The sequence below is a fragment of the Paramisgurnus dabryanus genome, chromosome 1 (genome assembly GCF_030506205.2).
Source record: "Paramisgurnus dabryanus chromosome 1, PD_genome_1.1, whole genome shotgun sequence".
Taxonomy (NCBI): domain Eukaryota; kingdom Metazoa; phylum Chordata; class Actinopteri; order Cypriniformes; family Cobitidae; genus Paramisgurnus; species Paramisgurnus dabryanus.
Genome location: NC_133337.1, coordinates 56,862,835 through 56,934,923, shown reverse-complemented (window position 1 = coordinate 56,934,923; position 72,089 = coordinate 56,862,835). Strand labels below are relative to the sequence as shown.

Sequence of the window (72,089 nt, the reverse complement as noted above, 5' to 3'; positions counted from 1 at the left end):
GCGAAAAACCACCCAAAAAATCCCATTGACTTAACATTGCGCCCAACTTTGACGAGTCATAGCTCCGCTCAAGGATTTTGTAGAAACATGTGGGTTACAACATTTGAAGAGGGTGGTAGGCTCTGTAAGAACATGGATCACAATGGGGTGTAAGTTGTACCCCTGGGGTGTAAGAGGTGCCCAAAAGTGCCCCAATGAAAAGTCAATGGGGCAAAATCCCATAGACTTACCATTGCAAAAATTTTGACGGGTCATAGGTCCGAGCCAGGATTTCATAGAAACATGTGGGTTACTAAATTTGAAGAGGGTGCTAGACTCTGTCAGGACGTCCCCCACAATGGGGTGTAAGGTTACCATAGCAACCATTTTGGGCACCCTAGCAACCTATACCATAGACTGCCATTATAAAATGCCCGGATGGATATCTTTGCACCACAGTGTCATAGAGACATGGGGGTGGGCTCATTTTACTCAGGCATCCAATCAGTCTCTCAGGATCCTTACAGACTTACTAAGCCACGCCCCTAGCAACCACTTTTGAGCACCCTAGCAACATAAAATACAAACAGTTATATCTCGGCATCAGAACATCGTAGAGACACGGGGGTTGGACCGTTTTACTTGTGACTAGGGGTGTAATCACTGGGCACATCATTGGCCACTCCCAAGCCACGCCCCTAGCAACCAAATACAGTACCCTAGCAACAGAGTAAACAAAGCCTTATATCTCCGCATCAGAACATCGTAGAGACACGGGGTTTGGACCGTTTTACTTGTGACTCGGAGTGTAATCACTGGGCACATCATTGGCCACTCCCAAGCCACGCCCCTAGCAACCAAATACAGTACCCTAGCAACAGAGTAAACAAAGCCTTATATCTCCGCATCAGAACATCGTAGAGACACGGGGGTTGGACCGTTTTACTTGTGACTCGGAGTGTAATCACTGGGCACATCATTGGCCACTCCCAAGCCACGCCCCTAGCAACCAAATACAGTACCCTAGCAACAGAGTAAACAAAGCCTTATATCTCCGCATCAGAACATCGTAGAGACACGGGGGTTGGATCGTTTTACTTGTGACTCGGAGTGTAATCACTGGGCACATCATTGGCCACTCCCAAGCCACGCCCCTAGCAACCAAATACAGTACCCTAGCAACAGAGTAAACAAAGCCTTATATCTCCACATCAGAACATCGTAGAGACACGGGGGTTGGACCGTTTTACTTGTGACTCGGAGTGTAATCACTGGGCACATCATTGGCCACTCCCAAGCCACGCCCCTAGCAACCAAATACAGTACCCTAGCAACAGAGTAAACAAAGCCTTATATCTCCACATCAGAACATCGTAGAGACACGGGGGTTGGACCGTTTGACTCATGACTCGGAGGGTAATCACTAGTGGATGCCATTTTTTTCCCTAGCAACCAAATACAGTACCCTAGCAACAGAGTAAACAAAGCCTTATATCTCCGCATCAGAACATCGTAGAGACATGGGGTTTGGACCGTTTGTCTCGTGACTCGGAGGGTAATCACTAGTGGATGCCATTTTTTCCCCTAGCAACCAAATACAGTACCCTAGCAACAGAGTAAACAAAGCCTTATATCTCCGCCTCAGAACATCGTATAGACACAGGAGTTGGATCGTTTTACTTTTGGCTTGGAGTATAATCATATATGTTCCCCAGAATTTTGCCACGGCAAGCACCACTCACATTTTCTTCAGGAAATGTACCTATCTAGTTATTATTATTATTCTTCTTTTTCTGGACACTTTTTTGGCGCGTAACTCGTCCCGCACGCTTTGTCGTAGACCCATAAATTAGGGCTCAAATCGACCGGCTTATTGAGGAGAAGACTGCTATGACTTTTATAAGCGATCGGGTGCAGGATTTCCGAAAGGGGGGCGAAAAACCACCCAAAAAATCCCATTGACTTAACATTGCGCCCAACTTTGACGAGTCATAGCTCCGCTCGAGGATTTTGTAGAAACATGTGGGTTATAACATTTGAAGAGGGTGGTAGGCTCTTTAAGAACATGGATCACAATGGGGTGTAAGTTGTACCCCTGGGGTGTAAGAGGTGCCCAAAAGTGCCCCAATGAAAAGTCAATGGGGCAAAATCCCATAGACTTACCATTGCAAAAATTTTGACGGGTCATAGGTCCGAGCCAGGATTTCATAGAAACATGTGGGTTACTAAATTTGAAGAGGGTGCAAGACTCTGTCAGGACGTCCCCCACAATGGGGTGTAAGGTTACCATAGCAACCATTTTGGGCACCCTAGCAACCTATACCATAGACTGCCATTATAAAATGCCTGGATGGATATCTTTGCACCACAGTGTCATAGAGACATGGGGGTGGGCTCATTTTACTCAGGCATCCAATCAGTCTCTCAGGATCCTTACAGACTTACTAAGCCACGCCCCTAGCAACCACTTTTGAGCACCCTAGCAACATAAAATACAAACAGTTATATCTCGGCATCAGAACATCGTAGAGACACGGGGGTTGGACCGTTTTACTTGTGACTAGGGGTGTAACAATTGGGCACATCATTGGCCACTCCCAAGCCACGCCCCTAGCAACCAAATTTGAGCACCCTAGCAACCGAATAAACAAAGCCTTATATCTCCGCATCAGAACATCGTAGAGACACGGGGTTTGGACCGTTTTACTTGTGACTCGGAGTGTAATCACTGGGCACATCATTGGCCACTCCCAAGCCACGCCCCTAGCAACCAAATACAGTACCCTAGCAACAGAGTAAACAAAGCCTTATATCTCCGCATCAGAACATCGTAGAGACACGGGGGTTGGACCGTTTTACTTGTGACTCGGAGTGTAATCACTGGGCACATAATTGGCCACTCCCAAGCCACGCCCCTAGCAACCAAATACAGTACCCTAGCAACAGAGTAAACAAAGCCTTATATCTCCACATCAGAACATCGTAGAGACATGGGGGTTGGACCGTTTGACTCATGACTCGGAGGGTAATCACTAGTGGATGCCATTTTTTTCCCTAGCAACCAAATACAGTACCCTAGCAACAGAGTAAACAAAGCCTTATATCTCCGCATCAGAACATCGTAGAGACACGGGGGTTGGACCGTTTGACTCATGACTGAGAGTGTAATCACTAGTGGATGCCATTTTTTTCCTTAGCAACCAAATACAGTACCCTAGCAACAGAGTAAACAAAGCCTTATATCTCCGCATCAGAACATCGTAGAAACACGGGGGTTGGACCGTTTGACTCATGACTCGGAGGGTAATCACTAGTGGATGCCATTTTTTCCCTAGCAACCAAATACAGTACCCTAGCAACAGAGTAAACAAACCCTTATATCTCCGCATCAGAACATCGTAGAGACACGGGGTTTGGACCGTTTGACTCGTGACTCGGAGTGTAATCACTAGTGGATGCCAATTTTCTCCCTAGCAACCAAATACAGTACCCTAGCAACAGAGTAAACAAAGCCTTTTATCTCCACATCAGAACATCGCAGAGACACGGGGGTTGGACCGCTTGACTCGTATCTCGGAGTGTAATCACTAGTGGATGCCAATTTTTTCCCTAGCAACCAAATACAGTACCCTAGCAACAGAGTAAACAAAGCCTTATATCTCCGCATCAGAACATCGTAGAGACACGGGGGTTTGACCGTTTGACTCGTGACTCGGAGTGTAATTTCTAGTGGATGCCAATTTTCTCCCTAGCAACCAAATACAGTACCCTAGCAACCGAATAAACAAAGCCTTATATCTTCGCATCAGAATATCGTAGAGACATGTGGGTTGAATTGTTTTACTTTTGGCTTGGAGTATAATCATATATTGTCCCCCGAAATTTGCCACGGCAAGCACCACTCACATTTTCTTCAGGAAATGTACCTATCTAGTTATTATTATTATTCTTCTTCTGATCCCTACTTTTTCTGACTGTAACTCCTCCTAGAGCTTTCAAGCTACACCCACAAAACTTTACAAAACTTTTAAGACTGGTCCGTAGATTTATGCTATGACTTTTCTAACTGATGGGACCTTCCGAATTCCTAAACGGGGGGCTCAAACACCCCAAAATTTCCATTGACTTAACATTGAGACAAACTTTGACGAGTCATAGCTGCGAGTGAGAAACTTGTAGAAACTTGTGGGTTACCACATTTAAGGAGGCTGACAGGCTCTGTAAGAACATACATCACAATGGGGTGTAAGCTGTACCCCTGGGGTGTAAGAGGCCCCCAAAATTTCCCATTGACTTATAATGGGGCAGGAAACATGCCCATATAAAGGAATAAAAGCGTCCCAGATGGAATATCTTCACTTTAGAGTGTCGTAGAGACATGGGGGTTGGACCGTTTTACTTGTGGCTTGAAGGTTGATCATTATGGGATGCCAATTTTCTCCCTAGCAACCAAACTTAGTACCCTAGCAACGGAATAAACAAAGCCTTATTTCTCCGCTTCAGAACATCTTAGAGACACGGGGGTTGGACCGTTTTACTTGTGGCTTGAAGGTTGATCATTATGGGATGCCATTTTTCTCCCTAGCAACCAAACTTAGTACCCTAGCAACGGAATAAACAAAGCCTTATTTCTCCGCTTCAGAACATCTTAGAGACACGGGGGTTGGACCGTTTTACTTGTGGCTTGAAGGTTGATCATTATGGGATGCCATTTTTCTCCCTAGCAACCAAACTTAGTACCCTAGCAACGGAATAAACAAAGCCTTATTTCTCCGCTTCAGAACATCTTAGAGACACGGGGGTTGGACCGTTTTACTTGTGGCTTGAAGGTTGATTATTATGGGATGCCAATTTCCTCCCTAGCAACCAAACTTAGTACCCTAGCAACGGAATAAACAAAGCCTTATATCTCAGCATCAGAACATTGTAGAGACATGGGGGTTGGACCGTTTTACTTGTGGCTTGAAGGTTGATCATTATGGGATGCCAATTTTCTCCCTAGCAACCAAACTTAGTACCCTAGCAACGGAATAAACAAAGCCTTATATCTCCGCTTCAGAACATCATAGAGACACGGGGGTTGGACCGTTTTACTTGTGGCTTGAAGGTTGATCATTATGGGATGCCAATTTTCTCCCTAGCAACCAAACTTAGTACCCTAGCAACGGAATAAACAAAGCCTTATATCTCCGCTTCAGAACATCATAGAGACATGGGGGTTGGACCGTTTTACTTGTGGCTTGAAGGTTGATCATTATGGGATGCCAATTTTCTCCCTAGCAACCAAACTTAGTACCCTAGCAACGGAATAAAAAAAGCCTTATATCTCCGCTTCAGAACATCATAGAGACACGGGGGTTGGACCGTTTTACTTGTGGCTTGAAGGTTGATCATTATGGGATGCCAATTTTCTCCCTAGCAACCAAACTTAGTACCCTAGCAACGGAATAAACAAAGCCTTATATCTCCGCTTCAGAACATCATAGAGACACGGGGTTGGACCGTTTTACTTGTGGCTTGAAGGTTGATCATTATGGGATGCCAATTTTCTCCCTAGCAACCAAACTTAGTACCCTAGCAACGGAATGAACAAAGCCTTATATCTCAGCATCAGAACATTGTAGAGACATGGGGGTTGGACCGTTTTACTTGTGGCTTGAAGGTTGATCATTATGGGATGCCAATTTTCTCCCTAGCAACCAAACTTAGTACCCTAGCAACGGAATGAACAAAGCCTTATATCTCAGCATCAGAACATTGTAGAGACATGGGGGTTGGACCGTTTTACTTGTGGCTTGAAGGTTGATCATTATGGGATGCCAATTTTCTCCCTAGCAACCAAACTTAGTACCCTAGCAACGGAATAAACAAATCCTTATATCTCCGCTTCAGAACATCATAGAGACACGGGGGTTGGACCGTTTTACTTGTGGCTTGAAGGTTGATCATTATGGGATGCCAATTTTCTCCCTAGCAACCAAACTTAGTACCCTAGCAACGGAATAAACAAAGCCTTATATCTCCGCTTCAGAAAATCATAGAGACACGGGGTTGGACCGTTTTACTTGTGGCTTGAAGGTTGATCATTATGGGATGCCAATTTTCTCCCTAGCAACCAAACTTAGTACCCTAGCAACGGAATAAACAAAGCCTTATATCTCCGCTTCAGAACATCATAGAGACACGGGGGTTGGACCGTTTTACTTGTGGCTTGAAGGTTGATCATTATGGGATGCCAATTTTCTCCCTAGCAACCAAACTTAGTACCCTAGCAACGGAATAAACAAAGCCTTATATCTCCGCTTCAGAACATCATAGAGACACGGGTTGGACCGTTTTACTTGTGGCTTGAGGGTTGATCATTATGGGATGCCAATTTTCTCCCTAGCAACCAAACTTAGTACCCTAGCAATGGAATAAATGTTAGCTTCATTCTAGCTTCATGCTAATCATGTTAGCTTCATGCTAGCTTCATGCTAATCATGCTAGCATCATGCTAGCTTCATGCTAATCATGTTAGCTTCATGTTAGCTTCATGCTAATCATGTTAGCTTCATGCTAGCTTCATACTTATCATGCTAACATCATGCTAGCTTCATGCTAATCATGCTAGCTTCATGCTAATCATGCTAACTTCATGCTAATCATGCTAACAGCCAGATAGCCTACTAAAATAAACTTCTGTCAAACCATTTTAAATGTTCAGGCTACGCTTTTTCAAGCCAACATAAAGTTTGTCCTCAAACTTTAATATCTAGTTAGTGGTGCTTGCATTTATGCAAAGCATCACTATTACTATCTTGCATACTTATTATTAGTGGTGCTTGCATTTATGCAAAGCATCACTATTACTATCTTGCATACTTATTATTAGTGGTGCTTGCATTTATGCAAAGCATCACTATTACTATCTTGCATACTTATTATTATTATTATTATTATTATTATTCTTCTTTTTCTGGACACTTTTTCGGCGCGTAACTCGTCCCGCACGCTTTGTCGTAGACCAATAAATTAGGGCTCAAATCGACCGGCTTATTGAGGAGAGGTGTGCTATGACTTTTATAAGCGATCGGGTGCAGGATTTCCGAAAGGGGGGCGAAAAACCACCCAAAAAATCCCATTGACTTAACATTGCGCCCAACTTTGACGAGTCATAGCTCCGCTCAAGGATTTTGTAGAAACATGTGGGTTACAACATTTGAAGAGGGTGGTAGGCTCTGTAAGAACATGGATCACAATGGGGTGTAAGTTGTACCCCTGGGGTGTAAGAGGTGCCCAAAAGTGCCCCAATGAAAAGTCAATGGGGCAAAATCCCATAGACTTACCATTGCAAAAATTTTGACGGGTCATAGGTCCGAGCCAGGATTTCATAGAAACATGTGGGTTACTAAATTTGAAGAGGGTGCTAGACTCTGTCAGGACGTCCCCCACAATGGGGTGTAAGGTTACCATAGCAACCATTTTGGGCACCCTAGCAACCTATACCATAGACTGCCATTATAAAATGCCCGGATGGATATCTTTGCACCACAGTGTCATAGAGACATGGGGGTGGGCTCATTTTACTCAGGCATCCAATCAGTCTCTCAGGATCCTTACAGACTTACTAAGCCACGCCCCTAGCAACCACTTTTGAGCACCCTAGCAACATAAAATACAAACAGTTATATCTCGGCATCAGAACATCGTAGAGACACGGGGGTTGGACCGTTTTACTTGTGACTAGGGGTGTAATCACTGGGCACATCATTGGCCACTCCCAAGCCACGCCCCTAGCAACCAAATACAGTACCCTAGCAACAGAGTAAACAAAGCCTTATATCTCCGCATCAGAACATCGTAGAGACACGGGGTTTGGACCGTTTTACTTGTGACTCGGAGTGTAATCACTGGGCACATCATTGGCCACTCCCAAGCCACGCCCCTAGCAACCAAATACAGTACCCTAGCAACAGAGTAAACAAAGCCTTATATCTCCGCATCAGAACATCGTAGAGACACGGGGGTTGGACCGTTTTACTTGTGACTCGGAGTGTAATCACTGGGCACATCATTGGCCACTCCCAAGCCACGCCCCTAGCAACCAAATACAGTACCCTAGCAACAGAGTAAACAAAGCCTTATATCTCCGCATCAGAACATCGTAGAGACACGGGGGTTGGATCGTTTTACTTGTGACTCGGAGTGTAATCACTGGGCACATCATTGGCCACTCCCAAGCCACGCCCCTAGCAACCAAATACAGTACCCTAGCAACAGAGTAAACAAAGCCTTATATCTCCACATCAGAACATCGTAGAGACACGGGGGTTGGACCGTTTTACTTGTGACTCGGAGTGTAATCACTGGGCACATCATTGGCCACTCCCAAGCCACGCCCCTAGCAACCAAATACAGTACCCTAGCAACAGAGTAAACAAAGCCTTATATCTCCACATCAGAACATCGTAGAGACACGGGGGTTGGACCGTTTGACTCATGACTCGGAGGGTAATCACTAGTGGATGCCATTTTTTTCCCTAGCAACCAAATACAGTACCCTAGCAACAGAGTAAACAAAGCCTTATATCTCCGCATCAGAACATCGTAGAGACATGGGGTTTGGACCGTTTGTCTCGTGACTCGGAGGGTAATCACTAGTGGATGCCATTTTTTCCCCTAGCAACCAAATACAGTACCCTAGCAACAGAGTAAACAAAGCCTTATATCTCCGCCTCAGAACATCGTATAGACACAGGAGTTGGATCGTTTTACTTTTGGCTTGGAGTATAATCATATATGTTCCCCAGAATTTTGCCACGGCAAGCACCACTCACATTTTCTTCAGGAAATGTACCTATCTAGTTATTATTATTATTCTTCTTTTTCTGGACACTTTTTTGGCGCGTAACTCGTCCCGCACGCTTTGTCGTAGACCCATAAATTAGGGCTCAAATCGACCGGCTTATTGAGGAGAAGACTGCTATGACTTTTATAAGCGATCGGGTGCAGGATTTCCGAAAGGGGGGCGAAAAACCACCCAAAAAATCCCATTGACTTAACATTGCGCCCAACTTTGACGAGTCATAGCTCCGCTCGAGGATTTTGTAGAAACATGTGGGTTATAACATTTGAAGAGGGTGGTAGGCTCTTTAAGAACATGGATCACAATGGGGTGTAAGTTGTACCCCTGGGGTGTAAGAGGTGCCCAAAAGTGCCCCAATGAAAAGTCAATGGGGCAAAATCCCATAGACTTACCATTGCAAAAATTTTGACGGGTCATAGGTCCGAGCCAGGATTTCATAGAAACATGTGGGTTACTAAATTTGAAGAGGGTGCAAGACTCTGTCAGGACGTCCCCCACAATGGGGTGTAAGGTTACCATAGCAACCATTTTGGGCACCCTAGCAACCTATACCATAGACTGCCATTATAAAATGCCTGGATGGATATCTTTGCACCACAGTGTCATAGAGACATGGGGGTGGGCTCATTTTACTCAGGCATCCAATCAGTCTCTCAGGATCCTTACAGACTTACTAAGCCACGCCCCTAGCAACCACTTTTGAGCACCCTAGCAACATAAAATACAAACAGTTATATCTCGGCATCAGAACATCGTAGAGACACGGGGGTTGGACCGTTTTACTTGTGACTAGGGGTGTAACAATTGGGCACATCATTGGCCACTCCCAAGCCACGCCCCTAGCAACCAAATTTGAGCACCCTAGCAACCGAATAAACAAAGCCTTATATCTCCGCATCAGAACATCGTAGAGACACGGGGTTTGGACCGTTTTACTTGTGACTCGGAGTGTAATCACTGGGCACATCATTGGCCACTCCCAAGCCACGCCCCTAGCAACCAAATACAGTACCCTAGCAACAGAGTAAACAAAGCCTTATATCTCCGCATCAGAACATTGTAGAGACACGGGGGTTGGACCGTTTTACTTGTGACTCGGAGTGTAATCACTGGGCACATAATTGGCCACTCCCAAGCCACGCCCCTAGCAACCAAATACAGTACCCTAGCAACAGAGTAAACAAAGCCTTATATCTCCACATCAGAACATCGTAGAGACATGGGGGTTGGACCGTTTGACTCATGACTCGGAGGGTAATCACTAGTGGATGCCATTTTTTTCCCTAGCAACCAAATACAGTACCCTAGCAACAGAGTAAACAAAGCCTTATATCTCCGCATCAGAACATCGTAGAGACACGGGGTTTGGACCGTTTGACTCGTGACTCGGAGTGTAATCACTAGTGGATGCCAATTTTCTCCCTAGCAACCAAATACAGTACCCTAGCAACAGAGTAAACAAAGCCTTATATCTCCACATCAGAACATCGTAGAGACATGGGGGTTGGACCGTTTGACTCATGACTCGGAGGGTAATCACTAGTGGATGCCATTTTTTTCCCTAGCAACCAAATACAGTACCCTAGCAACAGAGTAAACAAAGCCTTATATCTCCGCATCAGAACATCGTAGAGACACGGGGGTTGGACCGTTTTACTTGTGACTCGGAGTGTAATCACTGGGCACATAATTGGCCACTCCCAAGCCACGCCCCTAGCAACCAAATACAGTACCCTAGCAACAGAGTAAACAAAGCCTTATATCTCCACATCAGAACATCGTAGAGACATGGGGGTTGGACCGTTTGACTCATGACTCGGAGGGTAATCACTAGTGGATGCCATTTTTCTCCCTAGCAACCAAATACAGTACCCTAGCAACAGAGTAAACAAAGCCTTATATCTCCGCATCAGAACATCGTAGAGACATGGGGGTTGGACCGTTTTACTTGTGACTCGGAGTGTAATCACTGGGCACATCATTGGCCACTCCCAAGCCACGCCCCTAGCAACCAAATACAGTACCCTAGCAACAGAGTAAACAAAGCCTTATATCTCCGCATCAGAACATCGTAGAGACACGGGGGTTGGACCGTTTTACTTGTGACTCGGAGTGTAATCACTGGGCACATAATTGGCCACTCCCAAGCCACGCCCCTAGCAACCAAATACAGTACCCTAGCAACAGAGTAAACAAAGCCTTATATCTCCACATCAGAACATCGTAGAGACACGGGGGTTGGACCGTTTTACTTGTGACTCGGAGTGTAATCACTGGGCACATCATTGGCCACTCCCAAGCCACGCCCCTAGCAACCAAATACAGTACCCTAGCAACAGAGTAAACAAAGCCTTATATCTCCACATCAGAACATCGTAGAGACATGGGGGTTGGACCGTTTGACTCATGACTCGGAGGGTAATCACTAGGGGATGCCATTTTTTTCCCTAGCAACCAAATACAGTACCCTAGCAACAGAGTAAACAAAGCCTTATATCTCCGCATCAGAACATCGTAGAGACACGGGGGTTGGACCGTTTGACTCGTGACTCGGAGGGTAATCACTAGTGGATGCAATTTTTTTCCCTAGCAACCAAATACAGTACCCTAGCAACAGAGTAAACAAAGCCTTATATCTCCGCATCAGAACATCGTAGAGACATGGGGGTTGGACCGTTTGACTCATGACTCGGAGGGTAATCACTAGTGGATGCAATTTTTTTCCCTAGCAACCAAATACAGTACCCTAGCAACAGAGTAAACAAAGCCTTATATCTCCGCATCAGAACATCGTAGAGACACGGGGGTTGGACCGTTTGACTCGTATCTCGGAGTGTAATCACTAGTGGATGCCAATTTTTTCCCTAGCAACCAAATACAGTACCCTAGCAACAGAGTAAACAAAGCCTTATATCTCCGCATCAGAACATCGTAGAGACACGGGGGTTGGACCGTTTGACTCGTGACTCGGAGCGTAATCACTAGTGGATGCCAATTTTCTCCCTAGCAACCAAATACAGTACCCTAGCAACAGAGTAAACAAAGCCTTATATCTCCGCATCAGAACATCGTAGAGACATGGGGGTTGGACCGTTTGACTCATGACTCGGAGGGTAATCACTAGTGGATGCAATTTTTTTCCCTAGCAACCAAATACAGTACCCTAGCAACAGAGCAAACAAAGCCTTATATCTCCGCATCAGAACATCGTAGAGACATGGGGGTTGGACCGTTTGACTCGTGACTCGGAGGGTAATCACTAGTGGATGCCATTTTTTCCCTAGCAACCAAATACAGTACCCTAGCAACAGAGTAAACAAAGCCTTATATCTCCGCATCAGAACATCGTAGAGACATGGGGTTTGGACCGTTTGACTCGTGACTCGGAGGGTAATCACTAGTGGATGCCATTTTTTTCCCTAGCAACCAAATACAGTACCCTAGCAACAGAGTAAACAAAGCCTTATATCTCTGCATCAGAACATCGTAGAGACACGGGGGTTGGACCGTTTGACTCGTATCTCGGAGTGTAATCACTAGTGGATGCCAATTTTTTCCCTAGCAACCAAATACAGTACCCTAGCAACAGAGTAAACAAAGCCTTATATCTCCGCATCAGAACATCGTAGAGACACGGGGGTTGGACCGTTTGACTCGTGACTCGGAGGGTAATCACTAGTGGATGCCAATTTTCTCCCTAGCAACCAAATACAGTACCCTAGCAACCGAATAAACAAAGCCTTATATCTTTGCATCAGAATATCGTAGAGACATGTGGGTTGAATTGTTTTACTTTTGGCTTGGAGTATAATCATATATTGTCCCCCGAAATTTGCCACGGCAAGCACCACTTCACATTTTCTTCAGGAAATGTACCTATCTAGTTATTATTATTATTCTTCTTTTTCTGGACACTTTTTCGGCGCGTAACTCGTCCCGCACGCTTTGTCGTAGACCCATAAATTAGGGCTCAAATCGACCGGCTTATTGAGGAGAAGTCTGCTATGACTTTTATAAGCGATCGGGTGCAGGATTTCCGAAAGGGGGGCGAAAAACCACCCAAAAAATCCCATTGACTTAACATTGCGCCCAACTTTGACGAGTCATAGCTCCGCTCGAGGATTTTGTAGAAACATGTGGGTTATAACATTTGAAGAGGGTGGTAGGCTCTGTAAGAACATGGATCACAATGGGGTGTAAGTTGTACCCCTGGGGTGTAAGAGGTGCCCAAAAGTGCCCCAATGAAAAGTCAATGGGGCAAAATCCCATAGACTTACCATTGCAAAAATTTTGACGGGTCATAGGTCCGAGCCAGGATTTCATAGAAACATGTGGGTTACTACATTTGAAGAGGGTGCTAGACTCTGTCAGGACGTCCCCCACAATGGGGTGTAAGGTTACCATAGCAACCATTTTGGGCAACCTAGCAACCTATACCATAGACTGCCATTATAAAATGCCCGGATGGATATCTTTGCACCACAGTGTCATAGAGACATGGGGGTGGGCTCATTTTACTCAGGCATCCAATAAGTCTCTCAGGATCCTTACAGACTTACTAAGCCACGCCCCTAGCAACCACTTTTGAGCACCCTAGCAACATAAAATACAAACAGTTATATCTCGGCATCAGAACATCGTAGAGACACGGGGGTTGGACCGTTTAACTTGTGACTAGGGGTGTAACAATTGGGCACATCATTGGCCACTCCCAAGCCACGCCCCTAGCAACCAAATTTGAGCACCCTAGCAACCGAATAAACAAAGCCTTATATCTCCGCATCAGAACATCGTAGAGACACGGGGTTTGGACCGTTTTACTTGTGACTCGGAGTGTAATCACTGGACACATCATTGGCCACTCCCAAGCCACGCCCCTAGCAACCAAATACAGTACCCTAGCAACAGAGTAAACAAAGCCTTATATCTCCGCATCAGAACATCGTAGAGACACGGGGGTTGGACCGTTTTACTTGTGACTCGGGGTGTAATCACTGGGCACATAATTGGCCACTCCCAAGCCACGCCCCTAGCAACCAAATACAGTACCCTAGCAACAGAGTAAACAAAGCCTTATATCTCCGCATCAGAACATCGTAGAGACACGGGGGTTGGACCGTTTTACTTGTGACTCGGAGTGTAATCACTGGGCACATCATTGGCCACTCCCAAGCCACGCCCCTAGCAACCAAATACAGTACCCTAGCAACAGAGTAAACAAAGCCTTATATCTCCACATCAGAACATCGTAGACACATGGGGGTTGGACCGTTTGACTCGTGACTCGGAGGGTAATCACAAGTGGATGCAATTTTTTTCCCTAGCAACCAAATACAGTACCCTAGCAACAGAGTAAACAAAGCCTTATATCTCCGCATCAGAACATCGTAGAGACACGGGGTTTGGACCGTTTTACTTGTGACTCGGAGTGTAATCACTGGACACATCATTGGCCACTCCCAAGCCACGCCCCTAGCAACCAAATACAGTACCCTAGCAACAGAGTAAACAAAGCCTTATATCTCCGCATCAGAACATCGTAGAGACACGGGGGTTGGACCGTTTTACTTGTGACTCGGGGTGTAATCACTGGGCACATAATTGGCCACTCCCAAGCCACGCCCCTAGCAACCAAATACAGTACCCTAGCAACAGAGTAAACAAAGCCTTATATCTCCGCATCAGAACATCGTAGAGACACGGGGGTTGGACCGTTTTACTTGTGACTCGGAGTGTAATCACTGGGCACATCATTGGCCACTCCCAAGCCACGCCCCTAGCAACCAAATACAGTACCCTAGCAACAGAGTAAACAAAGCCTTATATCTCCACATCAGAACATCGTAGACACATGGGGGTTGGACCGTTTGACTCGTGACTCGGAGGGTAATCACAAGTGGATGCAATTTTTTTCCCTAGCAACCAAATACAGTACCCTAGCAACAGAGTAAACAAAGCCTTATATCTCCGCATCAGAACATCGTAGAGACACGGGGTTTGGACCGTTTGACTCGTGACTCGGAGGGTAATCACTAGTGGATGCCATTTTTTCCCTAGCAACCAAATACAGTACCTTAGCAACAGAGTAAACAAAGCCTTATATCTCCGCATCAGAACATCGTAGAGACACGGGGGTTGGATCGTTTGACTCGTGACTCGGAGGGTAATCACTAGTGGATGCCAATTTTCTCCCTAGCAACCAAATACAGTACCCTAGCAACCGAATAAACAAAGCCTTATATCTTCGCATCAGAATATCGTAGAGACATGTGGGTTGAATTGTTTTACTTTTGGCTTGGAGTATAATCATATATTGTCCCCCGAAATTTGCCACGGCAAGCACCACTTCACATTTTCTTCAGGAAATGTACCTATCTAGTTATTATGTTGGCTTGAAAAAGCCAACATACTGTTCTTCATCTTAATCTTATTATTATTATTCTTCTTCTGATCCCTACTTTTTCTGACTGTAACTCCTCCTAGAGCTTTCAAGCTACACCCACAAAACTTTACAAAACTTTTAAGACTGGTCCGTAGATTTATGCTATGACTTTTCTAACTGATGGGACCTTCCGAATTCCTAAACGGGGGGCTCAAACACCCCAAAATTTCCATTGACTTAACATTGAGACAAACTTTGACGAGTCATAGCTGCGAGTGAGAAACTTGTAGAAACTTGTGGGTTACCACATTTAAGGAGGCTGACAGGCTCTGTAAGAACATACATCACAATGGGGTGTAAGCTGTACCCCTGGGGTGTAAGAGGCCCCCAAAATTTCCCATTGACTTATAATGGGGCAGGAAACATGCCCATATAAAGGAATAAAAGCGTCCCAGATGGAATATCTTCACTTTAGAGTGCCGTAGAGACATGGGGGTTGGACCGTTTTACTTGTGGCTTGAAGGTTGATCATTATGGGATGCCATTTTTCTCCCTAGCAACCAAACTTAGTACCCTAGCAACGGAATAAACAAAGCCTTATTTCTCCGCTTCAGAACATCTTAGAGACATGGGGGTTGGACCGTTTTACTTGTGGCTTGAAGGTTGATCATTATGGGATGCCATTTTTCTCCCTAGCAACCAAACTTAGTACCCTAGCAACGGAATAAACAAAGCCTTATTTCTCCGCTTCAGAACATCATAGAGACACGGGGGTTGGACCGTTTTACTTGTGGCTTGAAGGTTGATCATTATGGGATGCCATTTTTCTCCCTAGCAACCAAACTTAGTACCCTAGCAACGGAATAAACAAAGCCTTATTTCTCCGCTTCAGAACATCTTAGAGACATGGGGGTTGGACCGTTTTACTTGTGGCTTGAAGGTTGATCATTATGGGATGCCATTTTTCTCCCTAGCAACCAAACTTAGTACCCTAGCAACGGAATAAACAAAGCCTTATATCTCCGCTTCAGAACATCATAGAGACACGGGGGTTGGACCGTTTTACTTGTGGCTTGAAGGTTGATCATTATGGGATGCCATTTTTCTCCCTAGCAACCAAACTTAGTACCCTAGCAACGGAATAAACAAAGCCTTATTTCTCCGCTTCAGAACATCTTAGAGACACGGGGGTTGGACCGTTTTACTTGTGGCTTGAAGGTTGATCATTATGGGATGCCATTTTTCTCCCTAGCAACCAAACTTAGTACCCTAGCAACGGAATAAACAAAGCCTTATTTCTCCGCTTCAGAACATCATAGAGACACGGGGTTGGACCGTTTTACTTGTGGCTTGAAGGTTGATCATTATGGGATGCCAATTTTCTCCCTAGCAACCAAACTTAGTACCCTAGCAACGGAATGAACAAAGCCTTATATCTCAGCATCAGAACATCATAGAGACATGGGGGTTGGACCGTTTTACTTGTGGCTTGAAGGTTGATCATTATGGGATGCCAATTTTCTCCCTAGCAACCAAACTTAGTACCCTAGCAACGGAATAAACAAAGCCTTATATATCCGCTTCAGAACATCTTAGAGACACCGGGGTTGGACCGTTTTACTTGTGGCTTGAAGGTTGATCATTATGGGATGCCAATTTTCTCCCTAGCAACCAAACTTAATACCCTAGCAACGGAATAAACAAAGCCTTATATCTCCGCTTCAGAACATCATAGAGACACGGGGGTTGGACTGTTTTACTTGTGGCTTGAAGGTTGATCATTATGGGATGCCAATTTTCTCCCTAGCAACCAAACTTAGTACCCTAGCAACGGAATAAACAAAGCCTTATATCTCCGCTTCAGAACATCTTAGAGACACCGGGGTTGGACCGTTTTACTTGTGGCTTGAAGGTTGATCATTATGGGATGCCATTTTTCTCCCTAGCAACCAAACTTAGTACCCTAGCAACGGAATAAACAAAGCCTTATTTCTCCGCTTCAGAACATCTTAGAGACATGGGGGTTGGACCGTTTTACTTGTGGCTTGAAGGTTGATCATTATGGGATGCCATTTTTCTCCCTAGCAACCAAACTTAGTACCCTAGCAACGGAATAAACAAAGCCTTATTTCTCCGCTTCAGAACATCATAGAGACACGGGGTTGGACCGTTTTACTTGTGGCTTGAAGGTTGATCATTATGGGATGCCAATTTTCTCCCTAGCAACCAAACTTAGTACCCTAGCAACGGAATGAACAAAGCCTTATATCTCAGCATCAGAACATTGTAGAGACATGGGGGTTGGACCGTTTTACTTGTGGCTTGAAGGTTGATCATTATGGGATGCCAATTTTCTCCCTAGCAACCAAACTTAGTACCGTATCAACGGAATAAACAAAGCCTTATATCTCCGCTTCAGAACATCATAGAGACATGGGGGTTGGACCGTTTTACTTGTGGCTTGAAGGTTGATCATTATGGGATGCCATTTTTCTCCCTAGCAACCAAACTTAGTACCCTAGCAACGGAATAAACAAAGCCTTATTTCTCAGCATCAGAACATTGTAGAGACATGGGGGTTGGACCGTTTTACTTGTGGCTTGAAGGTTGATCATTATGGGATGCCAATTTTCTCCCTAGCAACCAAACTTAGTACCCTAGCAACGGAATAAACAAAGCCTTATATCTCCGCTTCAGAACATCATAGAGACACGGGGGTTGGACTGTTTTACTTGTGGCTTGAAGGTTGATCATTATGGGATGCCAATTTTCTCCCTAGCAACCAAACTTAGTACCCTAGCAACGGAATAAACAAAGCCTTATATCTCTGCTTCAGAACATCATAGAGACACGGGGGTTGGACCGTTTTACTTGTGGCTTGAAGGTTGATCATTATGGGATGCCAATTTTCTCCCTAGCAACCAAACTTAGTACCCTAGCAACGGAATAAACAAAGCCTTATATCTCCGCTTCAGAACATCATAGAGACACGGGGGTTGGACCGTTTTACTTGTGGCTTGAAGGTTGATCATTATGGGATGCCAATTTTCTCCCTAGCAACCAAACTTAGTACCCTAGCAACGGAATAAACAAAGCCTTATATCTCCGCTTCAGAACATCATAGAGACACGGGGTTGGACCGTTTTACTTGTGGCTTGAAGGTTGATCATTATGGGATGCCAATTTTCTCCCTAGCAACCAAACTTAGTACCCTAGCAACGGAATGAACAAAGCCTTATATCTCAGCATCAGAACATCATAGAGACATGGGGGTTGGACCGTTTTACTTGTGGCTTGAAGGTTGATCATTATGGGATGCCAATTTTCTCCCTAGCAACCAAACTTAGTACCCTAGCAACGGAATGAACAAAGCCTTATATCTCAGCATCAGAACATTGTAGAGACATGGGGGTTGGACCGTTTTACTTGTGGCTTGAAGGTTGATCATTATGGGATGCCAATTTTCTCCCTAGCAACCAAACTTAGTACCCTAGCAACGGAATAAACAAAGCCTTATATCTCCGCTTCAGAACATCATAGAGACACGGGGGTTGGACCGTTTTACTTGTGGCTTGAAGGTTGATCATTATGGGATGCCAATTTTCTCCCTAGCAACCAAACTTAGTACCCTAGCAACGGAATAAACAAAGCCTTATATCTCCGCTTCAGAACATCATAGAGACACGGGGTTGGACCGTTTTACTTGTGGCTTGAAGGTTGATCATTATGGGATGCCAATTTTCTCCCTAGCAACCAAACTTAGTACCCTAGCAACGGAATAAACAAATCCTTATATCTCCGCTTCAGAACATCATAGAGACACGGGGGTTGGACCGTTTTACTTGTGGCTTGAAGGTTGATCATTATGGGATGCCAGTTTTCTCCCTAGCAACCAAACTTAGTACCCTAGCAACGGAATAAACAAAGCCTTATATCTCCGCTTCAGAACATCATAGAGACACGGGGTTGGACCGTTTTACTTGTGGCTTGAAGGTTGATCATTATGGGATGCCAATTTTCTCCCTAGCAACCAAACTTAGTACCCTATGTAAGAATTTATAGTCAGCCTTGACAAAGATTCCACTCCAATTTAGATGTTGAAACAAGCTCATCCCTCTAAAAGGTTTGATAATCATAAAAGGTAATCTCAGTTCAAGCAATACAATTATATAACCTGAAGTAATACTTTCTTAATAGTAGTATGGGAGCAAATGTAAAACTTCTCGAAACAACACAGATCAAAGAGGGTTCATGATAATAAAAGACATCTATCTAAACATTATCTGACCACTTGGTTGAGCACACAGTTGGGTACTAAGATAGCCTGATCATACAAATCCCAGGACCCATTTAGGCACAGTGGGAGACATAGGGGTCATTTGTAGTATTAGTCTTAATTTACATTTAAAGGGATACTTCATTAGCATTAGGGGTGGGAAAACAGGTTTGAAACTATAAAGTATTAAGACTGACTTTGCTCAGGGTTCACTCCAACTCCGATGAACCCAGAGTGCTTCATGTACTTTGCTACTGCTTCAATTGAATAAACGACTTTTTGATTGAGACCTTCAACGTCATCATTTTTTCTTACAATTGGCGAGCCAACCAGCGAGGGATTTCCGGAAAAAAAAAGCGGGGAAAGGTAAGAAAGGTGGACTTTTCTTCTTTAATGCTGTTTTTGTTTTAGGGAACCCCCTCGTTTAAAAAAATCTAGAAAAGAAAATTGTAAAGAGAGGAAGGAATTTAGTTTGTTTAATTTAGCAGGAGGAGTTCTTAAGCCTATTTTATACAATTCTGTTTGAGATTCTAACGAAACTGAATTAACCCGAAGCAGTGTGGTGGCAGAGTTGTATTGGAATTTTTGTTTCTAACGTAATTGAAGCAAAGTGTTTAAGTTGGTGTGTTTCTAAAGTAACTGAAACGTGGTGTTGTGTTGTTATAATTTCTGTTAAGATTCTAAAGTAACTGAATCAACCCGACGTAGTGTGGTGAAAGAATTATAACAAAAGAGTTTCTAAAGTAACTGAAACTTTTTGTAGTGAGAGCCCGACGCACGGTGGCTCTGTGAAGTTTAAAACTTAAAAACTTGAAGCAGTGTGGATTTGCTCGACGTACTGTAGCAGAGTTTTAAACGTGATATAGTGTTGTAAGCACAAAGTACTGTGGCTAGATAGTTTTAAAATATAACACAGAAGCCCGACGTAGTGTGGTTTTGTCCAATGTACTGTGACAGTGTTACATTTTAATCTATTTGTGAGTGTTGGCGTAGCAGAGGTTTAGGCCCGAAGAAGTGTGGCCTCCAAAGTAGTAAGACTTTCAAGTTAAAAGAAACTTGGTTTGGAATTGTTTCTGTTCTTTCTGTTAAGATTCTAAAGTAATTGAATTAACCCAACGTAGTGTGGTTGCAAAATTATAACAAGAGTGTTCCTAAAGTAACTGAAATTGTTGTGTAGAGAGCCCAACACACCGTGGCTCTGTGAAGTTTAAAACAAAAACCTGAACCAGTGTGGGTTTGCTCGAGGTATTGCAGCTGTGTTTTAAACTTGATAACTGTTGTTACCCCAGAAGTGCTAAAGCTAGGTAGACTGTTGTAAAATATAATACTGTGTGGTGTGTCTGACATATTGTGACAGTGTTATATTTTAAACTGCTTGTGAGCATTTGTGTAGATGAACTTAAGGCCCGACGGACTGTGGCCATGTCTGAAGCAGGAACCTTCAGGTTTAGAGGCCAGACATATTGTGTTGTTAATTCAGTGTCCGACGTACAGGAACTATGAACAAACAGACTAACGAATATCTTAAAGCAACTAGATAACGTGTAGTCATTGTACTAGTGAGTTGTAAATACCTATTGAATTATTGCACATAATTCGGTAAGACAATTGAAATGGAAAAGCTGATTGTTAAATACATCGCCAAGCATGGCTCACATGGAATGTTTGATGGGATAGAGAACGTTGTTGATAAGCCATATGAATGGGCTATCTCTAAGTTTGAAACTTTTCCTAAAATGCCTAAAAATGAAAAAGGAAAGATTGCCAATGCGCTTCAAGCGGTTTTTGCGTCATACAACGTCATTAGGAAGAGAGTAGATGAGTTAAAAGCTGAAAATGAGCGACTCAGTGTTGAGGTAATTTCTACAAAAAAATTACCAGGCTTTTGAAACAATATGGAAAGAAGAAAAGGTCAAGATGCAGAATGAGATTGCACACCTTAGAACTAACAAGGACATGCTTAAATCATCTGTGGAAATTTTGGCCAACAATTTGGAGGAAGCACAGACAGCTTGTCAATGTATGATAATGAATGGCACAACTGAGAAAAATGCTAGTAAGACATTGTTAGATGTTACAGTGTGTAGTCCAGTTTTGGAAATGCCATATTTGCAGGAAGAAAGTCCTGAGAGTTGGGAAAGAGATTCTCAATCATTCAGAAGTCAGTACTCTGACTCTACAGTTAGATTTCCAATGGCACCAGTTCATGTGACTACAGCTATGCGTGCTAGTGAAGGAAGGGGAGAGCGAATGACCTCTACCATGGTCAGAGCATTTAATCCAACTGAACTAGAAATTGTGATCAAGAACATTGGGAAATTTGACCCTGCCAAGCAGGACCCATTAGATTTTCTAAAGAATCTGGAACAATATGCAGATCTGTACAATTTTACTGATGGTGATGCCTGTGTTGTGCTAAAAATGTGTCTGCCTGATACTTTGTCTGGAGCCTTAACTCAGAAAGTAAAGGACAGAACAGCAAATAAATCAGAGAGGAAACAGGCACTTCTTGAAGTTTTGGGTATGATGTCAGTTGATTGGGATAAAATATCTGAGATGCAGATGAGGAAAGGGGAGCACCCAGCAGCGTTTTCAGAACGATTACTGGAGACATTTAAAACTTTCAGTGGCAATCCTGATATTACTAAGAATGATGTCACTTTCAAGTCTGCCTTGATTAACAAATGTGATCCAATCATTCATTCTGCTGTGTCAATGTTCGTAACGCCTTTCTCTGAATATGATGACATTATTGCTAAAATGACACAGTTTTACAACAATAATGCTAATACTAAAATGAAAAGTGCCAAATCTAGACACCCAGTTGCTGCTTTTGGCAGAACAGAATATTCTAGATTAACTGATGGCTTCCATCATAGACAAGGGAGATTTGCAGGAATAAATTCAGAAGGTGTTATTCTTTGCTATGCATGTGGAAACGCCGGTCACATTGCTAGACATTGTCAAGATAAAGAGAGATATCGAAACTTTGTCTGTCATGCATGTGGAAAAGATGGTCACATTGCTAGGCATTGTTCAGAGAAAAGATGGAAAGATAAGGAAGTTGTTTGCTTTAGATGTGGAAAGACAGGACACAAGGCAAGACAGTGTCACTTTTCACATAAAAGGCAGATGGGCTTTCATGATTTGCTTAAGAAAATGGTCAATTTAGAAACCCAGTTAGCACTGTTGAATGGAAAGAAGGAAGAAACCTTGCCAGACACATCACTGTGTGAACAACATGACTGTAAATCAGTCACAAGCAGATGTTGATGTGAACTAGAGAATTGTTTTTTATGATAGTAGCACATTTTAGGAAAAATATGTTTACTATCAAAAGGGGGGAGATTCTTGAAGATTCATGAAAAATGATTTAATGTGATTAATATGTAAATTTATTTAGAAGAAATGTTTTAATGCCAATAATTTAAAAAAATATATTTTTTAAAACATTACTGATGTTTGATGTTCTGATTAATCATATGTTGTGATTAATCATATGTGACTTTGATGTTTTGAATGTGGAAAATTCTTGTGGGGGAAAAGGGGGGCAACCTCTTCTATTCTTCTTGTTTCAGGTGTAAGCATGGAGATGTCTAAAATGTTTAACCTTAGGGAGAAAGACTATTTGGACCAGAAGGCCAACAGGACAGGTGATGCCAGGGTACTTCCTCAAGAAAGAGGAATCAGGACTTCTCTAGAGTTACTACTGGAATAGGAAATCCAGACATTTCCAAACCTGCTAAGATCCAGAACGACTGCTAAGATCCAGAACAACAGGTCTAAAAGATCCTGTGACATACGAATCGGAACAATAGCCATGAAAGCTTCATCTAAGGAACTGTTTTCAAAAATGAAAAAGATTGGACAATCGATAGGAGAAGCACAAATAAATCAAACAATTTCCAGAGAGTATGGACAGCAGTCTTCCTACCAAGGTGGAAAACAAGTGGACAAATGACATATATCCATACTATGAAAAGTCTCACTACTCATGACACTAGAATGAGACTACAATGTATGCTATGCTTTAAACAATTCTCCAGGAGCAAGGAAATTTTGAGTTTGAGAACATTCTAAAGGTGGACAATCTTGGAACATTACAGGAACATGTTCTTAAAAGAAAGCAAGAACCTTCCTAGATTTTTTGCAAAGTTGTCATCAGAAGAATGGCGGGAAATAAACACAGATTGTTGTGACAAAACCCCATTCGGTTTCATGTTGCGAGTGTGACATGGTGGAAAAACAACTATTGTGTTGAGCACCAGAAACGGACTTTGATGCTTGTGAAGTTAAACTCACTCATATTCAGAATCATTTCTCTAGGATAATAGTCAAAGATGAGAGAAATGGTGTTACTACAACCTTGAATAATTTTTTCAACTTGTCAATGGTAGCCAATACCTCATTATAGTACTTCATTATGTATAAATACAGAATCCGCATGGTCAATGGGTTATTAGAACTTTCTATATGTGAATGTGACCCAACAACTACTATCCTATTTGTTGAAAATATTCCAGAATTTGATTTTAAATTGCCAGAATTAGACAATGTTCTAATGTCATTGATTTTAATGTGAAAGATAGGGTAATGGGGACTTAGCTATGGCATATTCAGATTTACTTTGGGATGTAAGCTTCAAAACAGCTGTGTGTGTATCTTACTCATGGTTTGTAAATGTATTATGATATGCTGTATGTGTTCTCTATTAAGACGCCAGATTGCAGATACTTCACTGATCACCTTAGGACATTGCCGTTGGCTGTGATGGTTCTTGAATATTTCTCTCCCAAACCCAAGAAATGTTTGTTTCATATTGCCAAATTTTACAAGAGACCCTATGATAATCTTGCCTAAAGGGATGGAGCGATAACCAGTGTGCATGAGGTGATGACCCAAAGACGGGTAAGATTCTCCAGTGGCCAGATGGGGGACAACCTAAGCCAGGGTATTACCGCCACTGGGCACCTGCCCTAATAGTATGGGAGGTGTAATCTTTATGAATGGAGTGGATGTGATGCTTCTCTGCCAAGAGCATCAAACGGGGGACTGTAAGAATTTATAGTCAGCCTTGACAAAGATTCCACTCCAATTTAGATGTTGAAACAAGCTCATCCCTCTAAAAGGTTTGATAATCATAAAAGGTAATCTCAGTTCAAGCAATACAATTATATAACCTGAAGTAATACTTTCTTAATAGTAGTATGGGAGCAAATGTAAAACTTCTCGAAACAACACAGATCAAAGAGGGTTCATGATAATAAAAGACATCTATCTAAACATTATCTGACCACTTGGTTGAGCACACAGTTGGGTACTAAGATAGCCTGATCATACAAATCCCAGGACCCATTTAGGCACAGTGGGAGACATAGGGGTCATTTGTAGTATTAGTCTTAATTTACATTTAAAGGGATACTTCATTAGCATTAGGGGTGGGAAAACAGGTTTGAAACTATAAAGTATTAAGACTGACTTTGCTCAGGGTTCACTCCAACTCCGATGAACCCAGAGTGCTTCATGTACTTTGCTACTGCTTCAATTGAATAAACGACTTTTTGATTGAGACCTTCAACGTCATCATTTTTTCTTACACCTAGCAATGGAATAAATGTTAGCTTCATTCTAGCTTCATGCTAATCATGTTAGCTTCATGCTAGCTTCATGCTAATCATGCTAGCATCATGCTAGCTTCATGCTAATCATGTTAGCTTCATGTTAGCTTCATGCTAATCATGTTAGCTTCATGCTAGCTTCATACTTATCATGCTAACATCATGCTAGCTTCATGCTAATCATGCTAGCTTCATGCTAATCATGCTAACTTCATGCTAATCATGCTAACAGCCAGATAGCCTACTAAAATAAACTTCTGTCAAACCATTTTAAATGTTCAGGCTACGCTTTTTCAAGCCAACATAAAGTTTGTCCTCAAACTTTAATATCTAGTTATTATTATTCTTCTTCTGATCCCTACTTTTTCTGACTGTAACTCCTCCTAGAGCTTTCAAGCTACACCCACAAAACTTTACAAAACTTTTAAGACTGGTCCGTAGATTTATGCTATGACTTTTCTAACTGATGGGACCTTCCGAATTCCTAAACGGGGGGCTCAAACACCCCAAAATTTCCATTGACTTAACATTGAGACAAACTTTGATGAGTCATAGCTGCGAGTGAGAAACTTGTAGAAACTTGTGGGTTACCACATTTAAGGAGGCTGACAGGCTCTGTAAGAACATACATCACAATGGGGTGTAAGCTGTACCCCTGGGGTGTAAGAGGCCCCCAAAATTTCCCATTGACTTATAATGGGGCAGGAAACATGCCCATATAAAGGAATAAAAGCGTCCCAGATGGAATATCTTCACTTTAGAGTGTCATAGAGACACGGGGGTTGGACCGTTTTACTTGTGGCTTGAAGGTTGATCATTATGGGATGCCATTTTTCTCCCTAGCAACCAAACTTAGTACCCTAGCAACGGAATAAACAAAGCCTTATATCTCAGCATCAGAACATTGTAGAGACACGGGGGTTGGACCGTTTTACTTGTGGCTTTAAGTGTGATCATTATGGGATGCCATTTTTCTCCCTAGCAACCAAACTTAGTACCCTAGCAACGGAATAAACAAAGCCTTATATCTCCGCTTCAGAACATCATAGAGACACGGGGGTTGGACCGTTTTACTTGTGGCTTGAAGTTTGTTCATTATGGGATGCCAATTTTCTCCCTAGCAACCAAACTTAGTACCCTAGCAACGGAATAAACAAAGCCTTATATCTCAGCATCAGAACATTGTAGAGACACGGGGGTTGGACCGTTTTACTTGCGGCTTTAAGTGTGATCATTATGGGATGCCATTTTTCTCCCTAGCAACCAAACTTAGTACCCTAGCAACGGAATAAACAAAGCCTTATATCTCCGCTTCAGAACATCATAGAGACACGGGGGTTGGACCGTTTTACTTGTGGCTTGAAGGTTGATCATTATGGGATGCCATTTTCCTCCCTAGCAACCAAACTTAGTACCCTAGCAACGGAATAAACAAAGCCTTATTTCTCCGCTTCAGAACATCTTAGAGACACGGGGGTTGGACCGTTTTACTTGTGGCTTGAAGGTTGATTATTATGGGATGCCAATTTCCTCCCTAGCAACCAAACTTAGTACCCTAGCAACGGAATAAACAAAGCCTTATATCTCAGCATCAGAACATTGTAGAGACACGGGGGTTGGACCGTTTTACTTGTGGCTTTAAGTGTGATCATTATGGGATGCCATTTTTCTCCCTAGCAACCAAACTTAGTACCCTAGCAACGGAATAAACAAAGCCTTATATCTCCGCTTCAGAACATCATAGAGACACGGGGGTTGGACCGTTTTACTTGTGGCTTGAAGGTTGATCATTATGGGATGCCAATTTTCTCCCTAGCAACCAAACTTAGTACCCTAGCAACGGAATAAACAAAGCCTTATATCTCCGCTTCAGAACATCATAGAGACACGGGGGTTGGACCGTTTTACTTGTGGCTTGAAGGTTGATCATTATGGGATGCCAATTTTCTCCCTAGCAACCGAACTAAGTACCCTAGCAACGGAATAAACAAAGCCTTATATCTCCGCTTCAGAACATCATAGAGACACGGGGGGTTGGACCGTTTTACTTGTGGCTTGAAGGTTGATCATTATGGGATGCCAATTTTCTCCCTAGCAACCAAACTTAGTACCCTAGCAACGGAATAAACAAAGCCTTATATCTCCGCTTCAGAACATCATAGAGACACGGGGGTTGGACCGTTTTACTTGTGGCTTGAAGGTTGATCATTATGGGATGCCAATTTTCTCCCTAGCAACCAAACTTAGTACCCTAGCAATGGAATAAATGTTAGCTTCATTCTAGCTTCATGCTAATCATGCTAGCATCATGCTAGCTTCATGCTAATCATGTAAGCTTCATGTTAGCTTCATGCTAATCATGTTAGCTTCATGCTAGCTTCATACTGATCATGCTAGCTTCATGCTAATCATGCTAACTTCATGCTAATCATGCTAACAGCCAGATAGCCTACTAAAATAAACTTCTGTCAAACCATTTTAAATGTTCAGGCTACACTTTTTCAAGCCAACATAAAGTTTGTCCTCAAACTTTAAAATCTAGTTATTATTCTTCTTCTGATCCCTACTTTTTCTGACTGTAACTCCTCCTAGAGCTTTCAAGCTACACCCACAAAACTTTACAAAACTTTTAAGACTGGTCCGTAGATTTATGCTATGACTTTTCTAACTGATGGGACCTTCCGAATTCCTAAACGGGGGGCTCAAACACCCCAAAATTTCCATTGACTTAACATTGAGACAAACTTTGACGAGTCATAGCTGCGAGTGAGAAACTTGTAGAAACTTGTGGGTTACCACATTTAAGGAGGCTGACAGGCTCTGTAAGAACATACATCACAATGGGGTGTAAGCTGTACCCCTGGGGTGTAAGAGGCCCCCAAAATTTCCCATTGACTTATAATGGGGCAGGAAACACGCCCATATAAGGGAATAAAAGCGTCCCAGATGGAATATCTTCAGTTTAGAGTGTCGTAGAGACATGGGGGTTGGACCGTTTTACTTGTGGCTTGAAGGTTGATCATTATGGGATGCCAATTTTCTCCCTAGCAACCAAACTTAGTACCCTAGCAACGGAATAACAAAGCCTTATATCTCCGATTCAGAACATCATAGAGACACGGGGGTTGGACCGTTTTACTTGTGGCTTGAAGGTTGATCATTATGGGATGCCATTTTTCTCCCTAGCAACCAAACTTAGTACCCTAGCAACGGAATAAACAAAGCCTTATATCTCCGATTCAGAACATCATAGAGACACGGGGGTTGGACCGTTTTACTTGTGGCTTTAAGTGTGATCATTATGGGATGCCATTTTTCTCCCTAGCAACCAAACTTAGTACCCTAGCAACGGAATAAACAAAGCCTTATTTCTCCGCTTCAGAACATCTTAGAGACACGGGGGTTGGACCGTTTTACTTGTGGCTTGAAGGTTGATTATTATGGGATGCCAATTTCCTCCCTAGCAACCAAACTTAGTACCCTAGCAACGGAATAAACAAAGCCTTATATCTCAGCATCAGAACATTGTAGAGACACGGGGGTTGGACCGTTTTACTTGTGGCTTTAAGTGTGATCATTATGGGATGCCATTTTTCTCCCTAGCAACCAAACTTAGTACCTTAGCAACGGAATAAACAAAGCCTTATATCTCCGCTTCAGAACATCATAGAGACACGGGGGTTGGACCGTTTTACTTGTGGCTTGAAGGTTGATCATTATGGGATGCCAATTTTCTCCCTAGCAACCAAACTTAGTACCCTAGCAACGGAATAAACAAAGCCTTATATCTCCGCTTCAGAACATCATAGAGACATGGACGTTTGGACCGTTTTACTTGTGGCTTGAAGGTTGATCATTATGGGATGCCAATTTTCTCCCTAGCAACCAAACTTAGTACCCTAGCAACGGAATAAACAAAGCCTTTTATCTCCGCTTCAGAACATCTTAGAGACACGGGGGTTTGACCGTTTTACTTGTGGCTTGAAGGTTGATCATTATGGGATGCCAATTTTCTCCCTAGCAACCAAACTTAGTACCCTAGCAACGGAATAAACAAAGCCTTATATCTCCACTTCAGAACATCATAGAGACACGGGGGTTGGACCGTTTTACTTGTGGCTTGAAGGTTGATCATTATGGGATGCCAATTTTCTCCCTAGCAACCAAACTTAGTACCCTAGCAACGGAATAAACAAAGCCTTATATCTCCGCTTCAGAACATCATAGAGACATGGGGGTTGGACCGTTTTACTTGTGGCTTGAAGGTTGATCATTATGGGATGCCAATTTTCTCCCTAGCAACCAAACTTAGTACCCTAGCAACGGAATAAATGTTAGCTTCATTCTAGCTTCATGCTAATCATGTTAGCTTCATGCTAGCTTCATGCTAATCATGCTAGCATCATGCTAGCTTCATGCTAATCATGTTAGCTTCATGTTAGCTTCATGCTAATAATGTTAGCTTCATGCTAGCTTCATACTGATCATGCTAACATCATGCTAGCTTCATGCTAATCATGCTAGCTTCATGCTAATCATGCTAACTTCATGCTAATCATGCTAACAGCCAGATAGCCTACTAAAATAAACTTCTGTCAAACCATTTTAAATGTTCAGGCTACGCTTTTTCAAGCCAACATAAAGTTTGTCCTCAAACTTTAATATCTAGTTATTATTATTATTCTTCTTCTGATCCCTACTTTTTCTGACTGTAACTCCTCCTAGAGCTTTCAAGCTACACCCACAAAACTTTACAAAACTTTTAAGACTGGTCCGTAGATTTATGCTATGACTTTTCTAACTGATGGGACCTTCCGAATTCCTAAACGGGGGGCTCAAACACCCCAAAATTTCCATTGACTTAACATTGAGACAAACTTTGACGAGTCATAGCTGCGAGTGAGAAACTTGTAGAAACTTGTGGGTTACCACATTTAAGGAGGCTGACAGGCTCTTTAAGAACATACATCACAATGGGGTGTAAGCTGTACCCCTGGGGTGTAAGAGGCCCCCAAAATTTCCCATTGACTTATAATGGGGCAGGAAACACGCCCATATAAGGGAATAAAAGCGTCCCAGATGGAATATCTTCACTTTAGAGTGTCGTAGAGACATGGGGGTTGGACCGTTTTACTTGTGGCTTGAAGGTTGATCATTATGGGATGCCATTTTTCTCCCTAGCAACCAAACTTAGTACCCTAGCAACGGAATAAACAAAGCCTTATTTCTCCGCTTCAGAACATCTTAGAGACACGGGGGTTGGACCGTTTTACTTGTGGCTTGAAGGTTGATCATTATGGGATGCCAATTTTCTCCCTAGCAACCAAACTTAGTACCCTAGCAACGGAATAACAAAGCCTTATATCTCCGCTTCAGAACATCATAGAGACACGGGGGTTGGACCGTTTTACTTGTGGCTTGAAGGTTGATCATTATGGGATGCCAATTTTCTCCCTAGCAACCAAACTTAGTACCCTAGCAACGGAATAACAAAGCCTTATATCTCCGCTTCAGAACATCATAGAGACACGGGGGTTGGACCGTTTTACTTGTGGCTTGAAGTGTGATCATTATGGGATGCCAATTTTCTCCCTAGCAACCAAACTTAGTACCCTAGCAACGGAATAAACAAAGCCTTATATCTCCGCTTCAGAACATCATAGAGACACGGGGGTTGGACCGTTTTACTTGTGGCTTGAAGGTTGATCATTATGGGATGCCATTTTTCTCCCTAGCAACCAAACTTAGTACCCTAGCAACGGAATAAACAAAGCCTTATATCTCCGATTCAGAACATCATAGAGACACGGGGGTTGGACCGTTTTACTTGTGGCTTGAAGGTTGATTATTATGGGATGCCAATTTCCTCCCTAGCAACCAAACTTAGTACCCTAGCAACGGAATAAACAAAGCCTTATATCTCCGCTTCAGAACATCATAGAGACACGGGGGTTGGACCGTTTTACTTGTGGCTTGAAGGTTGATCATTATGGGATGCCATTTTTCTCCCTAGCAACCAAACTTAGTACCCTAGCAACGGAATAAACAAAGCCTTATTTCTCCGCTTCAGAACATCTTAGAGACACGGGGGTTGGACCGTTTTACTTGTGGCTTGAAGGTTGATTATTATGGGATGCCAATTTCCTCCCTAGCAACCAAACTTAGTACCCTAGCAACGGAATAAACAAAGCCTTATATCTCAGCATCAGAACATTGTAGAGACACGGGGGTTGGACCGTTTTACTTGTGGCTTTAAGTGTGATCATTATGGGATGCCATTTTTCTCCCTAGCAACCAAACTTAGTACCCTAGCAACGGAATAAACAAAGCCTTATATCTCTGCTTCAGAACATCATAGAGACACGGGGGTTGGACCGTTTTACTTGTGGCTTGAAGGTTGATCATTATGGGATGCCAATTTTCTCCCTAGCAACCAAACTTAGTACCCTAGCAACGGAATAAACAAAGCCTTATATCTCCGCTTCAGAACATCATAGAGACATGGGGGTTGGACCGTTTTACTTGTGGCTTGAAGGTTGATCATTATGGGATGCCAATTTTCTCCCTAGCAACCAAACTTAGTACCCTAGCAACGGAATAAACAAAGCCTTTTATCTCCGCTTCAGAACATCTTAGAGACACGGGGGTTTGACCGTTTTACTTGTGGCTTGAAGGTTGATCATTATGGGATGCCAATTTTCTCCCTAGCAACCAAACTTAGTACCCTAGCAACGGAATAAACAAAGCCTTATATCTCCACTTCAGAACATCATAGAGACACAGGGGTTGGAACGTTTTACTTGTGGCTTGAAGGTTGATCATTATGGGATGCCAATTTTCTCCCTAGCAACCAAACTTAGTACCCTAGCAACGGAATAAACAAAGCCTTATATCTCCGCTTCAGAACATCATAGAGACATGGGGGTTGGACCGTTTTACTTGTGGCTTGAAGGTTGATCATTATGGGATGCCAATTTTCTCCCTAGCAACCAAACTTATTACCCTAGCAACGGAATAAACAAAGCCTTATATCTCCGCTTCAGAACATCATAGAGACATGGGGGTTGGACCGTTTTACTTGTGGCTTGAAGGTTGATCATTATGGGATGCCAATTTTCTCCCTAGCAACCAAACTTAGTACCCTAGCAACGGAATAAATGTTAGCTTCATTCTAGCTTCATGCTAATCATGTTAGCTTCATGCTAGCTTCATGCTAATCATGCTAGCATCATGCTAGCTTCATGCTAATCATGTTAGCTTCATGTTAGCTTCATGCTAATAATGTTAGCTTCATGCTAGCTTCATACTGATCATGCTAACATCATGCTAGCTTCATGCTAATCATGCTAGCTTCATGCTAATCATGCTAACTTCATGCTAATCATGCTAACAGCCAGATAGCCTACTAAAATAAACTTCTGTCAAACCATTTTAAATGTTCAGGCTACGCTTTTTCAAGCCAACATAAAGTTTGTCCTCAAACTTTAATATCTAGTTATGTTGGCTTGACAAAGCCAACATACTGTTCTTCGATCTAAGCTTATTATTATTATTATTATTATTATTATTATTCTTCTGGTACAAACTTTTTCTCACAGTAACTCCTCCAAGAGCTTTCAAGCTACACCCACAAAACTTTACAAAACTTTTAAGACTGGTACGTAGATTGTTGCTATGACTTTTCTAACTGATGGGACCTACCGAATTCCTAAACGGGGCGCTCAAACACCTCAAATTTTCCATTGACTTAACATTGCGACCAACTTTGACGGGTCATAGCTGCAAGCGAGAAATTTGTAGAAACTTGTGGGTTACCACATTTGAAGAGGCTGGCAGGCTCTGTAAGAACATACATCACATTGGGGTGTAAGTTTCACCCCTGGGGTGTAAGGGGCACCCAAATTTCCCCATTGACTTATAATGGGGCAGGGAACATGCCCATATAAGGGAATAAAAGCGTCCCAGATGGAATATCTTCACTTTAGAGTGTCGTAGAGACACGGGGGTGGGCTCAATTTAGTCAGGCATCCAATCAGTCTCTCAGGATCGCCCCATAGCTATTAAGCCACGCCCCTAGCAACCATTTTTGGGCACCCTAGCAACATATCCCATAGACTGCCATTATAAAATGCCCAGATGGATATCTTTGCAGCACAGTGTCACAGAGACATGGGGGTGGGCTCATTTTACTCAGGCATCCAATCAGTCTCTTAGGATTCTTATTGAGGTATTAAGCCACGCCCCTAGCAACCAAATATGAGCACCCTAGCAACATAATAAACAAAGCCTTATATCTCTGGATCCGAACATCATAGAGACATGGGGGTTGGGTCTTTTGGTCATGTTAGCCTTATGTTAGCTCCATGCTAAGTCATACTAGCTTCATGCTAGTTTCGTGCTAGCTTTATGCTAATTTCATAATAAATCTTGCTAACTTCATGCTAATCATGTTAGCATCGTGCTAGCTTCATGCTAATTCATGTTAGCATCGTGCTAGCTTCATGCTAATTCATGTTAGCATCGTGCTAGCTTCATGCTAATTCATGTTAGCATCGTGCTAGCTTCATGCTAATTCATGTTAGCATCGTGCTAGCTTCATGCTAATTCATGTTAGCTTCGTGCTAGCTTCATGCTAATTCATGTTAGCTTCATGCTAGCTTCATGCTAATTCATGTTAGCATCGTGCTAGCTTCATGCTAATTCATGTTAGCATCGTGCTAGCTTCATGCTAATTCATGTTAGCATCGTGCTAGCTTCATGCTAATTCATGTTAGCATCGTGCTAGCTTCATGCTAATTCATGTTAGCATCGTGCTAGCTTCATGCTAATTCATGTTAGCATCGTGCTAGCTTCATGGTAATTCATGTTAGCATCGTGCTAGCTTCATGCTAACTCATGTTAGCGTCGTGCTAGCTTCATGCTAATTCAAGTTAGCGTCGTGCTAGCTTCATGCTAATTCATGTTAGCGTCGTGCTAGCTTCATGCTAATTCATGTTAACGTCGTGCTAGCTTCATGCTAATTCATGTTACCGTCGTGCTAGCTTCATGCTAATTCATGTTAACGTCGTGCTAGCTTCATGCTAATTCATGTTAACGTCGTGCTAGCTTCATGCTAATTCATGTTAGCGTCATGCTAGCTTCATGCTAATTCATGTTAGCTTTGTGCTAATCATGCTAACATCATGCTAGCTTCCTGCTTATCATGCTAGCATCATGCTAGCTTCCTGCTAATCATGCTAGCATCATGCTAGCTTCATGCTAATCATGTTAACATCATGCTAGCTTCATGCTAATTCATGTTAGCATCATGCTAGCTTCATGCTAATTCATGTTAGCATCATGCTAGCTTCATGCTAATTCATGTTAGCATCATGCTAGCTTCATGCTAATTCATGTTACCATCATGCTAGCTTCATGCTAATTCATGTTAGCATCATGCTAGCTTCATGCTAATTCATGTTAGCATCATGCTAATTCAAGTTAGCATCATGCTAGCTTCATGCTAATTCATGTTAGCATCATGCTAGCTTCATGTTAATTCATGTTAGCATCATGCTAGCTTCATGCTAATTCATGTTAGCATCATGCTAGCTTCATGCTAATTCATGTTAGCTTCATGCTAATTCATGTTAGCATCATGCTAGCTTCATGCTAATTCATGTTAGCATCATGCTAGCTTCATGTTAATTCATGTTAGCTTCATGTTAATTCATGTTAGCATCATGTTAGCTTCATGCTAATTCATGTTAGCTTCATGCTAATTCATGTTAGCATCATGCTAGCTTCATGCTAATTCATGTTAACATCATGCTAGCTTCATGCAAATTCATGTTAGCATCATGCTAACTTAGTGCTAAACATGCTAACATGGTAACTTTTGGTATCATGTTTACGGAAAGTTATAATACTAAACTAAACTTGTTTTAAATTTCTCTCAATCTGTTTTAAACGTTCAGGCTAGGCTTTGTCAAGCCAACATAAAGTTTGTCTTCAAACTTTTCTATCTAGTTATTATTATTATTCTTCTTCTGATCCCTACTTTTTCTGACTGTAACTCCTCCTAGAGCTTTCAAGCTACACCCACAAAACTTTACAAAACTTTTAAGACTGGTCCGTAGATTTATGCTATGACTTTTCTAACTGATGGGACCTTCCGAATTCCTAAACGGGGGGCTCAAACACCCCAAAATTTCCATTGACTTAACATTGAGACAAACTTTGACGAGTCATAGCTGCGAGTGAGAAACTTGTAGAAACTTGTGGGTTACCACATTTAAGGAGGCTGACAGGCTCTGTAAGAACATACATCACAATGGGGTGTAAGCTGTACCCCTGGGGTGTAAGAGGCCCCCAAAATTTCCCATTGACTTATAATGGGGCAGGAAACATGCCCATATAAAGGAATAAAAGCGTCCCAGATGGAATATCTTCACTTTAGAGTGTCGTAGAGACATGGGGGTTGGACCGTTTTACTTGTGGCTTGAAGGTTGATCATTATGGGATGCCAATTTTCTCCCTAGCAACCAAACTTAGTACCCTAGCAACGGAATAAACAAAGCCTTATATCTCCGCTTCAGAACATCATAGAGACACGGGGGTTGGACCGTTTTACTTGTGGCTTGAAGGTTGATCATTATGGGATGCCAATTTCCTCCCTAGCAACCAAACTTAGTACCCTAGCAACGGAATAAACAAAGCCTTATATCTCAGCATCAGAACATTGTAGAGACACGGGGGTTGGACCGTTTTACTTGTGGCTTTAAGTGTGATCATTATGGGATGCCATTTTTCTCCCTAGCAACCAAACTTAGTACCCTAGCAACGGAATAAACAAAGCCTTATATCTCCGCTTCAGAACATCATAGAGACACGGGGGTTGGACCGTTTTACTTGTGGCTTGAAGGTTGATCATTATGGGATGCCAATTTTCTCCCTAGCAACCAAACTTAGTACCCTAGCAACGGAATAAACAAAGCCTTATATCTCCGCTTCAGAACATCATAGAGACACGGGGGTTGGACCGCTTTACTTGTGGCTTGAAGGTTGATCATTATGGGATGCCAATTTTCTCCCTAGCAACCAAACTTAGTACCCTAGCAACGGAATAAACAAAGCCTTATATCTCCGCTTCAGAACATCATAGAGACACGGGGGTTGGACCGTTTTACTTGTGGCGTGAAGGTTGATCATTATGGGATGCCAATTTTCTCCCTAGCAACCAAACTTAGTACCCTAGCAACGGAATAAACAAAGCCTTATATCTCCGCTTCAGAACATCATAGAGACACGGGGGTTGGACCGTTTTACTTGTGGCTTGAAGTGTGATCATTATGGGATGCCAATTTTCTCCCTAGCAACCAAACTTAGTACCCTAGCAACGGAATAAACAAAGCCTTATATCTTTGCTTCAGAACATCTTAGAGACACGGGGTTGGACCGTTTTACTTGTGGCTTGAAGTGTGATCATTATGGGATGCCAATTTTCTCCCTAGCAACCAAACTTAGTACCCTACCAACGGAACAAACAAAGCCTTGTATCTCCGCATCAGAACATCATAGAGACACGGGGGTTGGACCGTTTTACTTGTGGCTTGAAGTGTAATCATTATGGGATGTCGATTTTCTCCCTAGCAACCAAACTTAGTACCCTAGCAACAGAACAAACAAAGCCTTACATCTCCGCATCAGAACATCATAGAGACATGGGGGTTGGACCGTTTTACTTGTGGCTTGAAGTGTAATCATTATGGGATGCCAATTTTCTGCCTAGCAACCAAACTTAGTACCCTAGCAACGGAACAAACAAAGCCTTATATCTCCGCATCAGAACATCATAGAGACATGGGGGTTGGGTCTTTAAACATGTTAGCTTTATGCTGACTTTATGCTAGATCATGTTAGCGTCATGCTAAATCAGGCTAGCTTTATGCTAAATTATGTTAGCTTTATTTTAAAAAGCTTCATACTTAAGCATACTAACAACAAGTTGGCCTACTAAACCAGACTTCTGTCAAACTTCTGTCAAACTTCTGTCAAACTGTCTTAAACGTTCAGACCAGGCTTTGTCAAGCCAACATAAAGTTTGTCCTCAAACTTTAATATCTAGTTTTATTTTACTGTCTATTCTAGGATTGTTTCTATTCCCTGTGAGTTTTTGCCACAAAAACATGAAATGTCTGCTGTCACAAGTAACTTTCTATACCACTTAAAGTGCATGCTATTGAACAAAGTAAGCTTGTGATGTCTATAAATCAAGTCCAGTAATATTTCTGAGCCATTAACATGTAACATCATGTCGGTGTGTAAACCACAAACACACATCACACTGCACAAGCCATAAACCTGAGAAGCACATATAGGCTTCAGAGAGGGTTAAAACTCAGGTCAGGGTGTAATGTCTTCCATATGCTGATGTCAGCTATGTTCCCTCTCTCTCTCTCTCTCTCTCTCTCTCTCTCTCTCTCTCTCTCTCCTTTCTACCTGCATTCCTTCATCAACACAGGGCACTAAATCTCCGTCAGCCTCTCCCATAAACAGACTGGTGATCTTAAGAAATCTGTGGCTTTCCTTGATGTAGCAAGTATGCATAAGCATATCTGACTTATTCTGCTGTCAGATGTGAGCTTGTTGAACAGTCATTTGCTTTGGATGAAAGCATCTGCCAAATGCATAAATGTAAATATAATGTAAATATATAAGAAATGTCAAACTTATATTTGTTATACATAAATAGTACATAAATCCCCCATTTATTTTAGACATAGATTATAAAGTATATCTAAATTGTGTTTAGTAAGGATAGATCATTTGCAAATTACTATAAAAAGGGCATCTGGTAAACAAATGAAAATGCAAGCCAAAAATGTCCAATTTGGGCCCAAGCTACGTATTGGAAAATCCCATTCGGAAGTTTGTCCATCCTGCTGGAGAAATGCTGTTGGATTTCAGGAAAAGGAAAGGGATGCATCCACATGCAGATCCGATCAACATGACCAGGGTTGTTTGGTTTTTCAGGGACAATCTACTGTAACTGGCTTATTGTCTCTCATTAAAATGGTTTATGTAGGTTTCTGTGCCAGAAAGTGTATTTGTACCTTTTAGAATTAAAGACTACTGTATATTCAGTGTTGTGAAAAAGTGTTGGCCCCCTTCCTGACTTTGTTTTTGCATTTTTGGCAAACTTTATGTTTTAAATGTCACAAGTTAAGTTTTAACGGGGGGGGGGGGGGGCAAACACTTTTTCACAAAGGGCCATGTGTGTTTGGATTTTGTTTTACCTTCATAATAAAAACCTTCAATTAAAAACTGCATGTTGTGTTTTAATTGTGCTATCTTTGATTAATATTTCAATTTGTTTCATGATCTAAAACATTAAAGTATGACAAACATGGAAAAAAATCAGGAAGGGGGCCAACACTTTTTCACACCACTGCAGTGGCATGCAGGGTATGCACGTGCAAATGGGCCCCGGCCAATAGGGGGCCCGGCCCTGGGTCTGCCCCAGCTTTTAATGATAAAAAATGTTTTCCATTTTTTTTTGTGGCCGCAATATATTTTTGTATGCATATCATGTGTAGTGATTTCTTATTTCTATATAATGTCTAATTTCTCCGTCATTTCTTGTTTGGGTTTATTATTTTTTTTGCACTCTGCGGCTGCCGTAGACTACCGTGCCAAAAAAAAAAAACATAGTGTGAGAGGTTACTATAGCGGCTATCTACATGAACATTAAGGATGGACAAATATAAACATAAAAGTGGGGCCTTAAAGAGAAAAGAGAAGAGTTAGTCACGAGTCAAAAACTACCCAAAACATTTTGTTTTTCTTTTTTTAAATCTACCATTTAAAGGAAAAAATAATAGGAAAAATATTTGACTACCTTATTAAAAGTATATGTTGTTAACAGACCTGCACGCCACAGTTAACTCTTTTGCCGCCATTGACGAGATATCTCGTCAATCAAGAGAAAACGCTTCCCTGCCAATGACGAGTATTTCTGGCTTTCCGCAATACCACTATTATCCTTCCTCATCTTTTTAAACCCGGAAGTATTGCCCTATGGCAAGCGGCTGCATGTCCGTGTCTGTTTAAAAGACCACTCTGAATGGGATCTCTATGAAAAGTCTGTCACAAAATGGAATTATCTCTGCTTTTTGCTCAAAATGTGGTGTTTTTGCAGAAACCCACCCATATTCAAAAGCTGATTACAAAAGAACTGCTGAAGGTAGGATGAAACGTTTTTTTTTTTTTTGTTGTTTTTTTAAAAGCAGAGGGTCTGTTCTTTCATTTGGTATATTGTATGTTTATATATAATGTTATATATACATTAAGGCATTAAACTTTTGTGAAAATCATGAAAAATGCTGGCGCTGGCTGGCAACTTTTTTTTAAAAACGAAAAGCGGCGAAAGAGTTAACAGTGCCAATGGGCAAGGTTGAGGGGGGGCTTTGGCCTAAGGGGGCCCGTAAATTTTTTTGCATATGGGCCCGGGACTGACTTGCTATGCCAAACAGGTTTTGTTTAACAAGCTTTGATGTAAAAGTTTCATAGCCAAAAATTAAGATTGCCTTGGCCTGGAATTTTCAAACTACTTTTCTGTAACGCTGTCAGCTTTATTACTTGCACTGACTGAATATTTGTGCTTTCTTACTGCAAAACCTTGCTCCATTGCTCTCATTAAGATATTTTCTCACAAATCCCATTACAATCGCCACAGTTACTGCCTTCAAATTCAATCGTGATTGCACAGAGCCGAGTCTCCATTTTGAAATGACATTAATGTAACCTTGAATTACACAATCAAACTGTATCCACAGAGAACAAATCAGATTTGCATCTCTGTGACATGTCCATAATTGCTACAAAAATCTCTCCTGGTACAGAGACACAGCAGATTGAGTTACTGTCGATTATTTCTTGTGTACCACAATGTGCTATAAATTTCTTATTTAATTTAATATAAAATAAGGCAATAGGAGAAATATCAGCATCAAGTGGATGGGTCATAATGCAGAATAATTCTTCCTTTACAGCTTAATATTGTAATATCCAAACTCTTGGCTAATATATGTAAAAATAAATATAAAGATGATATGTCCCTTCATGTTTTTTTTGCCATAAATGACGCACAACCCTGTCCTGTGGTTTCGGCATCCTTTTGCGGTTTTGTGTTTAAAGAATAGAAACGTCTTCAGTAGGCGTATGTTTACGCCCGCAGGCGCCTGTGATTGGTCAGTGACATCTTCACATTTCGATAGTCTCCGCCCACTCCGCTTCATTCTGTGAGTGTGGGTGTTTTCAGCTAGAAACTGAACTCGAGACTGAAACTCGCCGCCCTAACTCGGGCTTCGGTACGAGTGAGAATGTTTTATATTTACCTCAACACGTTTCCGCACAAACTGGATTTAGTCGTTTAATTTATAGAATACAACTTGTGTGAATCACATTTGCCTCTGTGTTTAGTTATGGTCGGTTCTTAATTTTGCGAAAAAGGTGCATCATACCTGGACACCGATTCATGAAGAAATACAGATCTAAAAGTTCATCGGAAGGTATGGCATATTTTAATGTGACGCGTTAGTTAACATGCATTGTTTCAAAGTTGCGATTATGATTAAATATCATATATTAATTATGATTTTTAGCCAATATCGTATTATCTATATCTACTCACGTGCGAAAGTGATTATTTATAAAGTATGGTATGATCATGTGTGGTCTTTTGCTAGTAACTGTTTTTAGCGTATTGATTACCATTGCCACAACTATGGTTTTACTACAGTAACCATATGGTTTTACCATGGATTTTGTGATAATCATGGTTTTACTATAGTAACCATGTTTAATGCTGGTTAATATTTTCGTAAAGTGGTGTTATGTTATCATTCATGTGTATTCATGTGAGATGATGAGCTGCTTACCTAGACAGCATGTTTGCGCCTGCTGAGTCTTACATTTACTGTTAATGCTACTTCTGTTCCTGCATGTATTTGTGAGATGTCCCTGCATGCATTGTGACTGCGTGTTAATCTGCAGTCGGATGGATTAAGTGCAACGCGCGTCACTGCTTTATTAATTTTGGACGTGGATTCCCCCGGCGCGCGCTTTTCTTACTGCCATACCACATGCTTGCAACCTCACACATCGAAATCGTTTATTATCAATAAACTTGATTATGTACATATTTTGATTATCCACTCTATATTTGAGCTATTTTAAATTGAATTCCTCACAGTAAATTATGCTTTAACGGAACGCGGAAACTGTGTTCATGTCATGACACCTGTATCACATTTTAGTGGTTACAGCTGCAGGGCTTTGCAAGATGCAATTTAATGTCATGTCTCACAACCAAGGGCAACCTGAAACTACATTTGAAGTGGCTCCAATTTAGAAAAAAGTTTGGATGTTACCATGCAAAAATGTACAAGCCCTACGGTTTCTAGCAGAACAGTAATACTTTTATAATCCCATTTGAATTAAGAGAAGTAAAAAATTTTATCTAACAATAAAAATATATAATTGAAAGATTGAATGCATGTTGCATTTCTCTTGTGATGTACAATATTTATTCAAAACCGTACACACAAACAGCAAGCATTGCACATTTCTTTATCTAAACTGGAAAAAGTGCATGCAAATTTATGTGCATAAACAGTTTTTGGAGCCATTGCACAATTATTGGTGACCTACAGTAGTTATATTTTCCCTCTTATAATATACAGTAGGTTATGCAGTATTACACCGGTTCACAGCTTTCTTGGTATTATTTGTAATATCTAGTGATATTTATGAACAATGCAATTTTCTTTCCGTTCTGAGTGCTTTGTAAGTAAACTATCTTGTGTTTTTACTGTGTAAGGTTAAACTGATCTATTCTGACTGAGCCGAGATGAGGCTGGCTGTTGTGAATATTTCCATGATCCCATTTTGGATTTATCATAAGCTTGGATGATTTGGACTCGTAGGGTTTAACATAGCTTGATGTCCGTCAATTTGATAATTGCATGTCACAATCAGATAAACATAGACAATTGACTGTTTCTTGGAATAAGTGTTGTATTATGACCGCAGCAGAATGCAGGGCTCTGCTCCAGGAGACTCTCACACATACACACAATTCTGTATCCATCTCTCACAATTTCATGCTGTTAAACTACAACTGTTCCTTACATAGTATCTTCTACAGAAATTAAAGTGTCAGGAAACTTGGCAATATTTGTTTTGTTGTAAAGTTGTTCAGTTTAATTGATTTGCTTAAAATTAGTACATTTAGGGGTGGTTTCCCGGACCAGGATTAGCTTAATCCAGGACTAGGCCTTAGTTTAATTAGGAAATATAACTAGTTTTAACAAACATGCCTTACTAAAAACATTACCTGTGTGCATTTTGAGGTAAAACAAAGGGCACTGATGTATTTTAAGATATGTCAGTGCAAGTTATTTTCAGTTTGGAGAGCTCTTAAAAGTGTTTAAGTCTAGGACTAGTCTTATCCCTCTCCGGGAAACCGCCCCTTAATGTCCGCAAAAAGTAGATTACTAAAATAGTACACTTAAAGGTGAGATATCATGAAAATCTGACTTTTTCCATATTTTAGTGCTATAATTGGGTCCCCAGTGCTTCAGTCAACCTAGAAAATGCGATAAAGAACAACCCAGTAACTTAGTTTTGATAAATAATTCTCTGCAAGCATGTGAAAAATAGGTCATTGAAATTTGGCTCCCCTTGTGATGTCAGAAGGGGATCTTACTATAATAATACCACCCTTTAATCCGCACTATCCAATCACGACACTGCCAGTTAGTGCAGAGATCAGCACATTTTCATTTAAAAGGACACACCCAAAAACGGCACATTTTTGCTCACACCTACAAAGTGGCCATTTTAACATGCTGTAATAAATGATCTATATGGTATTTTGAGCTAGAACTTCACATACATACTCTGGAGACACCAAAGATTTATTTTACATCTTAAAAAGTCCATCTTAAAAATACATGAAAATACAAAAATACATCTTTTTTTTGCAGCATTAAGGGAAGTACTGGCTAGTTCAGACTTATCCCATACTAGCATACCAATAATGCTGTCAGATCCAGGGAAGGCATTCATTTCCACATTCTTTCTGCACAAAATGTGTTCTGTTAATCACAGTACTGAGACCTTCAGATGGATATTGTCTGCATGATTATTTTGCTTAGCATAACAAACTTTTATGAGGCCTTAGAGGATTACTGAATGACTTGATTTTGTAAAAGGTCTGTCAGTCGACCATGGACAGCAGATACAGCCATGAGCTTCTGTAATTAAGCGTGAGAGGTGTGTGCGTGTGTGCGTGTGTGCGTGTGTGCGTGTGTGTGTGTGTGTGTGTGTGTGTGTGTGTGTGTGTGTGTGTGTGTGTGTGTGTGTGTGTGTGTGTGTGTGTGTGTGTGTGTGTGTGGAAATTAAGTGAAGAAGCGGGATCTCCCTTGCTGAATGTTGTAAAAATAAAAAAATAAAAAATACAGAACACCAAAGTAATGGAATATTTTATTTGTTACTCCTAGCTGACCACTTACTTTACTTTAAAAAAGGAAAAGTATAAAGATTTATCCCCAATATAGGACTTAAATCTTAATCCCAATAGCCACTGTGTTGCTGGGTGGGATAGCAGAGGCATGAGTTGTGTCTGGGCTTTAGGGTGTCACATGGTAAGACAAGTTTATCTGTTGTCTACAATCTGTGCACCATCATATATTATACACATGCAGGCTTTTAGTCTTTACTAATGACCTAAATATATTTCTTCCTTTGACTTAAGTCTCATCACTGCAGATAAAAATGCTTGTAATAAAAATCACGCATTAAAAAAAACCCCTGACGTTTCCACCAGTTTTTGCTCCAAGACCTCTTTGTGTGAGCAGCAAGGAAGATAATGAAAGGTCATAGGGATGTTTCTGAGTTAATCTTGAGGCTTTAAAGGGGAAGTGTGTGTCGTTTCTGCTCCATTAGGTGTATCATATAGAGCAGAACCACAAATATAATAAATTTCCCTTTAATATTTCACCTGTTGCTTTTCCCTGCCCTTTCAATCTCCCATGGTTCATTCAAACGTGTTAGACAGACCACTCAAACACAGTTGAAATCAGTTCAAAGGAACAAACTTCAGAAAAGTCAATGTCTTTAAATCTCAAATTCTTTTTCTTTGGCTCATCCTGCAAGACTTTTTATTAAATCGATCTTTCAAGAAAAACACAATATTGGATAGTATAACAAACAATAGAGACATTCAAAGTGTCTTTTTCCATGAGATAATACTTTTATCTGAGTAGATGAACTGAAAAATGCATTTTGGAGCTGATGTAAGACCTTTTCAAAAACATCCCTTTGTATTACGGCCAACAAAAATCATTCTTGGTTGAATGGTAACATTCATATAGACAAATCATATTAATGTGCAGTCTATTACTAGTAAATCACCAAGATGTGATTGCAGTAATACATATCACAGGCGTTTGGTTTGATTCGATCCTATATAAACTAATGCTGTGGTATGTTGAGTGCTAATGAAAAAAGTTTGATGCTATTTAAAAGCTTAAGTTGAAATGGAAATATAACAGTAATCCAACTTTCATGTACTTTTTGAGAAGAGTCATAAATCATTTTCATAAATAAAATCATACACTCTATAGTATTGGGTTGCTGTATTGGGTTGCTGCTGGGTTGTTTCAACATGGTTGATTAACAATAACCCAGCAGTTGGGTTAAAACAACCCATTATTTGGGTCATTTTAACCCAGAAATGTGTTCTGTCCTAGTTTCCCAGCTCTGGGTTAAATATTTTTAATAAACACCTGTCATAAAAAGATCATGAATAGCTGTCTAGTGTCTAAATTGCGGTGTCAGTTTTTCGTATTTCATTTTCCAAAATAATTTTTAGGGTAAACAGGGCTAAAATCCGTGATTTGTGTGCTTGTGCACTTTTATTTGACCTAGAACGTCAGACATTCATGAAATTTTTATTGTTCAGTTCAGTTTCTTTTCAAACCCGCACACCATCTGCGTACAATTAACATTTGATTTTCTTACAGTGCGATCCAACAGAGGAAGTGTTCATGTCAAATTCACAGCTTGAGGATGCTTCATAATGAGGACCATTGTGAAAACAGCCTCTTCTTAGACAAAAGTGATGATCCACCCTGCAGATCTCAAATAGCCCCTTATACAACACAATTTACCCATCTGTTGGGCTAGATTTACCACTGTGATTTTGCTCTGGTAAAACTGGTACAAAGCTCATAAAGAACTGGTTTTATTTTTCAACGCAAATCTCATTCTGCAGTCTTATCCTGGTGCAAGTCTTGCCCTGTTTGTTTCGTGTTGCTGCATGTTGAAGGAAGCTGGGATTGTGATCTACTGCATAAAAGAGAGCAGCCGCTCGGGGGTCTGTTAATTGGGTGTGTTGGGCTTGCCGAAGAGTGTTATCTGGGAACGGAGATCTGTTGACACAGCCGGCTTTCTTTTAGTTGTATTCAAAAGTCAAGCTTTTGGCAGGCTGTCATGAGTCATTTACGGCAATAGAGACCAGACAGATTATTATGAAGAAATGGATTTAAAGGGACACTCCACTTTTTTTGAAAATATGCTCATTTTCCAGCTCCCCAAGAGTTAAACATCTGATTCTTACCGTTTTGGAGTCCATTCAGCCGATCTCTGGATCTGGCGCTAGCACTTTTAGCATAGCTTAGCACAATCCATTAAATCTGATTAGACCTAAGCATCGCGCTAAAAAATAACCAAATAGTTTCAATATTTTTCCTAAAACTTGACTCTTCTGTATACATCTACAGATATGGCTAGGAACTATACTCTCATTCTGGCGTAATAATCAAGGACTTTGCTGTCGTAACATGGCTGCAGGAGGCGGAATGATATTAAATAGTGCCCAAAAATTGTCCCCTGCTATTGAAAGATACTAAGAGGACTTAATATAGTTGACCCTGGACAATAAAATGACAATTTTGGTAAACTTTGTTGGAGAAGTGTTCATAAACTTGAACAGCACAAACACCAGGTCACCATTATTGTTATACTTATGCATGTCTATCAACTGAATTAACATGTGCATGACATCAAAAGTTTTCTTAGTGTAGTATCGGCTTTGAGTTTTGGCCTATATAAAATAATTTAACTTAATTTTCTGCTTACAATCATTTGGCAAAAAACCTTATAGTGAAGGATTGTCGCTCTACTGGTTCATTTTCAACAATTATAGTGCTATCAAGAAAAAATCGTTCCAGGTCAGCCACCAAAAGGGTTTGCCTGTAATTAGAAGTCTACAGTTGCAAACTATATTATTCTCAAATTGCATTTTTTGCAGTGGCATAACTGAAGGGATTTTCCAGAAGTAAATTGCGTCTAAAATATTTCATTTCTCTTCACCAAATTCGCCATTAGTGCTGTAGTGGAGCCATTGTTTCCCCCAGAAGTAACGAGACACAGCTACTTTATTAACAGAGCTTTGACATTTCCATCAAAAGCCAGCGAGAATCTCTAACAGCCCAAATCAATACAGACAACCCACACAGTTAGTCCTCTCTATTGGGAAATGCTCCAGGCGACCATCACCCTGGAAAGTATTTAAATTGAGATCACATGTTGCATGGGCGTGCGCTGCACAAGTCCACTTGGTCTGCGTCTGGTCTGACACAACCGAGACAGAAAGATGTTTGTTGGCGGGACAGAAGTCAGATGTAAGTCCCCTAACAGAGTCATTCCACACCAACGCTTCTCACATTCTGCATTCTGGGATCATCAGCGGTACAGACCTGTTAGCACATTGATAGTCGGGGAGACCTTTACTGTATTGCCTTAAAAGAAACCTTAAATGTAACACTGCTCATCTAGACCATTTATAGACCATTTTTGTAATTTATATAGTGTGTAAAAAAAATTAATGTGTTTTTAGTCATCACCCTAGAGTTGCACGATTGAGTCATAGCTTTTAAGATCTCATGACTGTACTGAAATCTCCACTTTGCGATTCTGCAAATCTTAGTCAAGGTTCCCATGGTAACAGATACTCACTACGCTAAAACTTTGATGTTTTAGCACTTTTCGATGTTTAATGTCAGAATTGGTTCCCTGATCCCTGTTTTGTACCATTATAAAGCTTGGAAGAGCAAGGACATTTACATTATTTAAAATAACTCTTAATATGTTTGTCTGAAAGAGGATGGACAGATGTTTCTCAGATTGCTTGATCATGGGGTATTTTTGATATTTGGCTGGAGTATCCCTTTTAATGGTTAGTAGTCAGTAAACCCAGTGCACACCAAAATCCTATTCAAGGGAACACCATTCAAAACGCATGCAGACTTACTTTACCAGATCAGCAGGTCAATGCTATATAAGCAAGCTGACCCATCACACAGACGTTGGCTGAATTATTTTAGCAGACTTACAATCTAAAACCCCAGTCGCCAACTGAAATAAACGCAATGAAATAGTGCAGAACAGCTTTAGGTATGTGCAGTATTCCCAGATTGTGATGCGAGCGCTCTGCCAGGCATCCTGCCAGAGCGACAGTGTGGCTTGTTGAAAAACAATTTCATCCTTATTTATTTGATTCATAGGAGTTTTTCACCTTCAGCATATTGCATTTATCAGCAGGTTGCCAGTTTTTAGGATGAAAACTGACTGTTCTGTATTTATTTCCAGTGTCAAAAGAATATAAACAAGATCAGTGAATTAACAATTTTACTTCAAATGTGAGGTTACCGTTGATGTAAAACGGATAAAAAACCCCAGATCAGATTCCTGTGGTTTCTTTATGTCTGTGTCTACTCTCTTTACTGAGAGGAACTATTGTGTCTATTGTTGATCATGGAATGAATTCGACTCAGTGTTTAGTCAGTACAAGAGCAGAGAAAACCATGAGCATCCCATGAGACAGTCAGTCATAGGTTATTGGACACTTAGTGGAAGAATAGAGCATTTCTGTGTTCACCTACATTTCATTTCATAAATAGTGAAGTGAATTTTGCAGCACTTTCATTACACTCTAAAAATGGCTGTGTTATTTTGGACAGAACACATGCTGGGTTAAAAATTACCCAATGTTGGGTTGATGTTATGGAACCATAGGGTATAATAACCCAGCAGTTGGGTAAAAACAACTCAGCATTGGATAATTTTTAACCCAGCGTTTTGTTCTGTCCAAAATTTACCCATTATTGGTCAAAAATAACCCAGCCATTTTTAGAGTGAACCAAATGTATTTGCAAAAAATATTTTCTTAACTCTTTCCCCGCCATTGAGGAGTTATCTCGTTAATTAATAGAAAAAGCTTTCCTGCCAATGATGCTTCCCTGTTTTTATGGTAAACTAAATAGCGCTCTTACCCAATTTATAAAAAACTGAAGCATCAAATAATTCATCAACATTGTAAACTCACATATGTTTTGATCATCATTCTAAATCTGATCTCTAACAAAAATCCCACATATTTAAGAGGTTATAAATGAGAACAAATGAAGATAGGATAAAAGTTTTTTGCCATTTTGTTTTTTTCCTGGAAGGCATTTTGTTTGCGTAAAATTTGAGTAATAATAAAATATATTTAACAAAAAAATAGGCTATATAACAATACATTTCACATTCGTTCAAGCAAAAGAAAGTATCATGCTCTCTGTCTCAACTGTCTCTCTGCTGTGTGCATCAACTTAAAACTTTTAAAGTATTAAAGTCATATTGCAAACCACTGTAATTTGCACATTTGCGATATTTTGATAATTTTTATATATCTTGCAGCCCTATCCCTATGTTAAATTGGTCAGAAAACAAAAAGTCTCGTCCAAAACTCACACCATTGGTTGAGCCAGTGAAGATATAAAAAAATGCTGGGTTATTTTTAATCCATCACTTGATCAAAAAGGGATGAACCCAGCCTGTTGGGTTGTATTTTAACCAACCCATTCTCACCAAAAAGCGTACAAATGACACGCAGTGTGATTATCATGCAATAGATACGCCAAATTCCGATTTTGCGTGCATATGATACGCCAGTCCTTCCCATTCACTTATATGGCGAATCGTTTCGTGACGTTTTATTTATTGTTTTCTCATTTGTTTTCTGTTTTTTTTTACCATTTTCGCTTGGGTTTAGGGTTAGAACAACTTTTTGTTATATAAAAATGACATCCTAACCCAAACCCCAACTCTAACCCCAACTCCAAGCGACCATGGCTTAAATATAGATAAAAACTTAGAGAAACCTGTATATTAAATAACCTGCTTAAACAAATGTGAAATCTTACCCTAAACCCAAGCGAAAATGGTTTAAAAAACAGAAAACAAATGAGAAAACAATAAATAAAACGTCACGAAACGATTCGCCATATAAGTGAATGGGAAGGACTGGCGTATCATATGCACGCAAAATCGGAATTTGGCGTATCTATTGCACGATAATCACACTGCGTGTCATTTGTACGCATCTTGGTGAGAACGGGATTTTAACATATGTTGGGTTGTTTTAAACTAGGGGTGGGGAACCCTGGGTCCTGGAGGGCCACTGTCCTGCACAGTTTAGTTCCAACCCTAATCAAACACACCTGCATTTCATTTCCAAGTAATCCTGAAGACTTTGATTGGATTTTTCAGGTGTGTTTGATTAGGGTTGGAACTAAACTCTGCAGGACAGTGGCCCTCCAGGACCAGGGTTCCCCACCCCTGTTTTAAACCAAAATCCTGGGTTGTTTTAACCCATTGTTGGGTCAAATATAAACATTTACTATGTAATTTTAACCCAGTGACTGGGCTTGACCCTTTTTATCACAAAGCTGGACAAGGACAGTATTTTAACCAGCGGCGGCCGGTGACTTCTTTTTTTGAGGGCGCACAATGCGAAGTTCGTCACATTATTTGTGTGGTTCGTAATTTCAAAATATGTGTTGTGTGCGTCAAGTGATCCTATGTGCATCACGTGTCTTGTCAAAATAAGTGCCTGCTGCAGACCTGCAAAAGGGTTTATGATAAAAGAGACGCTCGCGTTTGCCAGATACTCGTATAATCTCATGCGTAATCAGAGTTTAGTTTTAAGGGAGTGTCTTGCGCGTGTTTTGTGAACGTGAGCGTCTCTTTTAACATAAATGGTTTTGACGCATGTGCAGCAGGCACTTATTTTGACAAAACACGTGATGCACATGGTTCACATGTCGCAACAAACACATATTTTGAAAACACGAGCAACACACATGACACTTCGAACACATATTTTGAATTTGCGCCCCTCGGATGAGCAGTCACGAGCCGCCACTGATTTTGACATTGCACAGTTATTTCGAGATTCCAATAATAGTTTTCAAATAGCATCAACAAACTTACAATAAACATCTGATTTTATAGCGCAACAGAACGGCTAAATTTTGCTTTCCAGCATTGACAATTTATTTAGCTTATAATGCAGGAAATCAAATCTATTTCATGTGGCTAAGTATTCCCAACTGAATAGCAATTTGATTGATCAAGACAATTTTCGGGTCATGAATAAGCAAAGCTGCTTAGTTGATTCCAAAACATGTTTTTCATAAAATTGTTTGTGTGAGAGAGAAAGCAGAGAAACAGCATCCCTGCTCAGGAAGGAAGTGCTCTCCAAATGAGGTCATTCATCATTAGCCGACAACACATAGACATCTGGTGCCCAGTTCTGTCCAGTCAGTGTCCCACAGTAACATCTGGGCCAACTCAAACATCTCCCATGTCCTTTCCAACAGCCCTCTGATATCAGACAGAGGAATTACAGATTGTGAAGATAGACTTTTAGCAACTGGCAAATGCAATTTTTTTTTTTTTTTTTTTGAGAAATAGTTAGAAATAAAAATATCTTACTTATACAGACCTTTCATTGGGACAATTTGGACAATGAAGGAAAAAATGCTTTTTTTCTGTGGTCTTAAAAAATGTTTAAACCATAAAGGTGGTGTGTGTAAATGTTAATTGTACTAGTGGTGAGATTGCAACCAACAGCTCACCCCTAAATTTTAAAACACATATAGTCGCCACAGGACAAACATGTTGTTGTCTGAGACTTTTATGTTAGGGGACCCACCGTGTATTAAAACGGCTCATTCTGAGATAACAAAAACAATACAGTTCATTGTGTAAGGTCTTCAAACACCACTGATAATATAGTTATGTAAATTATATTGCATTTCTGTCAAGAGATCCTTTTAAAACACAGTAGTACACCTTTAAATGGTAAATATGAGACAACATTTTATTTTCACATTTTTTAACATATACAATTTACCAACTCAATGAAACAACACATTTAAATCTTCTAATGTGAGCATATTAAAACAATTGGCTCAAAAGTGTTAGGGATGAGCTGTGTCCTAATGCATAAATTGTTCACACATTAAAAGCAGAGCATCAATCAGTTTGATTCATTGCTGCTGCAGTCTGCAGTCTTGCATTTGGTGACACACATAAGTCAGGAGGATGAAAGGTTGTTGTTCTTTGTTGCTAAAGCATGTATGTGTTGAAACAATCACACATTAAAAATGTGCCATTCGTATTCATCTTACAAATTTCTTGTTTTCACAGCAAACAGAGCAGTTTTGTCTTTACTGTCCTAGTACTTATGCAAGGCACTGAAAAATGTGTTGTATAATTTGGAGATGTAATATAATACAGTGTTCTTGTTTGATGTGGGGTTTGGGCTCATATAAACCTGCAATATTTATTTTGCTTTCTTTTTATGCACAAAGATGCTTTTGTTGTAAGAAAGAATAGTAAGATCAGTCACAGTCATTGAATGCTGGTACGGAGCTTTGATTTAGTACAGAATTATTTGATTTGATAACTGCAGTTGGTTTGTTTTGATTTAAGCCTTCATAAATACACAATAAAACACATTAAAAACATAATAATAAACATGTTTTGACAAAATCTCGTTTTGGAATCAAACTCATTTTTTTCTTGAAGGACTGGTCATTTATTTGACTTAAAGGAATAGTTTACAAAAAATAAAAATTCAATTATTTATTTAAAAACACAAAAGCATGAAAACTAACTTGACAACCTCAGTCCCCATTCATTTTTATTAAAAAACAACAAGAAGGTTCATGAATGACAACTCATCCCACAAACCAGCAGCTGTTTTTTCACTTAATATATAAAAAGCTATGAGACTTTCAAGACATCTAATGTGAAGGTTTATAGTTGTTAGACTACAGAAATTAAATAGAAAAATATATAAAATATATGCACACTTTAATGTAGGTACAATAAAATATCTGCACAATTTATTTCAACATGCATGGATTCATTCAGATAAACAATAAGAATCTCATTTGAGGCATCATGAGAGAAAATAATCCAATTACTGTCCATAACCCTACAGTCAATCAATATTTTACATTTCCTCATTTTAAAATACAGTTTTTAATCTTTGTGTTTCAGGATTCAAAGGTCCTGTTTGATATTTTATTGTTGTTTTATTCTAATATATTTTAATTTCACATCTGAGCAAGGTAATCGAAGTCTTAAGGCAGGTGAGTTTGATCAGGGTTAGAGCTAAACTCCACAGGAAAGTAGATCTTGAGGGCCAGAGTTGAGAACTTCTGCTTTAAATGGTAGTTAGCAATTATGTTACTGGATTTAAGTGGATTTCTGGGAAATCTGGGCTCATCTAATGTCCGGTTTCTTTAGTGGTTCTCAGTCAGCAGTCAATGCGGTTAGAGTCGGTTTCATCAGTATGTTTTAAAAGAAAAATTCTGCCATTTTAGACAAAAACAGGGAGGATACTATAATTTTTGATGTATAAGGAAGGATTCGTGAACCCACAATACACATAATAATGAAGACAAAAGATGGAATAGTTCAGAGAAATGTGGTGGATTCATCATGTATTTATTTATTTATTTTTGGTTTATAAGGGTTTCTGCTAACCTTTTGCCCAAACCTGAAATTTAACCGCATTTAATGTGTTTGCTTGGTTAAAATGTGGTCTGCAGTAGGATGCGGTTGAAGTTTTCCCACAGGGTGATGTTTGTAGGATTATGTTTAACTTTCCGTAAAAATAAATGCCCTGGTTTGCATAAGAAAAAACATTGTGCTTTTGGTATTTGGGAGAAGTCACATTTCAGAGAAAGTCAATGGGTTCAGTAATGAGATATAATCAGTCCCAAACACTTTTTTATATTCACAGCATTGAAAACAGAAAAGAGGCTTTGATTTGTCCTGCGACCATCTGTCGCTTTCAAATCAATCAATCAGGTTTTTGGGCTCACAAAAGATTTCCTTAAATGATTTTCATATGCATTTGTAAAATTCTGAAGCCTATGGCTGTATTATGTCGGCAGAGAAGAAATCCTCTTAAATAATTTGTGAATGCCTCCTGTTTTATTAAATTTAAAATAGTAATTAAAATTGTATATTGGTGTGTTGTGTATGATTTACAAAAAAAATGTGAATTCATGTAAACAGGGACACTTTTTTCCATTGAGATGATTTTAAAGTGTCCAAGGTGTTTACCTGAATTCACCCTATATATTTAATATGTAAATTGAATTACATATTTATTTACAGTTCTTTTGTAGTAGCTACATCTCATAGCTTAGGTCTGTAGTTGTGTGCAGTTGTGTGCGTAAGAAGTCTCGTTTATATCAATGACACATCATCAACACTTTGTGTATGTCATGTTTGATCCAGTTTTATTGTTTGTCTGTATTGTTTGTAACTTGGACCTTCCCTACACTGTTTATATACCCACTAGAGTTAAGTTCTATAGTGGTATAGGACCGTAATGTTAGTTACTCAGTTCATGAACTCACATTGTGAAAGCAGCAATAGTAATCAAACCCAGAGGCGTCATGCCCATTCAAACTAAGGGGGAACGTGCCCCATTGGTATTTTTTGAGCCAAATGGATTTAGCATGCAAATCAAAGAAGCGTCCATTAATCTGTTATTTGTCTTTAATTATGTTTAATATGCACAATATTATAAATTCTGTGACGCATCCTTGCCACTTTTCGGAGATTTTCGCCGTTTTGATCGTGTTACATTACTTTATTCTGGCGGCAGGCGCTGCAGACAGCGCAGTCGCAGACGCCATCTGCGTCTGAGTGCGCTCACGCTCTTTGCTGTTGCTGCTGCATTTTGCTATATGATGAATTAAAATGTGTAAGAAACGCTCACGGCATTTCCAAACCCCAGTACGGTAATGTGCAGTTAACCTCCTCTGTGTAGAAAATGTATGGTTTAAAATGTGACAGTCTCGACGTTATATTAGTAGATTTCTAGATTCATCTTGATACAACGGCAAAGTTCGCCAGAGTTTACGGGGGCGCGGAATCACACGTGCATATGAGGTAAAATTTGATGCAATAAATGCGTTTCTCTTATTTTTAAATAATTATTGAACATTAAACTCAATCACGTGGCTATAGCTTATGTCATGTCTGTTGCTTATATACTTATAATGGATTTAAAATTACATTAATTTATATGATAATGCAGTTGTTGTGCAAAATGCATTAATGACACAATTAAGTCATTTATTAAAACTTAAATAAATAAAACATGCCGTTTCAGATGTAAATATGATACCAATATGTCATTATTCCGATTAAATATTTTTTTGAAATGAAAGTTAGTCAAAACCATTATTTTGGAGGTTTTTGCATGAAAGCAGGGGTGTTCGGATTGTTAGAAATGTAAGTGCCATGGAAACGACTGAAAGCTTTATAATATTTCATTTGATATCTGTGTATGCACAAATTTCTCTGAGCTGTGCACACTGCGCCCCCTTAATAAAATAGTGCATGACGCCCCGGATCGAACCAACCACATATTTCAGGTTTGTAAAAGAGTCTTTTAAGCCCAATGGTGGAAAAAGGAGAATTTGCATCCTCTGGTGGAGAAGGTGGGGAATGCACCGCTAGTGAATTTCACACTCTCCAGTAAAGTACAGACAGGCATGGTGTTTACTATATTGTGTCCATATAAACATATCTGAATAGGATGCTATATCTACATCCATTTCTAAATGCAGCTTTAATGTCTGAAAGAGATGTGACCTGAGTTGAGTGGATGAAAGAACATGCAACCAGATGGGAGTGCAGATTATCGTGTCTCTTACATAAGACAGTTGTGTGTGTGTGTGTGTGTGTGTGTGTGTGTGTGTGTGTGTGTGTGTGTGTGTGTGTGTGCATTGTTCACCCGTATCTTGTATATGTGTGATTAAGTTGTTTATTTGACCCTGTTTAATCTTGCAGCTGGCTGGCAAGTGGAGGGGTGGCAGACATGAGTGAAGCTGAGGACGAGAGCAGAAGCAGCAGCTTGCGAAGGAAGAAACCCCCCTGGCTTAGACTGGACATCCCCAGCAACCTGAACACGGTGGAAGAACACAGTAACTTTCTCCAGGTAGACAGCAGTCCAAACAAAAGCCCTTTTAATCTTTTCATGAAAAGGATTTCAAAAAGAGGGTGCAGCCTTGCTCTTCGCACTATGCATATACTAAGTATAGGATTATTGGTATAGGATAATTTGAAGACCCTCATTATCACAAATTGTGCAATATAATAACCAGATGACTTTATGAATGTTAAAGTCTGGGAAAGAGATATGAAATCTATACAAAACACATGACAACTGTGTCAAATATAGTTAAGTTGTGATTATGCAAAATATCTTACTGCTGAACGTTTACTTTCCAGAGAGTTATTTATATTGTAAATCACATTTTTATTTTAGTAGGCTACTACTGACTATACTGTATATATTGTACATATATATATTAATTAATTAATTTTCTTTATATTGAAAGAATATTTTATTATTCCCATTTCCTACAGCCCGTCATGCGTAACAGCTTGTATCTGCGTAGTGCCAGTGTACCCACTGAAAATATGCAGCTCAGATGCCCGCCGGGTGACCCCAATGCCTACCGCAGACCCTCGGTCCTGCGCAAACCCTCCATCTCTCAAACCATCAAGAGGTAAGATCTACAAATACTTTGACCAAACAAAATGTTTATTTGTATATCATATAGTTTATATAATAATTATATAGTTTATATGTGTTAATGTGGAGTTTCTTATTTAATTTAAATGTGGGAAAGATATATAGTGCATGATGCCAGCAAAGCCAAGATCATGGGTTCGATTCACAGTGAAGGTTTACAGTTTTTTAAAATGTCTGTTTGGTCATAGACTATTGACCAAAACAAGCACTTTATATCATAATCACATTTATTGTTTTATTGATTTAATCTTCCAATGGAGCCACAATGAGGTATCGTGCTCATCTGTTTGTGTTCTTTCTAACTGCATCTGTGCAGAGTTGTATGATATAAGGTCTCTTTTATTTACTTTTTAACCCTCGTTCTACTGCTTTCTAAAATAATAAGTTCCTGTGAACTTTCTGTATGCAACTAATTTATTTCCATTTCTTGTAACTAAACAGGATTCTCTCCTATTTTCTCTTTCTTTCCCATGTTTTCTCTTTGCTTTTCCTCTCACTCTCCTCGAAGCCCCACAGGAAAGAGGGTTCGCTTTGAACAGATGAACACCATACTTATTAAAGGCCAGTGTTTCTCACGTCTAGAGCCCCCCAGACGTCAGTCACTGCCCCAAATTTTCCTCAGGTACCGAGAAACCAAAGTAAATCCATGACAGTCTTAATCATCCACAAAATAAGTTTGTACTGTATACACAGTTACACTATTCACTATAGAGTGTTTTATATATTTCACAAGCAGGTTCTTAAAGGAATAGTTTCTAACACAAATAATTAAATGTGGTTTAAATTGGTTTAATTTATTTTTCATGACCACTTTACAGCCTTAAACAATGATGTTTTTCTTCTGTTCCTTTAAGAGTTCTGTATATAAATGACTCCTGTTATAACCAACATCTTCAATGATATGTTTAAAACCAATTCATAACTGAGCAGCTTAGTTTCAAATAATGACCTTGGTGGACTGCGGAGGAACTTTTGAGTTCTTCGAGTATATCAAACTCTTTGATTTGGAAAGAACAAGGAAAGTCTGGTTTACCACAGCATAGCATTTCATCTTTATTTAACCTTCATTAAAGAAATAAAACATCATATCCCCCGTGACAGCTATTTGGCATTTGAACATACACAAACTGCAACTATACTCCAACACTCCTTCTTTTTAGTAAAACACAAGCCGTTCCCTGAACCACCATCATTTTTCATTTGGGTTTAAAAGAATGTTACACCATACACACCCCTACACAAACATGAAAGAGAGACCCTCTATCTCTACACACAAAATTAGGAAAGCATTAAAGCCCTGCCATCTGCCTCTATGACTCGGATGGACCCTGTGTCTGACAAAAAATGTATTTGTGCAGTAGAAGAAGAACATATTATGGCATAATGTGTTATTCACAGTAGTAGAAATAACATGTAGGCCTCTTTTGGCTTTTTTTACAAAAAAAAACAGTGTGACTCACGCTGTATTTATGCAAAGTTTGTTCCGGACAGGTCACCAGTATTTATCCACTTCTTGGGCAATGAGCTGGGTTGTGAATGCATCTTGTTATTACTAAAACCTTGTATTTGATGATATCAGGTGCTTTTAATCTAACTGTGTTCATGTCACATCAAAAGTGTTGTCATTTTGAGCTTCGAGTTGTAAAAACGCTCTTTATTGAACTCAAAATCTCTGGATTTTCTGTTGTGATGTAATGAAAAAAGAACCAAAATGGCACCTAAATAACCAATTTGATATTTCTACTTAATAAAAATCAGAAGGTCGTTCTTAAGTGATTTTTTTGCCATCATGTTTTTGCTTGTGTAAACTGGGCTGTACTCACAAAATTGTGGGTTGTTTTAACCCAAGGATGGGTAAAAATTGGACAGAACCAACTGTTGGGTTATAAATAAACATACAGTACACTTAAAGCCCTAATGCAGTTCTTACTGTGCGTTCACGCCAGACGACAATTAGCGCGTAGTTGGAAAATTTTGAGTTCACTCGCTTCATTCACCCTTGAAAAGTCCTGAGTGAACTTCTAATCATTAGAGACACTCATGTAAATGTGTCATGGGAGGGGCTTATATAGCTCAAGTTGAGTAAACTTACCAGATTGTTCGACCTCCTCACTCACTTTCTTCCTCAATACAAGATCCTTTTGATTCCTGTAAAAGTTACAAAGATGTCTCGTGTAGCGATGATGATTGTCCTCAATTGTTGTTTTGTTTTTTTCCCTCTGCACTCTCATGTAATCATGTCACTGCTAGCTTCTGATGGATTAACTCGCCGTGAAAATCCGCCAAAGTTCAGATTTTTCAACTCGCGCTGATCACGTGGCAATGCTCAATTTGCGCGGAAGGTGCCGCACCTTCCACGCGTTCTGCGACATTTGCGCTTACCGCGTCGCAGGATGCAAATTCGCGTCTTTGCATTGACTTAACATGTAAATCACTCGCGCTTGCCGCATCTGATGTGAACGCACCGATACTCAAAAAGCGAAGCAATCATGACATAAATTTAGCAGTTTGGATCCATAAGTGAACTATCATTGTTCATTTAACTTAGACTTAAAAATTCAAGTGCAATTAACTTAAAAGTATCAGTTCAAAATGCTGTGAGGAATACCCATAGGTCCTTGCGCCTAAAAAGTTGAATTATTTAGGTTGTTTCCCAATCCGAAGGCTGCAACCTTCGGTGGTCGCTTTGTAGATTGCATACAGTACGTCATCAAGACTGATTTATTTCAGAATATTAACAATTATAAAGTTGACTATTATTCTTAGTTAATAATAATTTTTTAGTAATACAGAATGCTTATGACTTGCAAATGTAATGTTCATTTAACTTAAATAAACCAGGCTTAATGACGTATGCATTTGCGACCTCTGCAGGCTGCAGCCTTTGGATTAAGAAACAGGCTTATTTTATTGTCAAAGAATAACAACTGATGAGACATATAAACGGTTGTTAATAAAAATGTTTTTACACTGTAGCATTATTTATGTTTTTTGTTGTAAATTATAGTTTTTTATTCAACTAATTGTATTTCTCTCCAATAATGAGGATACATTTGAACAGTGCAGTTTGTTGTGTGCTTCTGGAGAATTAAGTTCATTCATTGATTCACATGGAGTCCGTCCTAAATACATTTCATTGCATCTTGTTATATAAAGTTAAATGACAATTTAAGTTCAGTGTTTATGAACATTCAGTCAACTGAATTGTTTAAAGTGCACTGTACAACAGGGCTGCACAATAAATCACGTGCGATTGTCATGCACATCTCATCAATATTTCTTGAATTGACATCATTTTTTACAGTGCTGGGTTGTTTCATTCCAAATTCTGGGTTAGTTCAACCCATGGTTGGGTAACAACAACTCAGTATTGGTTTATTTACCAAGCCATGGGTTAAACCTAAATTTTTAGAGTGTATGTTTGAGCAACTTTAATTTGCCTTTTTAACTTGCTATGACACATGAATTGATATACGATTACAGTGCATTTTCATTGGATGTACATTGAGGGTATAAAAGTCATCAAAAACATTTCAGCCCACGATGAAAGACACCGTATTATTTGTTTGTGCGTGTGCATGTGGTCCAGAGTAAACTGAGTCACTTATTTTGAGTGCTCATGTTTATCTCATGTTGCGGCACGTCCCTTTCCCTTTAGTCAGATGAGCTTCTTACTGGGAGAGACAGCGGCAGGAGTTGAGTGCAGTTTTTTTTAGATATTTTTAAAACAAGTTGCTTTGAGGACATTAAGCTGAAGGAATACAATCGAATTAGTCTTGTTTAACTCAATCTTTGGATTTATGTGGAGTTGGGTTTCTGGCACAATTAAAATCTTTTGTTTGTGACATTAATATGTCATGAAAAGACAAGTCAATATTTCAATATACATATCCGTCAACTCTATACCTCTGACATGACCTTCCTCGCCTCCTGGGATGAGATAGACAGGTAGGGGAGTATTGAGTGATTATGCGTTTGATTTTGCACCATCTGTTTTGTGAGGATTTAATCTAACGTGAAGGTGAATTTGTGAAAATCAAACTTTTTAAAGTTGTTGTATTTGGTAGCTGTGGGAAACCACAAGTAAGCAATGTTTTCCCCACCGTTATCTATAAATTTAACTACGATATGTTGTTTTCGTATGGAAAGTGATTGTACATTGATTGAAAGGTTTATGTTATGAATTCATAAATATCAAGCAGGGTTTCTAAAAACAATGTCAGTTTTAGTTTATGGCGCATTACATAGCTGTCTACTTACAGAGGCGGACACTACTTGAGTATTTAAGTTACATTTTCCAAGCATCTGTGCTTTATCAGAGTGTTTGTCTTGGGAAAAAATGTACTTTACTTTACTAAAAAATTTTCACTACATTCTATTCCTTTTATATTGCATATTAAAATTGATTTAATACCTAATTACATAAAAATTGTGTAATTTTACTTTTCTTGAGTAAAAGTACGAAAGTACTTTTTACTTAAGTAAAAGTAAAAAAGATGTTTAATGTACTTAAATATTAAATTTAAACCAAAAACTTGAAATTATGAAATGCAGTGAAGTAAAAATTATGATAATATGCTTTGGAGTGTATGTTTTCCAAATAAAACACTGATAAAATATGAATACTTGAAAATGTACTTAAAATACTTAAGTAATGTCGGCCTCTGTCTACTTGATTCTGATAAGTCAGTCACCACATGGTTTTGTACAATGACTGATCAACTGTGTATTTTACTGTATCCATGGCAACTGATAGCTATGTTAGTTACGTTATTCTTCATTTCTTGCTTCTCATATGACAAAATAATCGAAACCTAATTCAAGATTTCACGTAAATTAATTTATTTGGTAAATATCTGACTTTTGCATTGGATTGCTTTTGACTGGAAATGTTGAATTAAAAAGATGGGTAACGGGAAGTGTCCCCCCACTCTCTCTCTCTCTCTCTTTCTCTCTCTCTCGCTCTTCTGCCTTAAATGGTCTCCTCTCAGCTGGCCACCCTTGTAATGATCCACAACCCAACTCTGTTATTACTACACACTCTTTACTCTAAACATTGATGATATCTCACTGTACTCCCAGCTTTTACACACACTTCAAACACTCAGAGAGAGAGAGAGAGAGAGAGAGAGAGAGAGAGAGAGAGAGAGAGACTCTTGAAATTTTCCTATTACATTTGTTTGTATGCTTGTTGTGATAAATTGATACATCAGGTCTAATAAATAAATGTTGCTGTGACTGCAGGGGCACAGCAGACTGGTTTGGGATCAGCAATGATTCGGATGCCACACAGAAATGGCAGCGGAAGAGCCTGCGGCACTGCACCCTGCGCTACGGCAAGCTGAAGCCTCAGGTGATCCGAGATATGGATCTTCCCAGCCAAGACAATCTTTCCATGACCAGTACGGAGACGCCTCCTCCTCTATACATCCCCCCAGCACAGCATGGCATGCAGAGGGTACACTTCTGTTTATACCAATACATGTCTGACAGCACCTTTGATAATCAAATAATGAGATTAGGAGCATCAAATTTTATTTTCATTCTTTGGCATGACCTTACTCAGTCAACATTAAAGTTATCAAGGTTATATTTTCACAGAATGTTCTTTACATTATATAGGGTGATTTTATGTAGAAAACAACGTTTGAGTAACACATAGATAAATATTTACTCATTTGCAATGAACACCTCACAGTTTGTGTACACACATGGATCAAAAAGACACACTTGAGTGATCGTGACTCATTGTTTGGTTTCTGCAGATCGTGGACCCGCTGGCTCGAGGTCGAGCGTTCCGTAACATAGATGAAGTGGACGGCTTTAGTATACCTCAGACCCCCATCACCCCGTGCGCCGTCTCCCTCTGCTCCTTAACCAGCTCCCGCTCTGGTTTCAATCGACCTCCCCGGAGACGCAAGCGTGAGTCCGTCGCCAAGATGGGCTTCAGAGCGGCCGCAGCTTTGGTGAAGGTACAACTCTGCTGGTGGCGCATCATTTACATACAAGAAAAAACATTGCTTAGCCTTTACATGTGCTGTCCAACATGTGCTGTTTTCCACTGTTACTACACAAAGCACAAATGCGTTTAACATTCAACCTTGGATGCATTAAAAACTGGTGGGCCTAGAAATCTGGTTTATTTAAATAGCACTGAACAAAACAAAAAAATCTAGATGTCCAGGGAATTCGTGCTCTGATTTTAATTCTTGGTGTCCAGATAGGAAAAAGAACAGGATTAAGAGATTTATTCCTGACCATTGGGAGATATTCACCTTTTGATTTAAGTCAATATTCATTTGTGGCGTAAAGCAGTGGGCACCCAATAGCGATTATAATAGATTACTTTGGAGGCTCACTTTGATGTCCTTGTAAAAAACACAATAAATATGACTTGTTGGCTGGGATTTGGCCTAGTTCATTTTAGTTCCTCTGTCCAGATGACCAGACCTGACATAGATGACATAGATCTGAAACAGTGTTAACAGATGGCCATGATAAATCCATGGGAATGTTCAGCTGTTATTCAGCTAGAATACTATAGAACAGGTTGATGTAATCCCTGCCCAGTGCCCAACCACAGAAAAGGCACAGCTGCATCGGAAAGGACAAATTTATTTTTCTAAGACCCTGTTTGTAATCCATTCACAAGTTTACAGATGTCATTTTACATTTTGTATTTGTTTGTAGGAACATCGATGGGAATTTTGAGGAGGATGCTGTGAATGTTAGTGTTCAAAAAATGATAATAACTTTGAGAATGGTTGTTGCTGGTGGTTTCAGGGGCGCTCTTTGCGTGAAGGTACCGTTCGACGAGTCCACCGGCGCAGCTTTGCCACAGCCAGTTTCTTGGATGAGGATACTGTGGATTTCCCAGATGAACTGGACACCTCCTTCTTTGCCAAGGTGAAGCCAACTGTAGAAACATGCCATTACAGCCCAGATATTCAATACCATCTCAATGATGCCACCTAGGGGTTGGCATACATAAACACAGTCAAAGTGTCCTAATTCTGAAATTTGGAGTACACTAGTAAACAAGTTTGCCAGACACTCTCCCCATATGCAATTTTTTTTGCTAAACATACTACCGTACCAAACTTAAGCCATTGTCATGCTGGTCAGTATGGTCAAACAAACAGAACCCCATAGTAATTTCAGCTGTTTTCTTTTTTTTGGCCGAAAACCGATAAAGCCATTTTTGGCTGGAAATTTTCTGTGGTTAATTTTAGTGCATACCTGTTACTTTCTCTAACATTTGACTGAAAATGTCTAAAAAATTGCAAGATCAAAAATCTAAAAACATCAGCTACTTTTGCTAACTATCTTACATAAAAATCATTGTCTTCCTTAAATATAGTCTTTTTTCTGCAAAATTCGATCCTTAAATGTATATATACTATTTTCTTTTTAGATTTATGCTAAAAAGACCCAGTGCCTTGAATCGCATCACTGTGTCCGAAATCGCATACTTCCATACTATATAGTAGGCAAAAAGCAGTAGGCGAGGCAAGTATTATGTCCGAATTCATAGTAGTTGTGTAACAATAGGGAAAAAAGGACCCGAATGACATACTATTTTTGACAAGATTTTAAAATGTGCATTCGACTGACACTTTACTATCCCGTGAGACCTCGGGAGAGAAGTCACCAAACAAAGAAGTATAGGCGACGTCATATTCATAATTGTCAGAAAGTTGTTACATGACTCTTTTAAAATGTAAAAATTAGAAAACAGTTGTTCCTTATGGTTAAATTGAACTTGGCTGCTTCCGAAAACTAAGGCAGCAGATTTCATGGCGGCATGAACCATGAAGCAGCTCCGGGAAACGCATTCAGACAGCCTATATAGCCAGCGTAACGGAATTCTGTTTGAAATATAAACAGAGAGCGACTTTGTGATAACTAATCCCATATTTAAAAACTACAATACAATTTTTTTGCTAGAAATACAGTCAAAGGGTGTAAAAAGTGAAAATATAACTTTACGCACACTAAATTTGTGATCCAACCGCTTTATTGGCCGCAATTTTTACGAACCCTGCCTACGCATATAATTGTAGTAAAAGATGATAAATGTATCTGAGGAGACGAGAAGTAAACCAAACATTATATTCAGACATGCCTCCATGCCTTCAAATGCTGCCTCCAAGGGAGCATTTTAGAGATTTCAGACTCAGCCCTTATTTAACATCAAGTTAACGGCTTATTTGAAAAAAACGTTTTGAATATGAGGTATGTGCCCGTTGTGTCCTTTCAGGATGGGCTTCCACATGAAGAGTTGTCCACGTACGCCGACGAGGTGTTCGAATTGTCCTCTGAAGCTGCTGTTAAAGAAACTGATGGCACCACAGTGGCAGATGAGAGAGATCTGACAGGAAGTGCCCTGGATAAGACAGAACTAGAGAGGAGCCACCTGATGCTGTGAGTCACAGAATTCATCAGTTTCTACCTTTACAATCCTCTACTGTCTGTCTGTTCATCTCTTTTTCTTCATATCACAGACCTCTTGAGCGGGGTTGGCGTAAGGGAAAGGATGGCACTGTGGTTCAGCCTAAAGTGCGCTTACGACAGGAGGTTGTAAGTGTTAGCGGGCAGCGGCGTGGGCAGCGTATAACCGTACCCGTTAAAAAGCTTTTCGCCAAGGAGAAGCGGCCTTACGGGCTCGGCATGGTGGGCCGGCTGACTAACCGCACATACCGCAAACGCATCGACAGCTATGTGAAGAGACAAATAGAAGATATGAATGACCACAGGTATAAACCATAAAGGAGCATGCACACCAAAACTTTTAAGCGGTACTGAAAACGCCTGGGGGACGGCAAATGCCGTCAGCTGAGTGCTTTGGCAGATGTGATACTTGAGTTGTGAGTCGGTTGGTTGTTGCGCTTCCATTGGAAACAGTTAAAAGCATGTGCCATCCGCGGGTGTAAAAGTTTTGGTGTGCATACCCCCCTAACTCTTTTTAGGGGGCCGGGATGATTTCAAATACTGAATTATAGGTGTTTGATAAATTTGCATTTGTTTTATCACATAGGCCTTTCTTTACTTACTGGATCACCTTTGTCCATTTGCTGATTACCATCTTGGCAGTTTGCATCTATGGCATCGCTCCTATAGGCTTTTCACAACACGAGGCAGTCGATTCGGTAAGCAAAAGTATGTGTTGTGTTACGCCATCTTTGTGTTTATTTCGCCGTGTAACATATTGTCATTTGCTGTAGGTATTACGAAATAAAGGAGTTTACGAAAGCGTCAAATTTGTGCAGCAGGAAAACTTCTGGGTTGGACCGAGCTCGGTATATATACTTATTTTCTATATTGTCATTTCACATAATGGTCTTCTCAGTCAATATATCAAGTTTATATTTTCCAAAAATCTTCTTTACATCATATTGAATCATTTTATGTAGAAAACCGAAATCAGAATAAACCTTTTTTTGCCTTCTGTGTACCCCACAAATCTGTATAATATATATACTACCGCCATCGCATGTTGTTTCTACTGCTATAAGTTCATTTCCTCTGACTGTCCTGCAGGAGGCGCTCATTCACCTTGGGGCCAAGTTCTCACCCTGTATGCGTCAGGATCAGGAGGTGCACGAGCTCATTCAGCATAAAAGGCAGAACGAGCGTCATTCGGCTTGCTGCGTTCGCAATGACAAATCAGGCTGCTTGCAGACCTTGCAGGAGGAGTGCTCAGTCAGTTCCTGCACCTTACTTCACTTTCTTCATGACACATATCTCCTGTAAGGTGTGTGCTTGACCTATTTTCATACAAATGAGTTAAGGCATCTGTCCCTTTCATTATCATGTCTTCAGAGCACACTTGCATTATGGGTAAAGTGGCCTCAGCATCCAAGTGCTCCACATCTTGAAGGGAAACTGCGTCAGTATGGCTCTGTGTGCCATCAAGATCCCAGGTACATCACTTACCCTTCTTAAAAATATATTATTTGAAAGGGACACTCCACTTTTTTCCGTTTTGGAATCCATTCAGACGATCTCCGGGTCTGGCGGTACCACTTGTAGCATAGCTTAGCATAATCCATTGAATCTGATTAGACCTGTTAGATCTGGTCTCCACACCACAGACAAAATTAAAAACGATCCAGCCCCGGACACCAGATCACGTCAGAAAATATAAGTTTACTTTGTCAAAGCATCTGTCAGATACAAGGCTGATCAATCGTTGCTAGAGGAGAGCATAAACAGAGTTGTGAGACGGAGGTTTTAGATGATAAAAATAGAACAGAGTTTTATTGATGGACAGTAGTTTCAGTTGCCTATGCCTCAATGTTCAAACCTCGTCCACCCCAGGAATACAGCATGCACGGTTATATCCAAAATTGCTCAGCTGCATCATCCCTTAGACCTTGGGCTTCCATAAACATTCTCTTTATCTATCTTGTTTACACACAGACAGAACAGTTCTATGAAACTTAACCACCAAGAGACATATAAAATATAGAAATACAATGAATTAATGAATGATATAATAAAATGTAGAAATATAATAATGAATGAATAATGAATAAAAACAATAATGAATAAATGAATTAATAAACAATAATGTAATAATAAAAATGATAATAATGAAATTGATAATGATAAAATGATATGAAATAATCAAATACAATAATGAAATGGATAAAGACTAATGATTATAAAATTATTATGATGATTATGTAAATAAATGATTAAAGATAAAAAACACAATAATAAAAACATTCTGCACGTAAGGATCTAAGGTAGGATCCTTCAGACCATTAGCATCATGCTCAAAAATGACCAAAGAGTTTAGATATTTTTTGATATTTGTCTTATTTAAAACTTGACTCTTCTTTAGTAACATCGTGTATATGATATTACGGCATGTTATGGCAGCAAAGTCCATTATTACTGTAGGATTAAAAATATAGGAATTTATTACTTCATCACAATTTGTCACAACCCCCATTTCCATACTGTTCCATCTGCATTCCTGTGCTTACAAAGACTATTGTTACAGCTGTTTGTTCAATACAGTGGGGGTTAAAGGTGTGGTCTTCTGATTGGTCAGTTGAATGTATCATGTTAGGTTTAGTCACATGGTCAAGGAATAGAAAATAAAGGTCTTGGTTTTCATGAGCTCTGGGCTTTTGCCTTTTGGCATTTGCTTTTTGCTTTCTGCCCTTTGCTTTTCTTCTTTACCTGAGTTCTTGGGTTTAGGCCTTTAGGCCAAGACTCCAGTTCTTAATGGTGATTCTCTTTCTTCTAAACTTTCTTTCTTTCTCTGTTCTCTATCTTATCAGGTAATATCTCACATACATTGGAAACAGTTAATTGTTTGTATTAAGTACCATTTTAATGCATTTATAGTGTAACCATTTCAATTGTAACTTTAAGTCAGTGCTGTTATTAAACCTTTTCATTTACAAATCTGTTGTTTAGTTTTGATTTAGTGTTAAAACTGAAACGCTACATATTGCAATTCAATATATTTATATTCTAGCAATGCTCTCCCACATATTTTGCTATTATAACTGCACTTATTTACGTCGTTGGTATAGGTTGCAGAAGGGTGAAAATTGACCAGAAATACACAGTTTTATAATATCTTGCTGTTAACATTTCTCAGTCATTTCGGCGTTCCTACAGACTGAACCACTGTAGTGAATCCACCCTTACATTACGCCAGAATGAGAGTATAGTTCCTAGCAAAATCGGCCTAGAAAATCGCAACTTTTAATTTTCCGTCGGTCTTAGTACACGATGTAACTACAGAAGAGTCAAGTTTTAAACAGGAAAAATATCGAAACTCTGGTCATTGTTTAGTGTGATGCTAATGGTCTAATCAGATTCAATGGATTGTGCTAAGCTATGCTAAAAGTGGTACCGCCAGACCCGTAGATTGATTGAATGGATTCCAAAACGGTAAAAATCAAAAGTTTAACTCTACAGGAGCTGGAAATTAGCATATTTAAAAAAAGTGGAGTGTCCCTTTAATTAATCCACACTGCCTGTTGATGAAGTGATCTCATTTAATTTATTAATGATATTAGGATTTGTTTGGAGCCCGCCTCTGTTAGTCCACATGAGTGGCCTGATGACATCACCAAGTGGCCAGTGAGTTTCTGTACAGGTATCCACAACATTTCATTGTATCGCATTGTTTTGTACTTTTATAAGCTATGTTTCCCCTTACAGGTATGCACCAGGTACAGCACAGGGAATCACACGAACCTGCCACATATTGACTGTGTCATCACTGGAAGACCCTGCTGCATTGGAACCAAAGGACGGTGAGGAGAACCCACAGTCTTTTGTTACAATATTACTTGCCATTAGTAAACGAATGACTGTGACACTTTATAGCTGCTTTCATTTACTTTCTCACTACTTTCTAATGTATTTCTTCTCAACTTGTTCTACCATCTTTATTCTACCATAAATCATTCTTTATTATATATATATATATATATATATATATATTTTAATTCCTCAGACATATAAATTCCTTTGTAAGTGCGACACACTTTTGTCTAATACGTATCTTGTGATTTGACCAGGTGTGAAATTACATCAAGAGAGTACTGTAACTTTATGAAAGGGTACTTCCATGAAGAGGCCACACTCTGTTCCCAGGTCAGCAAGCATGTCTTTCTGTTGTATGTAGTCATGGGTTCAACCCCAGAGAAATCTCACACATACTGCTAAAATATGTATAACTTGAATGCACTAAAAGTCGCTTTGGATTAAAGCATCTGCCGAAAACGTCATGTAAATATAATGGTGTTTTACACACACTGCCACCAGGAGGTGTAATGTGCTACAACTGTGCACCAGACAGCCAGCAGATCCACTCAGCATACAAACCTTTAGATTCACATTGGATTTTGTATAATAACAGCTAAAGCTCATTGTGATGATAAGCACTTGTTGATCTCAGGTTCATTGCATGGATGATGTGTGCGGCCTCCTGCCTTTCCTAAACCCAGAGATCCCAGATCAGTTTTATCGGCTGTGGCTCTCTCTCTTCTTGCACGCTGGGTGAGTAGGAGGTGTGATTTGTCGCAGAGGTCCTGTGTGAGTTACAGTTTTACGATGAATGAAAAATATTATATAAAGACATGCTTGAATGATTAAACCACTTGCTGGTTTTCTCTCCGCCTCTGCAGGATCCTGCACTGTCTGGTGTCTGTGTGCTTCCAAATGACCATTCTGAGGGATTTGGAGAAGCTAGCAGGCTGGCTGAGAATCTCCATCATCTACATCCTCAGTGGGATTACAGGCAACCTCGCCAGTGCCATCTTTCTGCCATACAGAGCTGAGGTACAGGAGGATTACAGCTTCATTAGTACAGATCAGAGCTCTTCAGATGGCAGCCAGTAGGGCAGATGCAGGAGCAAGACCCCATTAAATTACAGTCGGAGATTTGTTGTTTTTATTTATGTCTGTTGGCTATAAAGCCATCTATATGTTAGTGCGTTCCTAAAATTTGCATCCATTTTTATATCTTATATTGTTCCTGTGCCTCCATGAATAAAAAATTGGCGATTTTTTTCATTGGCGACACAAAAGGAATATATCCTAAAACACATACTGATAAAAATAAATATATAAATTGAATGCACTGTAAGTTGCTTTGGATAAATGCATCTGTCAAATACATAAATGTACCCAAATATTTTTAGGACCACGGCTCAATGAGAGATTATATGGATAACCAGCAAAAAACTCACTATTTTTGTACAGTAAATTTAGATTTTCTAGTGCTGGTCAAAGATTAATCGCGATTAATCGCATACAAACTAAAAGTGATTTTTTTGCATAATATATGTATGTGTATTGTGTAAATGTGTATTGTGTGTAATTATTATGTATATTTAAACACACACACACACACATATATATATATATATATATATTAATTTCAGAATTATTTTATTTATATATTTTTATTTATATATCATATAGAATATATAAAAATAGAAATAAATATTTATTAAACATTTAAATGTTTCTTAAATGCATACATGAATGTGTGTATTTATATATACATAATAATTACACACAGCACACACTCATATATTATGCAAAAAAAATCACTTTTTTTGTATGCGATTAATTGTGATTAATCTTTGCCCAGCACAATTTTTTCATCATGCTTATGTGAGATTAATTGCTTAGGTCTTTAAAATGTTTTCCTTAGTTTTCACATTTAGAAAAGGCATCTAGGGGCGGTTTCCCAGACAGGGTTTAGATTAAGCCAGAACTAGGCCTTAGTTTTATTAGGACATTTAAGTTGTTTTTACAAACAAACGTTATAAAAACAATTCTGTGTGCCAAAATATCACTACTATATGTTAAAACACGTCCGTACAAGTTTTTTTTATATGGCAGTTCAAACATGCATTTTAGTCTGGAATTAAGCTAAACCCTGTCCAGGAAACCACCCCCTAATGTGTTATATTTGTTACTGTCAGTATTTAAGACAAAGTTAAATGCTTTCTTCTTTGTAACTCGCTATGAATAAAAGCATCTACTACATGAACGTTTATTTGTTAGTTGGACTTGTAAAGTCATGTTTTGAAAGGTCAGGAAGACCTTTGAAGGCTAGGATGTATCCCCTACACTTGAATATCTCCAATTACTTCAGTTTTAAAAAATACATATTTCACGCTTTATAAATATGCTAACAGTTAACATGCCAAGACCTGATAATAACCGTAAAAAGTCATTAAGCCCTCCCAAGAGATTAGCTGAGGAGATTAAAGGATGATCGGATCCGTGCAAGTAAACCCTCTTCTTTCCTGTATTACTTTGATGGCAGGTGGGTCCAGCAGGTTCTCAGTTTGGCATCTTGGCCTGTCTGTTCGTGGAGCTGTTTCAGAGCTGGCAGATCCTCGCACGACCGTGGAGAGCCTTCGCCAAGCTCTCATGCGTGGTGCTCTTCCTCTTCACCTTTGGCCTGCTTCCCTGGATCGATAATTTCGCCCACATCTGTGGATTCGTCTCGGGCTTCTTCCTCTCATTCGCCTTCCTGCCCTACATCAGCTTCGGACGCGAGGACAAGTATCGCAAACGTGTGCAGATCCTCGTTGCCCTCACGCTTTTCTTGGGCATATTCTCCGGCTTCGTCGTGCTTTTCTACGTTTACCCTATCAAGTGCGAGTGGTGCGAGCTCCTCACCTGCATTCCATTGACGGACAAGTTTTGTGAGAAGTACGACCTCAATGCTCACCTCCACTGAGGACTGGCTGCAATGGAGGGCAGTGGGACGCCACATTGAACTTTTTGCAAACGGACAATCTTCACTAGTCTGAAACGCTTTAAGTACTTCATACAGAAGATTTTATTGTTTTAAAGGTGTCATTATCAAAAAAAGGAAGAGCCCTCCCCAGGAGGGAAGGATGATAGTTATTCCAACAGTGCCTTCTTAGTACCACCTACTGCCATATCTATTGGACTGGAGCACTTTTAAGACCTGTATGTGTATAGGGCTACATTGTTGTTTAATACTCGGTAGTGTTTTAGCTACCTGCTCACATGTAAAAGAGAATACAATGTGAACAAATGACTAAGTCTGCTGTCTTTTTCCGTCTTTTACTTCTGAAAGATAAAGGCACTTACCAAAACCTATTAATAGGACAGTCCACTTTTGACCTTTTTGGAATCCATTCAGCTGATCTCCAGGTCTGGTGGTAGCACTTTTAGCATAGCTTAGCACAATCCATTGAATCTGATTAGACCATTAGCATCACGCTTAAAGATAACCAAAGAGTTTCAATATTTTTCCTATTTAAAACTTGACTCTTCTGTAGTTACATTGTGTACTAAGACAGACGGAAAATTAAAATTAGCGATTTTCTATGTCGATATAGCTAGGAACTTTACTTTCATTCTGGCGTAACAATCAAGGACTTTGCTGCCGTAACATGGCTGCAGGAGGTGCAATGATATTACGCAGGCCTTAAAATAGTCCCCTTAGTATC

General features: G+C 40.0%; 1 protein-coding gene across 2 annotated transcripts; it reads left to right on the top strand.

Annotated features, from left to right (window-relative positions):
* Window positions 1-40,399: 40,399 nt before the first annotated feature.
* On the top strand, window positions 40,400-71,678 carry rhbdf1b (rhomboid 5 homolog 1b (Drosophila)). Of its 2 annotated transcripts, XM_065242499.1 has the most exons (18): window positions 40,400-40,654; window positions 55,365-55,512; window positions 55,944-56,086; window positions 61,357-61,570; window positions 61,878-62,084; window positions 62,896-63,018; window positions 64,373-64,536; window positions 64,617-64,868; window positions 65,150-65,261; window positions 65,337-65,411; window positions 65,653-65,814; window positions 65,935-66,035; window positions 68,157-68,220; window positions 68,302-68,396; window positions 68,664-68,739; window positions 69,044-69,144; window positions 69,273-69,426; window positions 70,928-71,678. In XM_065242499.1, exons 2-18 carry the CDS (start codon window positions 55,393-55,395, stop codon window positions 71,345-71,347), a joined length of 2,583 nt encoding a protein of 860 aa, XP_065098571.1. In that variant the 5' UTR covers window positions 40,400-40,654; window positions 55,365-55,392; the 3' UTR covers window positions 71,348-71,678. The 2 variants fall into 2 exon arrangements, with proteins under 2 accessions (XP_065098571.1, XP_065098572.1); XM_065242500.1 differs by lacking the exons at window positions 40,400-40,654; window positions 55,365-55,512; window positions 55,944-56,086 and adding an exon at window positions 56,568-56,734.
* Window positions 71,679-72,089: the final 411 nt, after the last annotated feature.

What these genes read in the sequence shown, in the direction of transcription:
- rhbdf1b (XM_065242499.1), top strand. Translation starts at nt 55,393, where the DNA reads ATGAGTGAAGCTGAGGACGAGAGCAGAAGCAGCAGCTTGCGAAGGAAG. An exon ending in GAGAGGAGCCACCTGATGCT is followed by an intron (nt 64,537 to 64,616) that starts GTGAGTCACAGA and finishes TTCATATCACAG; the next exon opens with ACCTCTTGAGCGGGGTTGGC. An exon ending in AACACGAGGCAGTCGATTCG is followed by an intron (nt 65,262 to 65,336) that starts GTAAGCAAAAGT and finishes CATTTGCTGTAG; the next exon opens with GTATTACGAAATAAAGGAGT.